We start from the raw sequence: 72,089 nt of genomic DNA, 5'->3' as shown, positions 1-72,089 counted from the left end.
ATTTCGTTAATTTTAACATTTTCAAAATGAAGAGGATCTAATTATAAAATTAAAAGCAATATAAAGACCCAATTAAAAAAATATAAAAATCTAATTACAAATTTGGTAAAACTATAGAAACCAACAGAGTAATTTTAAACATTGAGTAAAGTATCGTTTTTGTCCCTAACGTTTGGGATAGATCTCAAAGTTGTCCATAACGTTTAAATCGTCCTATTTAAGTTCCTAACGTTTCCAAATCATCTAAATCTTGTCCTGCCGTTAGTGATCTGTTAACGGAATTGACGGTGGAACAAAATTGACATAATTTTGAAACGTTAAGAACTTAAATAGGACGAAAATGTTGGAAACAAAATCGATACATTACTCTTAAAAGAATTACAAAAATCAAATAAAATGATAATGAATTTTAACGGAATGAATTGCATTACTAATTTAATATTTTTACTCATACTTGTAGAATGAGTAATATATAAATTTTCGAAAAGAAAAAGAAAGAGTATGTACATGTATAATAAAATATAAATTATATCTTTTTGTCTCTAATATACTGAACTTTTTTAATGCTTAATTTTATTTTTAACTTTTTAATAAATTTTAATCTTTTCTTCAATAATTTCAATTTTTTTCCGACGAATAGTTACTTAATTTTTTTAATTTTCTTTTAATAAAAGATAAATTCACTCAGACAAAAATAATGTGATTAAAAGTAAAATTAAAAAAAATAATTGAATAATTATCTACCGAAAAAAAATTGATATTATTGAACGATAAAATTAAAAATAAAGTTTAACAAAATTAAATATTAAAGAATTTTGATACATTAGAGACAAAACCTACAATTTATACTTTATTGTATATGTATCATACCCGTTTTTTTCTTTTTCACAAGTTTATGTACTAGTCATTCTACAAACATTTCATGATAAGTAAAAATTTTTAAGAATAAAATTATAAAAAATAAATTTATTAAAAATAAAAGTGTTGTGATTAAGTGCAATTTACTTAAATGTGATTGAAAAATAATTAAATAACTATGTACCGTAAAAATTTATATTATTAAAGGATAAAATCAAAATTTATTAAAGGATACTATTAACAGAATTGACGACATGACAAAATTGAGACAATTCTGCTACAATTTTTTTCTCAACACATCTCTTCTTTTATTTTTGTTTTTATTTTTTTTTTTTACCGAAAATAGGAAGACTCAAACCCGCGACCTCTTAGGTAAATATTGAGAGACTGTCATTTGAGTTATAACTCATTGACCACATCTCTTCTTTTGTTATTTATCTAGAAACTTTGTATTTTATTTAGAAATTTCTGTATTTTTTAAAAAAATTTTAGTACAAGAAATTTCTATATTTGTTTTTGTAAAATTTCGATATTTCTGCTATTAAAAAAAAACTTTTTAGAAACTTAATTAAGACTTAGTTATAAAACACTTGTTTATCCAGTATCTTTCTTGACAAAAACAAAAAATTTTAACAAGTGCAAAAATATGAATTGTTAAATAATAATCTTATCAACGTTCAATTTTTACAAATATGAATCTATAAAAAAAAAATCTTTATACAAATGTATGAATAACATAATTTAAGGGTTATCCTATTGTTAGATAACCAATGACTTTCTTAAACAACATGAAGAACGAATCTTAAAATTGGTCCAATTCAAGTAAAACACACTATATCCCCAAATTACTCATCTAAATCTTAATATTAGAATAACCATCTACATACCTATTAAATTGAACATCCGATATATTCATTGTTCACATTGTTTAATATTTTCATTGTGTACCTATACTTTTTTTTTTGTTTAACCAACCACAAACTTAGGTCTTACAATCGCAATTGCCTAATTAACCTGAAACATTATTTATAAAAAGAAAAAACCTCAGACATAAATCCAATAAAGTATATTAACACAAGTACATTAACCTTTTGTCAATAGTAGTGATCCATAGTTCCATTCCATACAACTAAAACTTCTGATGCAGAATATATAAATTTCAGCAACAAACGTAAAAAGAAAGGTCGATGCAAAATAGAAACACAAGGATCAGAAAGTATTCAAGGAATTACGATAATGCGAATATATACCCCTAACTTGAAAAAGCCACTATGCCAGACACCCCCAAATACGTCGCATTACAAATATTCCATGACCATGATTTATGATCGAAGAGCCCCCCCATGTGAAATACAATAACAGACAATAAAAGTAAAGAGATTCTGATCAAAAGACAATAAAATGTTTGCAAATATTGGACTGAAAAAGGCAGAAACCGAATAAATTCTTGCTACAAACTGTGGCATAAGGCACAATTAGCTCAACAGTCTAACCCTAAAAGATAAAAATAGAAAGAACAAAGCTATAGAACATAGTAGTGTGTATAGTGTATGTGAGAACATACAAGTGACCTGGCAAGTGACTGTATTGGTGGAGTGTACTTGTGTAATTGTTTGTTTACACTGATATTAATTTCATGAGAAATAATAGAAGAAATTCAGGGAGAAACTGAAATCAACAACCTGATCATGACATCGACAACCTGATCATGACATGAAGCCTTTCAATTAACACAGCAATGCCAATATTACACTGCCAAGTAATAGCTAAACATTCAGAGGAAATTAACAAAACCAAGCATTATCTTTACATTCAGAGGAAATTAACAAATTTTACTCATCAAAAGATAATTTTGTCCAGCAAGCTCTTAAGGCAATGATCATTGTTGTTGAATTATTACCCTCATCCATCAGAATCTGACTTACTATTGAAATTTATGTTGAGTATCCATTGAATCCTTCCTTAAAGCATTATCTCCTGCACTAAAGAAAATCTTTTAAATTCTCTAACATATAATTTATATAAGGTTCAACCAATTTCTAGACCTGTTTACTTCTGATGTACATGGCTTTTAACCCTTTGACAATGATGTCAACACCTGTGTTACTTCCCTTTATATTCATCAAAACGTTCTCCCGCTGAACTTCTATGGCCACCATAGATATACCGCTATGCAAGAACACTAGGCGATATCCACCTGTGGACTACTAGTTTAGAAACTGTAGGTTGACTCCTTGACTAACTGATCAGCATAGAACCAAAATAAGAGGTTGCAACAATACAAAATATCTCTGGTATTTCCTGACTGTCATCACTTAACTTGCAAGAAGGATGCAGCCACTCGTAAAACTAGCCATATATATTACTCTCATGGTTGTAAGTTTTATTATTGAAATCAAAATGGATTATACATTCCTTCATTTCATCATCAGAATCAATCTGCAAACCACCTAAAAGCAACCTACTTAACATTTCCCTCTACCCTTTGATTAGCATCAGGTTTACTGGTTTTTTTAACAATTTTCCTGCTCAAGTTCAAGATATATTCAAGCTTTTCCATTAATGGTGTTTCAATTCATACTTTTTCTGGCACATGAAATTATATGTCTCAGTTGCTTTTATGTAATCTCTACAAGACATGTACTTAAGATGATGTGCATCACAGAGATGGCAATAGTATCATGTTTTATTCGCAGAATTAGGGCACTTCTCCAGACACTGATACAATTCCAGCTCCCATTTATCATGTAAACTCAACCAAAGTACATATGATGGTGCCAATGTCTTCAAACCACTATTGACAAAATCTGTCATCATGTCTACCAAGTACCAACAAGTTCTATTTCTCAATATTTGCACCAGTATCTCAGTTATTTTAGTATGTGCTTCATCATGTCTTGCTATTAGTTGTCCCTGCATCTCCCTCAATAAATCCAAAGACTTGCATAACATACCAACCTTTGAGAAGACTTCCATCTTATACACGGTGGCCTGTGATTTTTGGGGGGGGGGGGGGGGGGGGGTTGCTTTTGGACTGGAGAAATTTGAGCCAAGCTTTTCCTTCTTCGACCGCATCCCCCTCCCTCATGGAAGCCCTCAATATGGATAAAAGCATGTCCCTGCCTTCCTCAATTCCAGCACATTGCATCTGTTTCTTCAATCGATATCCTTTATTTATCTACGATATCCTGATAACTATGTAGCCAAATTAGGCCTTCATTGCTATCTTTATGTAGTAATGTACACCAAGTCCAGTTGCAACTAAATTACAATAGATAAATTTAGCTTGTTTTAGGTAATGCTTTGAAAAGTTCCCTGGTTTACTTACAAGGACACGAAGAGGGAATTATGCAAGCCAAGGCAAGGTTGGTAACCTCAATCATATGACTGTAAATGATGAATGCTTCATCCAGAATATCTTGAACAGGCGCACTGGATATACAGAAATTAATACACAAAACATTGACTCACTAGGGACACAGCCATGATCAATTATATCATCAAAAATCCCACGCCACTTTGAAAACTTTTTGTTCATTAATCATTACCCATGCAATCTGCTAGAAATGAAACCGAACCAGGGTTTTTGCATCATCCACTTGTATGCCTTAGGAGAAGATACACATATTTGAATAAATAACATAGCAATATAAGAAAACAACACAGCATTAATGCAATGACAAACAACACGCCACAAGGAATTAAAAACATGAAAAAATCCCATCATATCGTCATTGATGCTTCCAAGTACTAAACTTGATCAAATTCTACTTGCTAGGCACATGAGCTAACCAACTAATATTTTACCATAAAATTCCACTAATTTCAGCAATCAATCATGCCAATTTGTTTTCAATAGAAAATATATAAATCTAATTGTTACTCATTCTGAGATGACTAGTTTATGATAAATGTTATTAATGCAATAAGAAAGGCTTACCCTAAACCCGGTATCATAATGGCACATGCAATTCACTACAACATAAGCGATGTCTTCGTTCTTCATCCACTGCTCCCTATACTCCTTCACCTCGTAGTCAGTGCTGGTGAAGGTGCCATGGGAATCTTCGAAGGGGAAAACCTAGTTCGTGGAAGAAGAAGATGATGAAGGTTCCAGAAACAGATCCTCCTCGAACGGCAACATTTCAGGTCATGTGAGGGTGGATAGGGAAAGAAGGAGGGTGGGAGATGCACGCATTAAGATGATAAACAATTTTGAAATTAGGGATTAGGGTTTGAGGAGAAAAACAGAAACTCAGAAAGGTTGACATTTTTGAAAAATGAAGCTTTGAGCTATGCTGTGCATTGCGCCACTTGGCGGGAAACAAGAATATTTGGGTCATGGACTAAATTGGTTAAAGACTTTTTATCTCAAAAATGTGCTAAGGGTGCGTTGACTGTTGAACCAAAAATCTTTTATTGATATAAAAAGTTCTTAATCATCAAGCTAAAATCTTAAATTAGATATTTTATATATTTGTTTATATAAAAGTCAAAGTTTTGATAATATATAAATATCAAATTACAACTCAAAGATATCATCAGATTGTTGAATATTGCATTTTTTTTTTTAACAACCTGTAGGTAGAATTGGTTAAATACTTGCAAGTTGAGGACGAATAGAATTAGAATTGACATCTTATAAACCTAAGGATAGGATAAGTTGAGTTTTAGTAAAAAAAATCATCCCACAAATAAAATTAGGATTGGATCTAAACTTTACCCTACTCTATCCATTACTACTGCTTCTTTTAAGAAAAGGAGGAGAGCAGCTTGCAATTCACAATAAATTATCCATATTAAGAAAAGGTCCAAGTTTCCTTAAAGGTTTAGGATTTTAAAAAATGCCCCAAGACCAAAAAAAGTAAAGAAAATGCCCCATTTTTTTTGTCAATTCTATTCGAGCCACAAACCATGCCAGATTTAATTAAATTGACACATTTAATTAAGCAAAATCATGCTAGACAATCATCAATATACAAAATTTACATAACCTAACCATCGTATCATTCAAGCATTACATCTCTAACCTATTCACATTCACGGAGAATACCAGCTCCATACTTAAAGCCTCTTTACACATCATGAACCTGCAAAATTAAGAAACCATTTCAAATCAATGTAATATTAAAATGGAAATGCAATAATTATACACTTGTACCCACTACCAGGAGAGACAAGAGTGCAGTTTTGCAATAATATTTATCATGGTAACAGTATAATACTGTAACTTTTTATCAATGAAGATTAATCAGCTAAATTATATTGCAATAAGTAACAACTTGCAAATTGCAACTGATGCACATTACCACCCAAATTTGTTACCACGACCATACAACCACTAGAACCAACAGAATTAGGAAATACGTTGACATTCACATAATCAAGGTGTGAGCGAAAAGCCTCCCTCGATGTAACCAGCTTATTATGCATTTTCCTGTCTTGAAAGATTAAAAATAGGCATGCTTGTCTTTTAGGAAAGTATGTGTAGTGTTATAATTGTAGCGAGCACAGAAATTTTCTGTCGCGATTGCCGATATAATGACAGGTGCAAGGTTTAACTAATAAAGAAGAAAGCATGCCTGTATATAACAAATCTAAAGCATTTCACAGAGAGCATCAGTTAACTGCCAAGGTATTTAATTTGACAAGTGAGTTGAACTAATAAAATGCATACTCCCAATTTAAATGTAATAAATCTTATTTCTATCATCTAAAGTTTCTATAAATTTCAGTTGAGCTAGGGATGAAGTTGTTTGAGAGTTTTGTTGACCTGATAAGGAGTGAGAAGTAAGAACTATAACTCAATAAGTCTAAAACTAAAATATACTATTTGTCTATTATTAGGTTTTATGTACCACAGAGCAAAGAAGCATAGACTCTTCCAAATAACATGGACTATTTTCAACAAGAAACAATAAAATCTGGAGTCCATGCATTGCAATGTATCCCCGCTTGTCTATTTCTCCAATTAGATCCCTCTTCCCATGTCTTTTGCGTTGTTGATGAAACTTGTTTAAACAGCATTGGTTTTTCACCCAAGAGAAATACTTGTCCTTTTATGCTCAGTTTTCAAAAAAGTTTAGATTCCACACTTATTTTTGTTGTTTATTTTGTTTAATTCTATGAGGTTAAACAAACTACCATCAAACAATCCTCTCAAGCATCCTACATCCGTTTTGTACCACAGACCTAGATGAACAGAAGTTCTACAACAATGTTTCAGTACAAAGACCCAAAATTTTCAATTATATTCCAACTTACCTCTAAAATATGTCAAATTCTCCTAGGAAATTTTGTGATTTTCTTCAAACTAGTAACAGTTAACATCTTAGTTTTGTATTAGCTTTAGCACAGATTGACCTCCACTTGCTAAATATCATGAGCTACAGTACAAGAGCATCCACTGATCAGGCAGCATAATAGGAATGAATTTATCAGAAAAATGACAAATGTAAACAACGAAGCATCTACACAAGGGAAATTTGAATCTTCAACTGGAAATTATTGATTTACAACAAAAGAAGTACCGGCTCAATGATGCTGAAGAACCTTTATCTATTGAACCACAGATGCACCTCCCTGAATTTCTGTAACCTCATGGTCCTAGATGGTAACATAAAAAAAATGAAAAAGTGGAAAATAGGTAGTAACGAAACTTCTGTGCTAACCAAATCTGACATATACATTTCATAAATAAAAGTAAAGGAAATACTGGGGTCAGGAAAAAAAAAAAAAAGCTAATTGAAAGCTGTAAAATCAACCAAAGATATCACATACTGCATTGTAAATTGGTATCTGGTTACGCCAAAACTCTAGGGGTGGTAGAAGCAACCTTCCTGCAATATAATTCGAGCACAAAATTCAAGAAGATTAACAGTAACATCGAGCGAAATATTAGTAAGTGCATGAAAAGTGCACTAGTGCATTACGTATCTCTAGGCCAAATAAGATTTAGCTTTTATGAATGAGAACTGGGAAATAACTAACAGGGAATACTTACCTGATCTGGACTTTTTGAAACTTGATAGAGCAGACACTGAGGATATCTTCTCTTTCTCACCAATGATCGAGGGGCTTAAACCCCTTTTTCGTGGATATTTGGTTGCAGTGGCAGATTTAGTCCTTTTTCTTTCACACGTGATCTGACTTTTTTCACTTGTAGCTTTGTTTCTCCTAGAACAGTCTTCTTTATTTTCAAATAAAGTGCTAGAAACTCTAGATGTAGAGCTTTCATCGAGATGCTCCGACGGTGTATTTACTTTTTCTGTAGTCACTTTTTCCAGAGATTGCAACTGAACTGGTGTCACTGGACTGTTCAGTTCCTCTGGATGTTTGAGAGTAATTCCAGAAGCTAGCTGCTTCTGCTGACAGACTTTCATGTTATGAAACCTGGTAACACATCTAATGCTGCCACTACCTTGAGAAGCATTAACCCCACATGTAGCGATAGAATCATGCCATTCAACCTCAGCATGTGGCTTCCCATGAGCTCCAAATGCTTCCTTTAAAGGTTTCGAAGAAGACAGGATAGATTTTTCTTGAGCTGTGCCTGTAACACTTAAAACATCAAGCTGGATAACAAAAGATCTTGGAGATACGAAATGATAAAATATCAAAGAAACTATAAGACGTGTGAATGCAAATAATCATAGAACCAAATCATTCAACATCATCCAAATATTTACCGGCAGAGAAGATCTCAGGATCAATTGATGATACATTTTTAGGAACAGCACTACCCAAATTAGTGCCAATAGTTGATTCATCCCTAATCAAATCTGCTGCAAAACTTTCCCAGTTTTGAGGAAAACCAAATAAGAAATGATTGAAAACCTAGCAACATAGAAAACGGGTGAAAAATCAAATTGGGAAGACATACAAATTCTACATTGTTTTGATGCTTGTTCGCAAACCAAAACTTAATAGTTTCCATCCAATCTACTGCTGACCCATCATTTAAAAGTTTGTCAACAAGATTAAGCACTAAACTGCTTAATTATGAAGGAATTCATGGGTAGATGCAAGTATAAATCTCTTCCAAGACAGAATATACATATTGATGCCATATGAAGTTCCCAAACCACCATGTAATGAATCAATTTGCAAACGCAATTAATCAAGTAGAGAAGTAGAGAGAGAATACACCAATGAGTAATGGCTACAAACCTCATGAGGGAAACCATTATCAATGGTGCGCTGCTTGTCAATGAAACCCCTTATGATAATATAAACCCCATCTGTGGTCTCAAGAGAGAACAGATCATGCCGTTTCGCAATGGGAGCACTGGTGAAGACACGCACTAATTCTTCTCTGATTCACGGAATCAAGTTATGCAATTACCAGATTACATATTTCAAGGAAGACATTACTCCAAAGCAATTTCAACAAATCACCAAAATGCATTAAAGGAGGTAAAACAAGGTCACGAAAAACCCTAATACAAAATCAAGCTAAGTTTCTTACGTTTTTGATGCAATGCCTCCAATGGCTAACTGCTTTCCTTCGAATCCATGTTTAGCTTTAACCAGCCACCATTCATACAAGCAAACCTTCGCATACGGAAAACACAGGAAGAATCAGAACTATGAAGAAATGAAAAGAGGAAAAATACTTAGGGGAACAAATAAATTGGAATGAGAATGAGAAGCAGCATAAGTAACCGTCAGTTGGAAACAAGATAAATTGGCGTTGTTAGAAGTGGATGGAGTTGAAGTAAGCTCAGCCATGAGTGGGAAACGTGGGAAACAGTGAAATCCCGTTACTCTTCGCCGGGGCTTCTAGTGGCTGACTGATGGTGGCAAAGAAGAAGACGACCGGGGACAGCAGCCCGGGAAAATAGAGCAGAGAAGCGCCATCGCACTTTGCAGCCACTGGTGGTGTCGTCGTCACTGAGGGTCGTCGTCACCGAGAAGCAGTGCAGCACCGTGGCCGTGAAGGTGAGAGAAGCAGTCGAACAGAGGAGCTTTGGCGCGGACCAAGGTGACTCTGAGACTGGTGAGTGGTGACGGTGGCTGGTGAGAGACAGAGAGAGGGCTGAGAGGGAAAGGTGGCGCCGTACGTTAGGGTGAGGGGACTGAGGGTGCGTGGCTGCCTTGTGCGCTGCGTGCCCTAGGGCTGCGATCGGTTCTCAAAAAGGTATGACACTTGAGAACATAGTTATCAGAACCGAACCGGCAATCAACCCGGTCATATGACTGGGTCACCGGGTCATTTGTTCAACTAGTGGTCACTGATTCACCCGGTTGACCCGGCCATAATTAAAAAAATATATATAAAATTATATAAATAAAATTAAAATTATGTATTAAAATTTAAAATGTAAGTCTTTACAAACATAATAATAATAATAATAATAATAATAATAATAATAATAATCAAATATTAATTTTGTTCATATTTATGCCTGAATCTCTATAGACAAATAAATGAAATATATTCCAACAGAAGTTTTGATCATATTTATGCCTGAATCTCTGTAGAAATATTACATAACCTATATATTCCTTCAGTTGTGGACTTGTGGCCACCTAGACAGATAAAAACAGCTAATAATGTTATATATGAAAAGAAAAAAAAAATTAATACTCCATCTTGAAAATGGCCTAATTAAAAATAAAGAGTACAAAAACACCTCGTTCAAAGATAAGACTTCAGAGACCATTTAAGACATAATGATATATACTACAAAGTGAAATTATGCCAACAGACATGTTCAAAATGATCCAGCATTTATATAAATTTATTACCAATAAATCTATAAGGAACCTAAAGAAAGATAACAAATTTGTACAAGAAGATCCTTACTAAACTGAATGTCCAAGAATTAACAAGTAAATGATCCCAAAACTACACCCAAGATGAACTATCAACACCTAATGCAGCATAAAATCACAATCCAGTTCAAAACAGATCCAATTACAAGAAATACACACTTCAAAGAGGTAACCAACAATTCTACACCAAAAATCCAAACGCATAGTTTGAACTTAATAGGATCGGATCAGATCTAATGATCTCAAATCAAACTACAGACAAAACAAATACAAAGTTTTGACTCAAAACCAGAATTTATAATCGGAAAAATACTATCAAAGAAAATATATGGAAGCAACAAACAGCATTTAATTCGATTTCCATTTTAGCATTCAGCAACAAACATTACAAAACAGCAACAAGTAATCCCTAATCACACTAAACCTGAAATCAATAAAGCTAACAGAGCATAATCCCTAATTACAAAACAGCAACAAGTAATCCCTAATCACACTAAACCTGAAATCAATAAAGCTAACATAGCATAATCCCTAATTACAAAATAGCAACAACTAATCCCTAATCCCTAATCCATTTTTAGCAGCAGCAAGAAAATTTCAACAAAAATTTTAGGAATTAAAAAAAGAGGCACAAAATCAATTATTTGATTTTCATTAATCATTCACAATTTCACATTCAAAAATCAGCAAACAGAGCATAAAAGGAAGAGAAGAACCCAAGAAGTGAAAGCAGTACTACTAACCTTCAACGGAGACACGGACGACGACCAGCGAAACGACGGCGACCGGCGACACGGCGGCAAGCTGCTCCAAGCCTCGAACAGAGAAGCCCGGGAGGACGGGGACAGGGGGAAGGAGGACGCCGAGCTACAAGAGAGGAAGCGTAGGCGCCGACAGCATGGACGGCGACAGCACTACGGCAGAACCATTGCAGGGAGAACCTAGGGTTTGGTTGGGTGATTTTGAACTTTGCTTCAGAGTTCAGAGAGACGAAGCAAGCGTTGATGAAAGTTCTGGGCCGAAGCTGAAACCCTAAACCCAGACTCACGGCGGAGGAAGCGTTGATGGCCGAAGCAGGAAGATGAACTTAGCACGACAGAGCTTGCGACGAGCTTGAGGCGGCGACGCGAGTTTGAGGCAGCAACGAGCTTAAGGGAGCGACGCGAGCTTGAGGGAGCGACGCGAGCTTGAGGAGCCAGCGACGAGCTTGAGGGAGACTGGGAGAGAGTGGCTAGAGAAGAGAGAGGTGAGATGGATGTTGGTTCTAGGTTTGGGCACCACAGCGCAGGGGAGTAAGTGATGAAGAGAACGGCACCGTTTTCCTTTAAAAAAAAAGGGTCCGGGTTATATGAATCGGTCCCGGTCACCAATTTTCATGACGGCCGAGTCGAACCAGTTTTCACCAAGTTCATTACTTAAACGGTTCGACAAATAGCTTGGCCCGGCCAGATGATTGGGTGACCAGATTTTTGGTCGAACCGACCGAGTCGAGCCGAATTTGATAACTATGCTTGAGAACAAATAGCTAGATGAGATACACAGAAATTAAATTTTTGTATTTTATTTAGTGATAAATTAAAATAAATTATAAAAGTTTAATTTATTTTTAACTTTTTATTTAAAAGTTTCGGAAAAAATATAATTATAAAAAATTAATAAAAATAATTAAAAAAATAAAAAATAAATTGTGTCTTCTATTAGTGTTTGTTCCGAGAGTTACTTGAAACCGAGTTGTTTTTGGGCTGAACGTGAGGTCTAAACTCTTTTGGGGTAGTGTTCGATGTTTACTGATGTCAATATGTTGCCGTTCGAGTTCCTCGTGAAGAGATGGAGGATGGTACCTACAAGGGACTCCGATACTTAAGTTAACAAGGGTTTTAGGCAGATTTTTGTAGATCGGATTCGAAGTATACTTGGGGTGTCTGTGTATTTATAGTGGTGGATGTAGAGTCGATAACCACGTTTTAGAGTAGCTCCACCTTTAATGGTGGATAACGGTTCCCTTTTGTTAGGGAAGTTGTTGAGATCTCCTTTCTAAATGAGTAGTAGAGATTGTAGGAGTTAGTTATTGATTCAGGTAAGTAGGGTTTGTATAACATCGTTGCACCCGACCTCTATGAGATTAGATAGGTGTTAATCCAGTTGATGTCTTTTGATTGGGCTTTACTTATTTTGGGCCTGGCTTTGTTTTGTGCCAGGGTATGAACAGTGCCCCTGCTTGAGACCGAACTTCATGAGATTGGATTCAAGCATTTACAGGTTGGGCTTAGTTTATTGTGGTGTCGGTTTAGCACGTCGAGTAAACCACCTTTCAAGGAGTTAGTCGGGTACTCGACATGTTTGCAAATTTGAAGTGTTATGTCTTTTCATGATCATTCGTACGTTCTGTACAATTATTTTGGTAATCGTGCATGTCAGGGGGAGTGAATTTACCATTCTGCCCCTAGAGTCTTATAAATATTCAACCCCTTTTTTCTTTCTTCTTTTTGCTTCTTCTAAAACGTTTTCATTTCATTCTCTCTTAAAGCTTTTCATTTTCTTCGTTGAAACCCTTTTTTGCTTTCGAGATTTCTTCATCTTGAATTTCTACTTTGAATCTTCGCTTGTACTTTCTTGAGAGGTTTGGAACATTCGTGTGTTTACTGCTACGTGCACTCCTTCATTTCGCATTCAATCAAGGTTGGTCTTGCATTTCTTGTTTTATTTTCCGCACCCCTATTCTTTGATGGATAATGTGCTTCTGGATACAATCGTTCTTGATGTTTGTGTGAAAAATGGTTTCCTATTGATGGTTATTGATATTCTTTTGAAATTGTATTTTCGTGGTTGTTCTGGACTTCTGCATTCTTTTCTTTGAAAAGTATTCCTTTACGTATTAAATGTGGGGCCTTTGCTCTATGCCCCCAAATGGTGTCGTTTTTCCCTCTGAAAATGGCGCCATTTCAAGTTCTAGTAATGTGGTTTGATTGCTAGGCTCACAAGAGGTTTTAAGAACTATGAAGTTCTTTTATATTGTTGAAGACGATCCGACCTCTTGCGGACTTGTCTGAATATTTGTGTTTTTGTACTCGGCTTTCCAACTTATTGTGATGATTTTCTTTTGCTGTGTTGTAGGTATAGCTTTATGTCTCGTTCAGTACTACTCAACATGTCTTCTAAAGTTCCATCCGACCAAGACTAGGTAGATATTACTGTACTTTCTGTTGTCCCTATAATTAATAATGAGTATGCCGAAATTTTTCCTAGACAATATAGGTTGTGTAGAGATCGGGGGGATGAGAATAAATACGAGATTGTGGTTGCTGATCTCAAGGATAGAATTTATTTTTCCCGACTTGACAAGTCGGAACGTTATTTTATTTACATGTATGAATACTGTTTTACTAGGCAGGCGGCGAGTCTCCCTTTTTCTGATTTTGAAGCTAAAATTCTCCATCTCTGTAAAGTTGCCCCTTCTCAACTCCATCATAATTCTTAGGGTTTTCTAAAAATTTATTAGCTAATAAGTGGAGAACTCGACGTACCCTTATCCTCAAAAGTTTTCTTTTTTGTGTTTCAACTCACTAAACCATTTAGTTCCGAAAAATAGAGCTGGATTTCTTTCCGGGCTGTTCAAGGAAGGAAGGTCTTTTTCATTTTTGACGATTCATTTCATGATTTCAAAAAATATTTTTTCAAGATCCAATCAGTTGAGAGTATTCCTCCTTTCTTTCTAAATGAGAGAGATGAAGTCCTTTTTAGTTTATATTGGGAGGAGTTCCCCACAATTATAAAATACAACCTTGAGGATTTATATGAGGTAGAAAAGTGTGTAGTTATCCTGTCCCAAGAGTGTTAGGGCCGAGCTCCTAACCTTGATACCAAGAAATTCCTGGTAGGAAAGCCAAGCTACGTCTGAGCTATGTAGTACTTTCTTTGCATTTTGTAGATACCTTTTTGTTGGTATTTATTATGCATATGTAATCCGACTTTGATGTTTGATTTTGCAGCAAAGATGACTAGTGGGTTGAATGCCTTGAAGAGCCTTTGTCAAGCCAAAAAGAATGTTGCCCGAGTCATTCAATTGAAAGAGGTTGAAAGGTTAGGTGACCTCTCTTCCTCCAAGTAGGATTTGGGTCCCTCTCAATTAGTTAAGATTCTTCCTGATCCTACTCCTCCTCCTTTTACTCCTCCTGGTGGATCCGATATTCAGACAATTCCTCTCGTTCCTCTTTTTCCCGGGCCAAAATAAAAAAATGTAAGACTTTTGAGTCTGGAAGTGTGTATGAACAAGGTTTTAATATTGTGATTTTTTGTGAGAAACACGTCCTTCCCCATAGTTTTATTAGTATGGACGATGTTTCTATAAAAAATCACATTTAGGTTTTAGCCTGAAGTGGGATTAGGACGGCCAGATTTTGTTCTGCTTTGCTGAGACAACTTGAAGAGACTCCTCTTGGTGCCACTCAGGAAACTTTGACGGACTTATAGGCTGAGGTGGCATCTCTACAGGAGTCTAAGTAGGAGTTGGAAAAGGAAAAGGAAACTTTCATTTTCGACCTTTCAAAACTTAGAGAGAGGGTAAAGTATGCTGAAGCTTTAAATGTCATGGTGAAAGGTTTAAAGAAGAAGGCTGATAAGAGTTACACTCGAGTTTTTAGGGAGAAACTGGATTTGATGGATGAGGTCGCCAAGCTGAAGGAGGGATATGCTAATTTGGAGAAGTCGATTGCCTAAGGTATGGAGAAATGACCGAGAACTTGAAAGCTTAGTTTCGAGTTGTTGCTCTCGAGGTGGATCTCTCTCTTATTGATCCTGAGTCCCGACATGATTGTGGTTGATGGAAAAATCTTCCTCCCCCTGAAGATTACATCCTTTCTAAAAATCCCAAGACATCGAATGCCTGGGTTGAGGGAGCTTCTCAAAGCTTTCCAACTCGGATGGACGAAGAACCCTCATTCTCTCCGATCCGACTTGAAGAGACTCTCCTTACCTTCTTAGCTTAGCCTGAAGAAACTTCCAACATGACCTCTGTTGAACAGGATCCCTCTTCTTTGTTCTTTGACTTCTTGATATTTGATGGCCTAGTTTGTGGGTCTTGTGAATACTTTACTTTTGTAATAGTTTAGTTTGAACATTTTGTTAAACACTCTTTGTTGATGGATTCTGCCCCTTCGAGGGCTTTTTGAAACATCGTGGCTTCTACTACACTTTTTTATAAGTGTTTTGCTAACATTTATCTTCAAATATGTGAATAGTTTCCTTAACTCCTGCCGAGTGAATTTTTGTAAGGTCAGATAACTTTAGCAATTCATTTTGGGACCACTTCTCTTGTCAACTTGTTTCGTACAAGTGATTTTTCAAGTTTTGGCCACGATCTGCGTGTATAACTTCTTACACTAACTTGGACTTCGGCACTTTATCTTGCCGACCATTTTAGGTCGGGCAATGATTTTTGCATTTTTTCGAGCTTAAATTAGTGAGTGTTAGTAGGGTAATCAATAGAATAAATGATGAATTATCATGAATGAAGGAACAATTTACAAATGCTATTTTGCTACTAAGAGCTTTTTCTATTGTGACTCCTAGCCCTTGCTATGATGCCTCGTTAAAACCCCTTCAAGAAAAATCATTGTTAGGAAAAATCGTGAAGTCAGAAAAAAGAGTACATCAAGGAACAAGGTTTGATTCTTGATAAACCCCAATTTTGTGGTTTATCTTGGGCTTAATTTAGAGAATTTTATCAACTTTTCTCACATTTATTCAACAAAATATCATGGTTTTGTAATTCTCCTTAAATTTGTGCTTAAGTGTGAAAACATGTTTTTTAGGCCTTAAAATAGCTAAATTTAATTCACTTTAATTCCATTCGATACCTTGATATGTTTGTTAAGTAATTTCAGGTTTAGGAGGCAAAGATTGAATTAAAGGAATGAAGAAAAAGCATGCAAAGTTGGAGGACTCATGAAGAAATGAAGGAATTCCTAAGCTGTCAATCAAGCATCTTCGTACTAAAATGATCATAACTTGATCTACAAAGGTCCAAATGAAGCGGTTCCAATTGCGTTGGAAATCTAACATCTGGGGCTTCGAAATGATATGCATTTTGCCATAGTTTCCTTGCAGTTAGGTGACACGCACGTGTCACCCATGTGTGCACGTCACAGGATCAGCATGGGCCATTTTAAGCAACTCGTGGCCAATGATTTCTGAAGCATTTTGGGCCCAATCCAACTCATTTCTAATGCTATTGAACCCAAGGATTGAAGGAAGATGAACCAAGGAGTCATAGTTTAGTTTTTCACCATGTTTTAGGGTAGAGTTCTAGAGAGAGAAGCTCTCCTTTCTCTCTAGAATTTAGGGTAGTTTAGGTTTAATTCTCTTAGATCCAATTTTTAATTCTTGTTTTGATTTAGTTGTCCCTTTTAATTTCTTGTTACATCTGGTCCCTCATAATTGTCAATATTTGGTTTGTAGACAAGGATGGTGATCTCAATTACCTATGTCTAGCCAAGAGTTCTTCCTTTCTTTTATTAATTCCTGTTATTTACATTTCTTGTTATTTACTTTTCTTGTTATCTACAAATCAAACCCGTTGCATCTTCATAGCCAATAATTGATCACTTCATTGCAATTTCTTGTGAGATGACCCGATGTTTAAATACTTCGGTTAATTTTCATTGGGGTTTGTACATGTGACAACCAAAATACCTTTTTAAATTTGAATTGAGTATTATTAGTTGGTTGGGAACTATACTATCAACGGATTTATTTTGAATGAAATTTCTAACCATACGAAAATGCTCTTTTTCAAATTTATGGCGCCGTTGCCTGTAACACCCTAATTAGCCTAAACTTTACCTCGCATCGTAAAGCAAAGGTTAGTCAGAGATTACTACAGTTCTAAGCTCATACATAATATATATAGAAGGAATAGTATAATCTAGAAGCCCGATGAAGGATATAGCTAAAAAATAGGATTTACAAAGCGCAAAACGTACTAACGAATTTTCTAACTTAGAGCACAAGAAATAGAGGAGATATATCAAAATATAATAGTATAATATCATAGGGATCTAGCCACGGCTCGCGGAGTTGAAGCCGGCTAGCCATATACAGACATACATAACCAGACAATAAAAACAGCTTGTACATATTTTGTTCCCTCAATACATGCCTCTAGGCAAAACAAAATACAAAAGTGAGAGATATATATATAAACAAAATAAACCAAAAAAACTCTAAAAGGTATCATGATCCTCCGCTTCTGTCACCATCAGAGCAACTCACCGAGGTGGATTACGACCTGCATTTGAAAAATACAACAGAAATATGGTATGAGAACCGGAGGTTCTCAGTATGATAACAGTGGCCAGTAATGTAGGATATAAGACCCCAGGACGCCAAAGACAATCCTAAGCTCCATATCCATCACAATATTTCATCTTAAAGCATACTAAAACCATAACGCATATATACATAAGTCTTATCATGACTTAAAACCTTAATAGCATATAAAGGGAAATCTAACTTAGGGGATTACTAACTAAACTATTCACCGCTGTCCCACAGCCTTCACCATCCAACCCTCAGTGAGATCCCATCCCCACCGCCTACCTAACCCCCTCAAAGTCCATACAAACACAGATAATACAAGCAAGTAAAACGTAGGTAATATTCAAATATATAACAAGTAATTCAAGAAGCAAGTAAGCATATTATACATTTAGGAAAACTCAAGTAATCAAAGCAAATAAGCACATAAGAGACGCATATGATGAATGTCTATCCTATTGGCTCGTGATATCACTTGTCGGTCCGTAAATGCCAACCCGACACATCCTCCCAGATGTAGCCTTTTCTGCCACGCCAAGGATATAGTGCCCTGCACACTCATGTAGTAGGGAGTCTACTACGCCAGGGATATAGGCCCCGCACACTTCATGCAGCAGAGAAGGAACCAACCACAACAAAAATCATGCAACAGAACAATCTGCTACGCCGGAGATATAGGCCCCGCACACTCTCAACATTCAACAAGTCATGTGATAGAAACATCTGCCATGCTGGAGATATAGGCTCCGCACACTCTCAACAACAATCCAGATCATCATTTCTTTTGAGTCCTCGACTCATCACAACCATTATCAATTCATGATTTCCATTCCGAACTCATAGTTCCTCAGTTCTTATCTCATATACAATTGCTTCTTTACGCTTCACCCAACCCATTCTCAGCACACCAGAAACCTAAGCCTTCGTTTTCTAATTTTTCATAATAATCGTCAACTAAAACCCTTTAGCTATACCTCATATCCCTCATACTCAAAATTAAGCCCAAAATCCTTAAAATGGTGTTATAGAAACTTACAACCTGGTTGGGAAGGTGAAATAGTTGAAAACAAAGTTTAAATTTGTGAAACAGGGCGTGTGCGTACGCACAGGGATGTGCGTGCGCACGCCCAGGAAGATTTTGAAAGTGTGCGCACGCACAGGTACTAAAATTTTTAAAGTCTGTTCACTCGCACAGGGTGTGCTGGCGCCCCAATAGATGACCCTTCCCGATTTGTGGGTGCGCACAGGACTGTGCGTACGCACAGGTCGTAGTTCTTTATTGATGTGCGCACACACAAGCTGTGGTAACGCTGCAAGCAGAGAGCCCTTTCCTGCCTGTGTGTACGCACAGGTCTATGCGTCCGCACAGAATAAGATTTTCGCAGGGTTGTGCATGCGCACAAGGCTTTGCGTGCGCACACATAAGAAATCCTGAAATTCTGCAACTTTGCAGAATTTCAGATTTTCAACACCATCTTTGAATGATCATAACTTCCTCTACAAAATTCCAAATTTCACAAACTTTATGTCGATTACAAGGATTTTCAAAGATCTTTAATTCTAGAAAAGTTTCATCCGATTTTGAAAACCGAGTCAAAAGTTATGATCAGACAAAGTTTACCAAAAACCAACTTTTATCCAACTTCACAATTTCCACAACTTCTCATAAAACACAACCAAAACTATACCAAACCATTCCAAACTCACTTTCTCATCAAAATCAACATTTTATTGAACATTACACCAAGCTTACCACATCTTCCTTTACCATTCATCATCCTCAACCTTAACATCAACATATCACATTATAATCAATCCCCATTAACACTTTTCCAACTACATTACCAAATCATCAACATTAACATCACATATATCAACAAAAATCACTTCTCAACACTACAAATCATTAATCATAATCAAACTCAACAACCATCAATTTATCATCAATCAACATACAACAACATTCAACACTCATCAACCATTTTTAATTCAAACCTATCCTATGGGTCACTAGCCTAAGTGTCCATGAATATTATATACTACATAGAAGAAACCGAAACCATACCTTGGCCGATTCCCTATATGAACCAAAACTCCAAAATGTCACTAGTTGAGTTCCCCACCACAAGCAAGCCACCAATGCAACTCCAACAAACACCAACAAGCTTCAAACTCACAATAATCAAACTATATATGCATAAACCATCACAAATCAACCTAGGGTTCCATTTAAACATAATATCACAAGGGTTTAATGTCTCTTACCTTTTCCAACAGATTTGATAGCCAAAATCCAATGCTATGCAAGGATTAGAGCAAACCTAAACATCCAAAATCACAAAAACTCATTTAACCCAAAACCCTAATAAACCCGAAATGTTGAGGAGAAGAACTGAGAGGATTTCGAGCTTTTCATACCAATTTCTTATATGGGTTTTGTATAGCTCTTCACAAGAAACACGTAGCCGCTGACAGCACGCAAATCGGAGCACCTAGCCCGAGATATCGCGAAAAGAAGAGATATGTGAATAGTATTTTCTTCCTCTTCCTCCTCTCCTCTCAATTTCTGCTCTGTGTGTGTGTTTATGAGATGAGGGTTCATTAATGAACCCTTATATATGTTGGACTTGGGTCCGGTCCAATCTGTTAGCGTTTTTAGCCCGTTTGGTCCAACTTCGGGCCAAACCTTTAAAGTTAACACCCGGTTTTCCATTTCTAATATTTTTCTAAGGTTTTCAACTGTTTTCACTTTTTCTCGTGCAGTACCGAGCATACTTGAACCAGTTCAATTGCCGGTTCTCGGTTTTTCACGATTTTTCGCAAAAAACACATTTTTTGACTCAAAAAATCCTACGGAGTCCAAAAATCATATTTAAATCCCTAAATTCTCATCCTAACTTTCTGGAATCTAATTTGGGCATTTAAATGATTTTATTCGTGAAAACTCCGGTTCTTACATTACCGGAGAATTGCGATGGTGCTATGTTATTGGCTATTATTCATATGTGAATATTGTGAATAGTTTAATTTTTGCTTGCTAGCTGCAGAATTTTGTTTCTCTTGTTTCCTATTAGTTTTTGTTTTATTTTCTTTTGCTATTATGAATTCTCATTCTCACTTTGGCTATGAGTTTGGTTCAAATTATGTTGTAGAAAATGGAAACTACAATGACAACATGCATCAAGAATGGAACAATCAAAGATGGGAGGAGTCTCAAGGAATTGATCACCCTTCCTGGCAACAACCTCCTCCGATCTCTTATAGGTATAATTCCACTCATAATGCATATTTATCTAATGGATGTGGTGATCCTCATTGTGGTTGTCTCCAACCACCACCATATGCCTATGAACCACCTCCTCAACATAGTTTTGAACCACTATACTCACAAGCCCCTTACCAGCAACCACCTCCATATGCCCACAATTCTTATCCACCATACCAACAACCATATGAGCCATATTTAGAGCCACCACCATTTTAATACAATTACCCCCAAGAACCACCTCAATATACATCACTTCCATACCCTTACCAATATGAACCACCTTCAAACTATGATACATTCTCTCCAAACAATGAACTCTTCCTTCCACCATTGCCTTCATTGGACGAATCTCTCAACCCCCTAGTGCAAGAATAAAAAGATCTCTATTCTCACCTTCAAAATCAAGAAGAAGAGCATAAGGGGTTAGAGGCCATGTTGGCCACTATGAAGGAAGCCATTAGTCGCGTAGCCTCCCACCTAAGCTCATACATTCTAAGTACTCCCGTTGACGAATGAGGAGGATCGACCAAGGAGCATAGTGAGGGAGTGAGTTTGGTGCTTCAAGGTGGAGAAGAGGAGTTGAAGCAAGGAGTGCAACAAGAGGAGAGGGTAGAGATGATTGAAAAGGAAGGAGTGGTTGAAGATCTAGGAGATGTTGGAAGTCCATGGGAATGTAGAATCATAGATCCCTCTTCCAAGAAGCTTGACATTGATGTTGAGAAGGGTGTGCAACCTCCAAGGCATATCATGGTGGAAAAATTTGAAGGGGTTGATCAAGAGATGGATTCAATCATTGAGAAAATCTTATTTACAATTGAATTCTCTCTCATTGGACATGAAATTGAGATTAAAGAAGAAGATGCACAACCTCCCATGCCCTTGGTGAGCAATGAAAAAGAGATTGAATTGGAGGGAAGCTACCAAGAGGAAGAGGTTGAAATTGAAGAAGCTTGTAAAGAGGTGGAGATAATCAAATAAGAGCACAAGGGAATGACACTTGCAAGACTATTGGAGATATCCCTTCCTAAGTCACCATCCTACACAACATTCAAGTGGGTAAAATCCTTATCCCTAAGCTTTACTTTCTCACTTGAATATGATTTTGATTGAAAATGATGGTCAACTTAGAGCTCTTTGTGGAGTTAAGAGTAAGAGAAAATTGTGTAGTGGTTGGAAAAATAATGTTAAGCTCATCAAGGTTGGAGGCTCAAGGTTTAGGAGCCATGGTTAGAATAGTGCTAAATTGTATGGGTCTAGGAGGAGAATTTGGTGCCTTAAGGAGAATTTGGCTTACCTACCACCCGGATGGAACAATAATGACCAATTAGAAGACCGGTGTGAAAATAAGATATAGGATCCTGGATCACAACATGAAGACCAATTTTGGGAGCTCATATCTTTGGAAGAACCTCACCCAAGCTTGGTGAAGGCGATTGGAAATTCTAACAACCGTTTGAGGAACAAGCATTCTTGGAAGTTCAAGGATGAATATAAGCATAAACCACCTTGACAAGGAGCCTCCCAAATGTCCAACTTAAGGACTTAAACTAAAAGTGCTAGGTGGGAGACACCCTACCATGGTAAACTCTTTCTATTCTCTTGTATATATAATCAAGGAGTGAATTGAGTTGCCATTGTTAGGTAGTTTTCTTCTTTGCATATTCTTGTTTTAGTGTTTTGGTTGTTAGTTTGTTTGGCTAGATTTGTGCCTTAAGTTGTAGAATAGTTGTTGTTAAATTGTATTTTGCTTGAAGTGTAAGTTTGGTTTGCTTTGTATCAGAAAATTTTTCAAAAACCAAAACAAAGTTGTTGTTAAATTTGAATTTTAGTTGCTTTAGAATGCTTATAGATTAGGAGAGTGCCTTGTTTCTATTTTATGCCCCTTTAAAAAAAAAGGTTACCCTACGCTTAAGCGTGGGCGACGCTTATGCGTCGAATGCCATATGGGGACTCTTGGTACAAAAACCAGAGAGTTGTTCGGGAATTGTACTGGTTTTGTACGAAAAGCACAATCTGGACCCACGCATATGCGTGGGCGACGCTTACGCATCGTTTGTCCCTGCTGCACCCCACGCATAAGCGTAAGCGTCGCCTCGCGCCCTGTTTCTTCTCCTTTCTCCTTTTTTTCTTCTTCCTTTTTCTTTTCTTCTTCTTTATTTCTACCTTTCTTCTTCTCTCTTCTTCCTTTCTTACTTTCTTCTTTTCCCTCTCTTCAAATAATAATAATAATAATAATAATAATAATAATAATAATAATAATAATAATAATAATAAATAAATAAATAAATAAATAAATAAATAAATAAAATTTTTTTCATTTTTTATTTTTCTCATCTTTCATTTTCTTTTGTTTATTGCATTTGCATACTTTTATTCATTGCATTTTAATTTTGTTCTTATAGCTTGTTCTTCTTTTCCTTTCTAAGTTTCTTATTTTAATAATGGTGTTGAATTTTCTTACTCAATTGTTGAGAATTTCTTGGTTAATCTTGGTGTCTCTTGACTTGTTTGATATTGATGGGTGATGAAATTTCTAAGTCAATGCTTAATCTTGTATGACTCTTGTGCTCTTTGTGCATTGAAATGAACTTGCATATCTTTCATGACCCACTTTTTCTTGTGGGAACTTGATGCTCAATATGCTCTTTATGCTTTGATTTTACTCTTGCATCAAGTATTAGTTAATATTCCCTTTGCCTATATTACTCTCTCACTTACATGCGTAGCTAACATGTAGTGAGAACCCTACTCTTATTTGGCATTAGCCCCTGCCTATGTTCTAATTGCTTTGATATCTTTGTGGTAGGCTTATTTTTTTTTCTTTTTCTCTCCTTTTAGGTTGGCCACCAAGAAGGAAAGGAAAGAAAAAGCTTCAAAATGGGGCAACAAACAAGTCTATCTGCACAACCCTTTAAAGAAACTTATCAGTTGTAGCAACCCATCCACCTTGCTTTTCTTTGTATGCACCGAGGACGGTGCAAATTTTTAAGTGTGGGGAGGTCGTCCGACTGATCTCCATGGGTAACAATTTCCTTTTTCAATACCAATTCTTAATTTTCTTTGTTAGTTAGTTATCGCATTGCATGTTAGTTAGAATTTGTACATATTTTTACCACTTCCTTTTTATGTTAGGACTACTTCGTTAGGATGATGATTTCTCTTCCAAGAAAAATTGTTTTAGGGCACCCTACCAATTAAAATTTTTTGTTGAACTTGCTTGAAGAATTTATTTTAGAACATGGTTTTTGAGCTAAGAACACAAGCATGTGAATTTTGAGCCCAATTGCGTGGTTACATCATATAACCACTTATTTATTCTTGTGTGTATTATTCTCTTTCTATGATTGTAATCCTTACTTTGTTTGATTCTATATGTCCATTGTTCTGTGTATGAATGCATTTATATGATTGAGGCCATCATTTCATTTAGCTCACTTACCCAAATAGCCTACCTTTCATCAACCATTGTTAGCCAATTTTGAGCCTATTTAATCTCTTTTGTTCTTAATTTTAGCACATCACTACCCCTAAATGAAAAATAATAAATGTCCCTTAATTTGGATCTTTGATTAGCTTAGGCTAGTGAGGGTGTATATCATTTGGGTATGGAAAAATTGGGAACATTGGTTGAGGTAAAAGTATATTTTGTATTTTTGTTGAAAATTATGGGATTGGGTACATATTCATGCACTAAATGTAAAACCATATGTATTGATATGTTTGTATATATTTTAAAGAAAAAAAATGTAGAAAAGTATATATAAAAAGAAAAAGAAATAGAAAAATACATAGAAAAAGAAAAGCAACAAAAAGGGGACAAAAATGCCCGAAAGTAAAGTAACAATAACAATGCATATGGAATGTGAATTAAAGAGAATGCATGAGTATGTGAAAAAAAGTGGGAATCATGGGTAGCTAGGCATTGTATTAGAAATGTATAGGTTGTTATATGTGTTAGGCGAGAGCTTAGGTTAATCAAAGATTCAAATTTTAAGCTCACTTGACCATATGCATCCTTACCTTTACCCTAGCCCCATTATAACCTATGAATAAGTCCTCATGATGAATGTATGCATGCATTGAATAATTGTTGATTGTTAGAAGAAAAACAAATCTTAGAAAGCATGAGTAGAAGAGAATTGAGTGAATCAACCCTATACACTTGAGCAACTAGAGCGGATACACTTCTGGTGAGGGTTCGATGCTCAATTCCTTGTTCCTGGCTTTCATGAGCTTTCTTCTTGCAAGTCTATTTGAACATCATTTTGATATTTGAATTGGTAGAGTTGTGAGTCGTCATATGACCTTAGCCCCACATGTTCATATATGTTCTTGGAGATCGATTCACTTTTAACCAAGTAGGTAGAATCACTTTGCATTTAGTTGCATTCATATAGATAGGTGCATATAGTTTCTTTGCATTGAATAAATGTTCATACCCCCTTTTTTTGTCCTTCTTTATTCTTAGCATGAGGACATGCTTGGTTTAAGTGTGGGGAGGTTTGATAAACCCCAATTTTGTGGTTTATCTTGTGCTTAATTTAGGGGATTTTATCAACTTTTCTCACATTTATTCAATAAAATAGCATGGTTTTGTAATTCTCCCTAAATTTGTCCTTAAGTGTGAAAACATGTTTTTTAGGCCTTAAAATAGCTAAATTTAATTCACTTTAATTCTGTTCGATGCCTTGATATGTTTGTTAAGTGATTTCAGGTTTAGAAGACAAAGATTGGATTGAAGGAATGAAGAAAAAGCATGCAAAGTGGGAGGACTCATGAAGAAATGAAGGAATTGCTACGCTATCAATCCTGACCTCTTCGTACTAAAACAATCATAACTTGAGCTATAGAGATCCAAATGAGGCGGTTCTAGTTGCGTTGGAAAGATAACATCTAGGGCTTCAAAATGATATGTATTTTTCCATAGTTGCCTTGCAGTTAGGTGATACGCACGTGTCGCTTATGCGTGCACGTCGCAGGATCAGCGTGGGCCATTTTAAGCAACTCGTGGCCAGCGATTTCTGAAGCATTTTGGGCCCAATCCAACTCATTTCTGATGCTATTGAACCCAAGGATTGAAGGGGAATGAACCAAGGAGTCATAGTTTAGTTTTTCACCATGTTTTAAGGTAGAATTCTAGAGAGAGAAGCTCTCCCTTCTCTCTAGAATTTAGGGTAGTTTAGGTTTAATTCTCTTAGATCCAATTTTTAATTCTTGTTTTGATTTAGTTGTCCCTTTTAATTTCTTGTTGTTACATCTTTACTCTTATAGTTTTACTTGTGATTTCTTATTTTGCTCTCTTTTATGTTGATGAACCATTGTTGGATCTTAATTTTCTTTAATGCAATTTTATGTTTCCATGCTCTTCTATGTTTATCTTCATTGTTATTGTTGATTTCTTGCTTATGTTAGTTGCAGCTTTTATTAATTCTTGTATTTTGTGATGTTTACTTTTATTGCACTCTAGGTGTTTGTTAAAATGCTTTCACTAGTTTTTGAGTAGTTTTATTGACTCTTGGCCTAGGCTAAGAGAATTGAGTGACCTTGAGTCATTGAGTCTCATTGAATTGGTGATTTGAAAACCGTATGTGGTTAATTTGATAACCATTGACTCTAGCCTACTACTAAGTCAATTAGTAGCTAGGTTAGGACTTATGGATTGATGTTGATCAAGCCTATTTGACGTACTTAATGCATTGAAGTAGACATTATACTTACTTCAAGCATAGGAGTAGACTAAATGGGTTGGTCCCTCATAATTATCAATATTTGGTTTGTAGACAAGGATGGTAATCTCAATTACCTATGTCTAGCCAAGAGTTCTTCCTTTCTTTTATTAATTCTTGTTATTTACATTTCTTGTTATTTACTTTTCTTGTTAACTACAAATCAAACCCCTTGCATCTTCATAGCCAATAATTGATCACTTCATTGCAATTCCTTGTGAGACGACCCGATGTTTAAATACTTCGGTTAATTTTCATTGGGGTTTGTACATGTGACAACCAAAATACTTTTTTAAATTTGAATTGAGTATTGTTAGTTGGTTGGGAACTATACTATCAACGAAATTATTTTGAATGAAATTCCTAACCATATGAAAATGCTCTTTTTCACTTCTTAGCTGTAGTATCTATTTATGTTGCATGCATGCCACGACCTTCGGAGTTCATTTTCCCTGAGGTCGAACACTTTAAAGTAACCCTTTTTCAAGACTTTAATGATCTTGTAAGGTTCTTTTCCAGTTTGCAGCCAACTTTTCTTCGCCTGACTTCTGTACACCAATGTCATTTTGGATTAATATAAGATTGTTTGTGGCGAGGTTTCTTCTGATGACTTTCTTATTGTACCTTATGATCATTTTTTTCTTTAATGCTTCCTCTCTTAATCGAGCTTTCTCTCAAACTTCCGGAAGGAGATCGAGTTCTTCCATCTGAGCTAAGACGTTTCCTACTTCATTGTAGAATTTAACCCTTGGACTTTCTTCATTGACTTTTATGGGAATCATGGCTTCTATACCATAAGCAAGTTGGAATGGGGATCTCCAGTTGTTGAATAGGGAGTTGTCCGATATGCCCATAAGACTTAGGAAAGCTCTTCGGCCCATGCACCCTTTGCATCTTGTAGTCTTCGCTTGAGCCCGACCAGTATGACTTTGTTCACAGCTTCTGCTTGTCCATTGGCTTGAGGATGCTCTACTGACGTAAACTAATGCTTAATCTTGAGGCTTGCCACCAAACTTCTGAATGTTAAGTCAGTAAACGGGGTACCATTGTCTGTGGTAATGAAGTATGTGACTCCAAACCGGATAACAATGTTCTTATAGAGAAATTTCTGACTTCTTTTGGTCGTAATATTCGCCAGAGGTTCTACCTCAATCCATTTAGTAAAATAATCAATTCCGACTATAAAGTATTTTACCTGTCTGGGTGCTTGAGGAAATGGTTCGAGTAGATCCAGGCCCCATTTTGTGAATGGCCAATGTGAGGTGATGTTGATAAACTCTTTTGGTGGTGCCACATGGAAATTAGCATGTTTTTGGCAAGGCTGGCATCTTTTAACAAAGTCAGCGGTCTCTTTTTGTAAGGTCGGCCAGTAGAAGCATGCTCAGAAGATTTCTTAGCTATCAATCTAGCCCCCAAGTGATTTTCACAAATGCCACTATAGACTTCTTCTAAGACTTCTTCTGTCGATGAGGTAGGGACGCACTTTAGTAAGGGTGTTGAGATTTCTCTTCTATAGAGTACATTGTGAACTAAAGTATAGTTTTGTGCATCCCTTATGAGTCTCCTCGCCTCTTTTTCTTTTTCTGGGAGGACATCAAATTTGAGGTATTTGATGATGGGAGTCATCCAACCCAAATTTAGGTTTGTGATTGTCAGCGCATCCGACTTGTCGATTTCTTTGATCACCGATGGGGTATGGAGAATTTCCTGGATTAGACTCTTATTATTGCCCCCTGGCTTAGTGCTAGCCAATTTAGAGAGGGCTTCAGCTCGACTGTTTAACTCCCGAGTTATGTGCCTGACTTCTACTTCCTGGAATTGAGCTAATTGTTCTAGTGCTTCTTCTAGGTACTTCTTCATGTTGGAGTCTTTTTCTTGGTAGATCCCATTTATTTGAGAAGTTATTACTTGAGAGTCACTAAATACTATTAACTTTACTACTCCGACTTCTTTGGCTAGCCTCAAGCCAGCAAGCATGACCTCATATTCTGTTTGGTTGTTGGAGGTTGAAAATTCAAATTTTAGTGAAAGCTCTATCCGAGTTCCTTCTTTATTCTGAAGAATGATTCCTACTCCATTTTTGGCTTTGTTTAATGATTCATCTACATACAGATGCCAGGCTGTAGGATCTCCTTGGGATCCTGTATACTCGTCCAAGAAGTCAACTAGGTATTGTGATTTGATCATTGTACGAATTCCGTATTTTAGATCGAACTCGGACAATTTTACATCCCATTGTAGCATTTGACTTGCGATGTTCGTCTTTTAGAGGATGTGCTTCATGGGTTGGTTAGTTCAGACTTTTATAATATGAGCTTGAAAATAAGGTCAGAGTTTTCTGGATTCGAGAATGAATGCGTAAGCAAACTTTTCTATTTTTGATAAGTCAGTTCTGCCCTTTGTAAGACCTTGCTGGTAAAGTAAATAGGTAATTGTCCGTGCTTGTCTTCTCGCACGAGAGCGGAGGCTTTGGCCCTGCTTACTACTACCAAGTATAATATGAGCTCCTCTCCTTCTTCAGGTCGGGTAAGGATTAGGGGCTGACTCAAGAAGTTTTTGAAGTCTTAAAAAGCTTGTTCAGATTCCTGAGCCCACTCGAATTGGCATCCTGATAAACCCCAATTTTGTGGTTTATCTTGTGCTTAATTTAGGAGATTTTATCAACTTTGCTCACATTTATTCAATGAAATAGCATGGTTTTGTAATTCTTCCTTAATTTGTACTTAAGTGTAGAAACATGCTTTTTAGGCCTTTAATTTGCTAGTTTTAATTCACGTTTGATTCCACTAGATGCCCTGATGTGTTTATTAGTGAATTCAGGTTGAAAAGGCCAGGAATGAATCAAAGGAATGAAGAGAAAAGCATGCAAAGTGGAGAATTCATGGAAAAACAAGGATTTGGCGTGCATTCATCGACGCGCACGCGTGGAGATAAGGTCACCAGGCGACGCGTACGCGTGACCCATGCATACGCGTCACAGCTCGCACGTGACCTCATTAAAGTGAAAACACTGGGGGCAATTTCTGAGCTTTCCAGGCCCAAATCCAACTGATTCCAGAGACTATTTCATGCAGAATTGAAGATTGAACAAAGGGGGGAGCACTTAGAATAGTTATGATGAGTCTTTAGTTAGTTTTCTAGAGAGAGAAGCTCCTTCTTCTCTCTAGAATTAGATTAAATTCTCTTAGATCTAGGGTTAATTTCTTGTTTTCATCTTGTTTTCCTTGCAATTCCTTATTGTATTGTCTTGATTTTCCTATTTTCTCTTGTTAATTTCTCATTTTGGTTACTTTTTATGTTGTGAACACTCTTATCAATTTCAATTTCCTTTAATACAATTTGAGGTATTTCATGTTCAATGTTGTTTAATTGAGTTGTTGTTATTATTTCCTTGCAATTGGGTAGTAGCAGATTTTACTATTTTCTTGCAATTTATAATATTTCCCTTCTATGCCTTCCAAGTGTTTAACAAAATGCTTGGTAGGATGTTAGTGTAGCTTTTTGAGCATTCTTGGTTCGGAGAGAGAAATTAGGCAATCTTGAGTCATTAATACCCAATTTAGATTGATGATCTAGGGTTGTTAGTTAATATTGTTTCCATTGACTCTAATCTCTTGCTAATTTAATTAGTAGGTTGATTAGGACTCTTGGATTGAGATTAATTAGTCTTATTTGACTTTCTCTCATGTGAAGATAATTTTATACCTTCTTCCATTGTTAGAGATGACTAAATAGATAAGCTCTTGATAAGCATTGTATGATCATTAATGACTAGGATAGAAAGCTTAACTCTCAACCCTTGCCATGAATGTCTCACTTTAGTAATTGTTTCTTTAATTGTTTGATTTACACTTCTTGCACTTTTACCACCCCACCCCCCTTTTGATACCATAACCAATAGTACGTATACCTCACTGCAGTTCCTTGAGAAGACGACCCGAGGTTTGAATATTTCGGTTATTTTTATTGGGTTTGTACTTGTGACAAAACCATATTAAAACTTTGATTGAGCATTGCTTGTCGGTTGGTAACTATACTTGCAATGAACTTATTTCCTCTAACCGAGAAGAAATTCTTAGCCGACGGTTATGCTCTTTCACATCCCCTCTTAAGTATTAAGAATAGATGTAAAGATTTTAGAGCTGACCCCTTGCCAAGAATCTGGATAAGGCTACCAGCCTTCCATTTAGTTACTAAACTTCCTTTAGGCAGGTCGGGCTTTTCATCTTAAGTATTACTTTGCATTTATCCGGGTTGGCTTCAATGCCCCTTTGGGTAAGCATAAACCCTAAGAACTTCCTGAATTTTACTACGAAGGTGCACTTTGAGGGATTTAATCTCATCCTCTGCTACCTTATTGTGTTGAATACTTCTGTTAAGTCAGACAATATACTGGTTTCTTCTTTGGTTTTGATGAGTATGTCGTCCACATAGACCTCCATTAACTTCCCAAGGTATGGTAAAAACATCTTATTCATTAATGGTTGATACGTGGCTCCGGCATTCTTTAATCCGAAAGTCTACATGTAACAATAATTTGCTCTAGGAGTGATGAAAGAAGTCTTTTCTTGATCCAACTTGTACATCGGAATTTGGTTGTATCCGCAATATACATCCATAAAAGATAAGTATTTGTAGCCAGAAGTAGAATCTACTAGAGCGTCTATGCTGGGGAGATGGTAAAGATCCATGGGATAAGCTTTATTGAGGTCGGTATAATAGACACACATTCTCTACTTTCCATTTTGTTTTTTCACAAGCACTGCATTGGCCAGCCACAAGGGATACTTTACTTCCCTTATGAACCCGGCTTCTAACAAGGCTTGGACCTGTTCTTCAATGACTTGTGCTCTTTCTGCACCGAGCTTTTGCCATTTCTATTAGACAGGTTGTGAACCTGGGTAAACAACAAGGTTATGATTCATCAGGTCGGCATGTACCCCGAGCATGTCGGAGGCCTTCCATGAGAAGAGGTCGGAATTTTCTCATAGGAGCTTGATGAGATTTACTTTTAATTGTTTCTCTAGGTTATCCCCTACACTTGTTTTTCCGACATGATTTCCAATTTGGACCTCCTCAGTCTTTCCGTTAGGTTGTGGCCTCAGCTCTTCTCGGACTTGAACACCACCGAGCTCAATGGTGTTGACCTCTTTCCCCTCTGTGTAACCTCACAGATTTAGACTTTCATTGTAGCATCTTCTTGCTAATTTCTGATCTCCTCTCACGATGGCTATTCCCTCCGAGGCCAGGAACTTCATATAGAGATGAGGAGTAGAAACAACTGCAGCAAGTCAGTTTAGAGTTGTCCGACCTATCAAGGCATTGTAGGCTGATGCTACGTCAACCACTATGTAGTATATACTCAAGGTTCTTGACTTTGTACCTTTACCAAAAGTGGTGTGTAAGGGACTGATGCCAAGAGGCTGAATTGGCATATCCCCCAAACTAAAAAGAGTTTTAGGGTATGCCCAAAGTTCCTGATGTGTGGAAAACGATCCAACACAAAACTCACCGGCAAGTGTACCGGGTCGCATCAAGTAATAATAACTCACATGAGTGAGGTCGATCCCACAGGGATTGAAGGATTGAACAATTTTAGTTTAGTGGTTGATTTAGTCAAGCGAATCAGGTATTGGTTGAGTGGTTTATAATTGACAGAAGCTAAATTTCATGAATTGTAAAGGGAGAGGGAAGAATTGCAGTAAATTAAAGAGAACAGAAAATAAAAGTGCTGAATCTTAAAGAACAAGTAAATTAAATTGCAGAAACTTAGATTGCAAGAAATGTAAATAACTGAATCTTAAAGTGCAAGAAATGTAAATTGCTAGAATTATAAAAGGGATTGGGAGTTGGGATTATAGAATTTAAACAAGCAGAAGTAAATTGCAACAAACAGAAGAGCAAAAGATGAATTGAATTGAAGTAGATTTCAAACAGAAGAGTAAAAATGCTTTGAGAATTAAAACAGAAAGTGACCGATGCTTAATTGCAGCAATTAAAAGAATGTTGAAGATCTCAGGAGTGGAAGAGACTAGAGAACAAGTCTAGATCTCAAATCCTTCCTTGATCCAACAAGAACAATTGCAAAGAAAATGGAAAAGTAAATTGCAGAAGAAAAGAAGAGGTGAAGGCAGTAAACAGAATTTGAAATGCAAGAATTATGCAGAAATATTAAACAAGAGATCTCAAGGTGAGATTGAAATAGAATTTCTTCAATTCTCCACCCAAGATCCAAGACAAGAAGTAAAGAGTGCTCAAGCAAGAACCAAGAAGAAGAGAGATCAATTCTCCTTCCAAGTTCTCAGAAATCCAAATTCAAAGTAAAACTCTCAAAATTACAAAAGATGAAAATTCTCAAAGAAGCAAAAGGTAAAAAAGTGTGCCTCTACTAAATCAAACTAACACCTATTTATACACTTCCTAATTTGGATCTAAGAATTTAGGTGGGCTCTCATAATTGGTGAAGAAATGAATTAATTTGGATTTTTAGTTCAATTTTCAGCCCATGGTGCACCTTTCAGGGGAAGGTTCGGCTCTTGGCAAGAGCTTTGGCCAAGAGCTTTGGTTCCCTTCCTTGTTTAAGTGCGCACGGTCCTTCCCTTGTGACAAGAGAACAAAGCTCTTTGCAAGAGCTTTTGAGCTCTTGGCAAGAGCTTTGGCTGTCCTTGAGGTTCCTGGTTCAAGCCTTGGGTGAAGCACTTGTTGCTCATTTTCCTTGGCACAAAGGTAACGCCCAAAGTCTCCCTTCCTTGAGGAGCCCGGTTCAATCCTTGGGGAGTGCAAAAGCTGCCCATTTTTCATGGCACAAGAGTAGCACCGAAAGCTTTGCTTCCTTGAGGAACATGGTTCGAATCCCATGGAGTGAAAACAAGCCAATTTTGGCTTATTTTTCTTGTAAAGTAGCGCTTCACTCTCCCCCTTTGGTCTTGAGTTCAAACCTTGGTGAGTACATTAGTGAGCTTTTCTTCCTTGATTTTCTTCAAAGCATGCCCGAAAAAGCTCTTGGGCAAAGCTCTTGGCAATAGCTTTGCATGTGAGCTTGCCTTGCTTCCTTCTTCCATGTGCTTTTGATAAAGCTCTTAGCAAGAGCTTTTAAGCTCTTGGCTCTTGATTATTTGAATGAAAGCTCTCCACAAGAGCTTTAATGCTCTTGGCAAGAGCTTTATGCCATTGTTTCTTGAATGCATCCACGCTTCTCCTTCTTTGAGCCACGCTTCTCTTCCTTGTGCCACGCTTTCTTTCTTTGCTTAGATCATGCTCCTTAGGCTATGCTTTTCTTATTTTTTTATTTTCTTCACCTACAAGTAATCAAAACAACCAATCAAAGTATCACAAAATTCACAAAGCTTAAAAATTCATTTAAAACTAATTAATTTTAGTTTAAACTTCATGATTTTGTATCAATTAAAGGGTGGTTGATTGATTCAAAGAAATCATGCAATTCCATTCCAAATTACTTACTTACAATGTAAGAAAGTGCATAAAACCTATTAAAACCAAAGAAAAAAGACTATTAAAACTAGGCTAAGATGACTTGTCATCACAACACCAAACTTAAAACTTGGTTGTCCCCAAGCAAGCATCAAACATAAGAGTAAATGAAATGAAATAGAGAAGTGTGCATATCCTTATTAGGCATATAGTTGAACTTGGTTCATGGGGTTTTTATGCAGACAACGATGGCTCATTTATTGCTTGCTGTTACATAAGAGATGTTTCCTCAAGGACTCACTAAGTTTGCTATTATAAGGCTTTACTTTTGCTTGTTCCCTTGCTAACTTTTCCTTCTTTGTTTTGCTCAGAGAGATTATTGTTCTTTGAAGGCTTGGTGTCAAATGTTGCAGCAGCCTTTGGCTTAATTTTGCTCAACATTCCTTCACCACAGACACATGGCTCACCCTTTTCTTCCTAGGATCATTGATGCCCAACATCTCTTTGAATAACTAAGTGTTTTGTAACTAGGTTGCTCTTTATTGTGGACTTTCAGTTGGCAATCCCAAATCAATTGATCTAAGTGGCCAAGTTTTGAAATACGCCTTAGAACTTACTTGTCCAAGCATATCCTAGCACAAAAACACCACAGGCATGTGTCCTAGGGTCCAAGTTATTGGTGCCTAGCCTTATTATTTATTTCTTTGCCACTCTTGGCTTTTTCTCTTTCTTTTTCTTTCTATTTTATTTCATTCTCAAGGGATCTTTTAATGATACAAGCATTTATAACAGCAAACTAGTTCCTTCTTCAAAGAGCATACCATTATGCAGCATTTATTTTATGAGCCATGCATTAAATCAACAAATACCACCACTAACTTTCATTCTAACTTATGTAACATTGGATATTTACTTTTCTAAATCAACCATTTTTTTTTCTTTTATTCAAGCAGCAGGGGAACAAAACAAAATCTAAGATAGTGAGGGATGACACTCATTATGCAGATTACTTTCTTCAGCAAAAATTCTCACTTGCAACTAAATGAACACTTTAGCCAGACATGAAGGAATCTCTAAATTGAAACATTTCACAACAATAAAGATAAAGTGTAAATACAACCTGTTGGGTTGCAGCTTTTCATTCTTCTTTCTGTTGTGTCCCTTTTGAGTCATAATGCAGATTGTCTTCAGATGTTGGCCATATTCCTGCATGAGTCTCAAAAGTTGCTTGCTTCTCAAGCCCTTAAGGTATCTGGTTAATCTGCCAATCTTGTTCATGGGCTTTTGAACTTACTTTGGTGTGTGAACACCAAACTTAGTTCCTTGCCAATATTTCTCATGCCACAATTTAACTATATGTGAAATTCTTTTTCTTTTTCAAAAGCAATAAAACTAATAACTAGAAAACAGCAGAATAGTTAACTAGTTTATCTAAATGCTTGAAGCTAGCATTATGCAGAAGGTGAGACTATGTTTTATTATGAGATTTTGGTGGAACACCAAACTTAGAATCCTTCATTCTCCCTTATATTGTTTTGGTGTGCAACACCAAACTTAGCTTCTTGCAATATAGATAAGTCTAATTAACCTTTTTATTGAAATAGCTATGAAGAGTGAACTACCTCAGGTTGAGTTGCCTCCCAACAAGCGCTTCTTTATTGTCACTAGCTTGGCATCTCATCCTTTGATCATGGGGGGTTGAAAATCATAGTGCCTCAGCTTTTCTCCTCTTACTATGAACTTCCTTCCGGTCTCCTCTTTGATGATCTCTAGGTGTTCAAGTGAAAGAATCTGGTTCACAATATAGCACTAAGATAATTGTGAAAACACCTTCATTGGTTGGGTGTTTAACATCACTTTATCCTCTAGTGAGAAGCCTTCAGTGGGGATATTCTTGTTTCTCCACCCTTTTGGCCTCTTTTTCTTTTCTTTCTCAGAAGATAATTCATGCCTTGGTGGCTCTTTATCTGGGGTGTTGAGTTTCTCATCTGGGAATTTTGGATCTAGTTCCTCCTTGATTTCTTTGGTCTGTTGCACCATTTCTACTTTTTTTAAGCATGGATTTAGAAGTCTTGGAGTTAACTCATTGACTGCTTCCTTCAGGCTTTGATCTCTAGCCTTATCCTTCATAAAATCTTCTTCTTGAATGGGCTCATGCAAAGTTTTAAAAACATGGAATGCTAGGTGCTCATCATGAATTCTCAGCAACAATTCCCCTTGTTCAATATCTATCAATGCTCTGCTCGTAGCTAGGAAAGGCCTCCCCAGGATGATGGGAGTGTTAGGGTCCTCTTCTATATCTGAGATAACAAAATCAGCTGGGAGAAGAAATTTTTCCACTTTTACCAGCACATTCTCTACAACTCCAAGTACTTGCTGAATGGACTTGTCAGCCATTTGAAGAGTTATTCGAGTGGGTTTCAGCTAAAAAATTTGAAGATTCCTCATAAGAGATAGAGGCATCAAGTTTATGCTTGCACCAAGGTCACAGAATGATTTCTCAATAGTTATGTTTCCTATGGTACAAGGTATATAAAACCTTCTAGGATCATCCTTCTTCTCTTGTAGTTGTGTTTCAAGGATGTTCTTATCTCTCTTTAAGCTTTTTGCATTCTTGGTCTCTCTATCCTCTTCACTTCTCTCTTCTGTCTCTTCTTGTGGAACTTCTCTGTTGTGTTCTTCCTGATTGATGACTTCCTTCTCCCCAGTCTTCTCACTTTCCACTATGATTGCTTTGCACTCCTCCCACTTTGTAGCTTTTCCTTTGTCCCTTGGGTGGGTTTGAGTGGCACTAGGGGATGCATTCGGTTGCTTCTCACCCATCTCTGTAATTTGTTTAGCTATTTGTTCCATATGCATCTCAAGATTTCTGATTAAAGCTCATTGGTTTTTACTTGTTATGGCTTGATCCTTTCGTGTTGCTTCCTAATCTTGTCTTGCCATCTCTTGATTTTTCATGAGTTTCTCCATCATTATCTCTAGACTAGAGATTCTTTGGGAGTCTGAATTTGGTTGTGGTTGTGTAAAATAAGATGGTTGTTGCTGGAAGTTGTTTGAACTATTTGTGGGGTTATTTTGTGGGTGGAATGTGGATGTGGAAGGTGGATGATAGTTGTTTTGGTATTTTCTATATGGATTGTGGGTTGTGTTTTGCTGGTTATTGTTCTGGTTGTTTCTTGAGTTGTTTTGGTTTGAATTCCTTTGCCATGGTTGTTGGTTTTGAGTATGGTTATCTCCCCATCTGAGATTTGGATGATTCTTCCAGGATGGATTGTAGGTGTCACCATAAACCTCATTTTGGCCTGAGCCTTGGTTGTGCACATATTGAGGTTGTTCCTGCTGTTGATCTTCTTGGTTTTCTTTATTTTTCCCCCATGGAGTTGATGGTTAGCTTGTGTTTACTGCTGCAACTTGGAGGCTATCAATCTTTTTAGCCATCTGCTCAAATTGTTGTTGAATATGCTGCTGCATTATCTTGTTTTGAGCTAGGATGGTGTCTACTCCTTCCAACTCCATCACTCCCTTCCTTTGTGATGGTTGGCGTTGCCTTTGGTGAGCAAAGAAATATTGGTTGTTAGCCACCATATCAATGAGATTTTGGGCCTCCTCTGCAGTCTTCATCAATTGTAAAGAGCCTCCTGCTGAGTGATCTAGAGCCTCTTGAGATTTCAATGTCAATCCTTCATAGAAGTTTTGGAGTTTATCCCATTCATTAAACATCTCTGGTGGACACTTCCTGAGTAAAGCTTTATATCTCTCCCATGCCTCGTAGATGGGTTCAGTGTCCATTTGTGTGAATGTTTGTACTTCAGTCTTCAACCTAATGATCTTTTGAGGTGGGTAAAATTTGGCAAGGAACTTGCTCACTAGATCATTCCAATTGTTGATGCTGTCTCTTGGAAAGGATTCCAACCATTGAGTAGCTTTGTCCCTCAGGGAAAATGGAAACAGCAACAATTTGTAACTGTCAGGATGCACACCATTGGTCTTCACTGTGTCACATATCCTCAGGAAGGTGGATAGGTGCTGGTTTGGATCTTCCAAGAGACCTCCTCCATAAGAATAGTCGTTCTGCACCAAGGTGATGAGTTGGGGCTTCAATTCAAAGTTATTTGCATCGAAATTTGGGGTAAGGATGCTACTCCCACAATGCCTTGGATTAGCAAATGTATATGAAGCCAATACTCTCCTTTGGGGCTGACCATTGTTGTTGGCCACTCCCACTTGTGAATTTGTTAGATTTTCCTCCATTTCTTGGTTCTCTTCTCAACCTCCAAAGTGTTTCAGGATCAAAAGGTGTGGAATCATCGCTTCTTCCTCCTGACATAAACACAGAACCAGGAACCATAATTAAACACTCTATTGCTAGAGTGAAGTTAGTGTTAGCTTAAGTAAAAATTGAAACAGTTAGTATGCTTAGTAAAAAGAAAAAGAAAAAGTGCTTAATCTAGACCACCACCTTACTTAATCATTGTTAATCTAATCAATCCCCGGCAACGGCGCCAAAAACTTGATGTGTAGAAAATGATCCAACACAAAACTCACCGGCAAGTGTATCGGGTCGCATCAAGTAATAATAACTCACATGAGTGAAGTCAATCCCACAGGGATTGAAGGATTGAGCAATTTTAGTTTAGTGGTTGATTTAGTCAAGCGAATCAGGTATTGGTTGAGTGGTTTATAATTGACAGAAGCTAAATTGCATGAATTGTAAAGGGAGAGGGAAGAATTGCAGTAAATTAAAGAGAACAGAAAATAAAAGTGCTGAATCTTAAAGAACAAGTAAATTAAATTGCAGAAACTTAGATTGCAAGAAATGTAAATAACTGAATCTTAAAGTGCAAGAAATATAAATTGCTGGAATTATAAAAGGGATTGGGAGTTGGGATTACAGAATTTAAACAAGCAGAAGTAAATTGCAACAAATAGAAGAGCAAAAGATGAATTGAATTGAAGTAGATTTCAAACAGAAGAGTAAAAATGCTTTGAAAATTAAAACAGAAAGTGACTGATGCTTAATTGCAGCAATTAAAAGAATGTTGAAGATCTCAAGAGTGAAAGAGACTAGAGAACAAGTCTAGATCTCAAATCCTTCCTTGATCCAACAAGAACAATTGCAAAGAAAATGGAAAAGTAAATTGCAGAAGAAAAGAAGAGGTGAAGGCAGTAAACAGAATTTGAAATGCAAGAATTATGCAGAAATATTAAACAAGAGATCTCAAGGTGAGATTGAAACAGAATTTCTTCAATTCTCCACCCAAGATCCAAGACAAGAAGTAAAGAGTGCTCAAGCAAGAACCAAGAAGAAGAGAGATCAATTCTCCTTCCAAGTTCTCAGAAATCCAAATTCAAAGTAAAACTCTCAAAATTACAAAAGATGAAAATTCTCAAAGAAGAAAAAGGTAAAAAAGTGTGCCTCTACTAAATCAAACTAACACCTATTTATACACTTCCTAATTTGGATCTAAGAATTTGGGTGGGCTCTCATAATTGGTGAAGAAATGAATTAATTTGGATTTTTAGTTCAATTTTCAGCCCATGGTGCACCTTCCAGGGGAAGGTTCGGCTCTTGGCAAGAGCTTTGGCCAAGAGCTTTGGTTCCCTTCCTTGTTTAAGTGCGCACGGTCCTTCCCTTGTGACAAGAGAACAAAGCTCTTTGCAAGAGCTTTTGAGCTCTTGGCAAGAGCTTTGGCTGTCCTTGAGGTTCCTGGTTCAAGCCTTGGGTGAAGCACTTGTTGCTCATTTTCCTTGGCACAAAGGTAACGCCCAAAGTCTCCCTTCCTTGAGGAGTCCGGTTCAATCCTTCGAGAGTGCAAAAGCTGCCCATTTTTCATGGCACAAGAGTAGCACCTAAAGCTTTGCTTCCTTGAAGAACATGGTTCGAATCCCATGGAGTGAAAACAAGCCAATTTTGGCTTATTTTTCTTGTAAAGTAGCGCTTCACTCTCTCCCTTTGATCTTGAGTTCAAACCTTGGTGAGTGCATTAGTGAGCTTTTCTTCCTTGATTTTCTTCAAAGCATGCCCGAAAAAGCTCTTGGGCAAAGCTCTTGGCAAGAGCTTTGCATGTGAGCTTGCCTTGCTTCCTTCTTCCATGTGCTTTTGGATAAAGCTCTTAGCAAGAGCTTTTAAGCTCTTGGCAAGAGCTTGGCTCTTGATTATTTGAATAAAAGTTCTCCACAAGAGCTTTAATGCTCTTGACAAGAGCTTTATGCCCTTGTTTCTTGAATGCATCCACGCTTCTCCTTCTTTGAGCCACGCTTCTCTTCCTTGTGCCACACTTTCTTTCTTTGCTTAGATCATGCTCCTTAGGCTACGCTTTTCTTATTTTTTTCTTTTCTTCACCTACAAGTAATCAAAACAACCAATCAAAGTATCACAAAATTCACAAAGCTTAAAATTCATTTAAAACCAATTAATTTTAGTTTCAACTTCATGATTTTGTATCAATTAAAGGATGGTTGATTGATTCAAAGAAATCATGCAATTCCATTCCAAATTACTTACTTACAATGCAAGAAAGTGCATAAAACCTATTAAAAACAAAGGAAAAAGACAAGTAAAACTAGGCTAAGATGACTTGTCATCAGTTCCCTTTCTTCCAACCCCAATTTATCAAAAGTGGGTTTGAACAAGATATCAGTCGAGCTTCCTTGACCCACCAGGATTCTGTGGAGGTTTGCATTAGCAAGTATCATTGTAATCACGATGGAATCGTCGTATCCTGGTGTTATCCCTTGCACATATTCTTTTGTGAAGATAATGGTAGGCAGGTTGGGAACTGGAGCCTCTTCCCTGACTTGGTAAACTTTATTTAAATGTCTCTTGTGGGAGGATTTGGTTATGCCACCTCTTGCAAATCCTCCAGCTATCATGTGAACGTGTCTATCTGGAGTTCGGGATAGCTGATCTCGTCGACTCCTGTCTTCTTTCTCACTTTTCCTTTTTCCTTGATTATCTGATCTTTTTGCCAAGTACCTCTCCAATTGACCTTCCCTGGCCAGTTTTTTCATAACATTTTTCAAGTCGTAACAATCATTGGTGGAATGTCTATATATCTTGTGGTATTCACAATATTCTATCCAACTTCCACCTTTCTTATTTTTGATGGACCGAGGAGGTAGAAGCTTATCGATATGGTAGATCTCCCTGTAGATATCAACAAGGGAGACTCACAAGAGAGTGTAATAATGATATCTTCGTGGCTTATTCTGTAACACCCTAAGTTTTAGTACCTCATGATCGTACTAAAAGCTCAAGCGTTACTTACCTTTGAACCATTTTATTCTATACTATTTTTATTTAATATTGAGCCTTCACGAATACGAACCGAAACTTTCACCAAGAAAACGAAGAGTCGGTACTTTAAATTATTTAATCACAAAATTATATATATCCACGTAGCATTATATACATAGACTTACTCAAAGATCCTCAAATACAATTCTTACCCCTCTAAAAACTAAAACAATAAATGACGAGGGGTAAATAAAATCTAACAACTCAACTTGTAAATAGAATCTTCTATGCTCTTGTAGTTCCGCACTAAGCCTTCACACCTGTAGCTGAAAGGGGGTGGAGATAGGGGGTAAGAACTGGGAAGTTCTTAGTAAGGTCGGGGTGTATAGTTATATCCATTTAATATATACTTGGTCAGCAACAACAGTCAACAAAGTATGAGCCAATTCAACAATTATAGAACACAAAACCCAATCACAAGCACACACAATCATAGAAAACACACTCACAAACAAATATGCGCAAACAAATATGATGCATGTCTATCCCTAGTGCAGGTAATGAACTCATCTATCGGTTTCAACCCGCTCCAAACGTAACTCAGCAACCTTTGTTTGAGTTTGGTTTACAGTGTCATAACCTCTGTAAGCAACCTCTATCTTACAGGTGCGACTCTCTTGAGCCGATGTATGCAAACATAACCTCTGTAAGTAACCTCAATCTTATAGGTGAGGCTCTCTCTGGCCAATGTATGTATCGATAACCTCTGTAAGCAACCACTGTCTTATAGGTGCGACCATCCCCTGGATCGGCCGATGTATCTCTGGAAAGTAAATCTCAGTGCCAAACAATACTTCTACTTATCCCCTTTTCGTTTCGTTCTTTCTTTCGTTTCTTTTATTCCCACTCTCTACTCTCCTGTGGCAGAGGTTCTTTAGATTCTTTTAATCATTGCTCTCTACTCTTCTGTGACAGAGGTTTCTTTAATATTTTTCTTTCCTTTTCTTTTCCTTCTTCTTATTCTTTTCTTTCCTATTATTCTATAATATAAATTATTTTCGCATTATTCTCTCGCCTCTCACTAAGTGTCTTATGGATAAGAATTATAAAGTTCTTTAATTAAATTTGTGTTCTCTAAAGCTTTTAGGATTACTTTACTTGTTTGCTTACTCATTAATATTACACATTATAATATTCTTACAAATAATATCTTTGATAAATACTAATTATAATAATGATTTATTTTAATATAAATGAGTAATTTTAAAGAAGTATTCAAAATAATATTTATAATCTTCTTTTAAAACTTAGTTTATAAAACCTTATTTTTAACCTTTTATTAATTACTTTCTAAATCACGAACTTTTTAATATTCTATTTTCAACCTCAATATTTTATAAAATTATATTTGAACCATCACTTATTTTCATATTTATAAAAATAACCTGAATTTTTATAAAATATCCATTTTATCCCTAAACTTTACTTATTACCCGTAATACCCAAAAACTTATATAATTATAAATTTTACCTTGATTTTATATACAAATACAATGTTACCCTTTAAAAATAAAATTTAATTACTAATCTCCCTCTCATACTAAAATCGAAACTCTTAACCTTTTTCTTTCAAAATATTGCTTGTATTTTAGTCTGTTTTTTAGTCTTTCAGTTACCGATTTTTCTCAACATTTAATTTAATCTTTCAACTACTAAATCTCATCAATTTTCTCAAAATACCACATCACAACAGTCCCCAAAACCATTAAAATAACCACATTTGAGCTGTTTCTTATAGCCAAACCAACAAATCACAAGTAACAACAATAATTCAACATAAACTCATTCAAACTCAATCAATAATCAACCAAATCAATATTCAATTATCAAATTCACATTTAATTATTATAAAATTACCAAACCCTACCTCAGTGTGAAATCAAGATACTCGAGGCTCCGGAGAAGCTTTCTGACCGAGCTACTGAAGAAGAAAACATCAGAAATCGCTTGTACCTCCTAAAATCCTAATTGGCCGAACTCAAGAAAAAGAGGAGCTATGTCACCGTTAACTTCTACAGGACAAAAGTAACACCAATGTGTAGAGGAGGAGGATATGAACACTTTTACCGAATTAAATTTTTTTATTGAAGTTATGGATCACAAAAAATCGAGCGTCGAAGGTTAAAAGTTTCACGAAAATCTCTCTCTCACCCACAGGATCATTTCTCTTCCTCAAATCCCATTCGGTGGATAATGAATGGAGGAAGCATGTGTGTGTGTGTGTGTGTGTGTGTGTGTGGCTATTCATAAGCCACGTTAGGCTTTCTTTGTTTCAAATAATAATAATAATAATAATAATAATAATAATAATAATAATAATAATAATAATAATAATAACAACTTTAATTTTTATTTAATTAAAATATTTTTTGATAAATAATTTAAATTTAATAAAATAAGTAATAATTAAATTAAATTTCAATAATCATAAAATTTTATTTAATTATTTTTGTTAAAAATATTTTTTTTAAAAAATTACATCTCAATATAATATAATAACTTATAAATAGTTAATTATTTAATTTTCAAAAATTCGGAGTCTTACATGTTCGAACTATACTCATCTTTTTTCTCTACTTCTTTATCTCAAGCATGGTAAGGAAGATTTTGTTTTGGAGTAGGTTCTCTTAGTTAGGTATTCTCTTTCACGTTGATGTACTTTTCTGTTCGCTCTTATACCTCGTACAGAGAGGTCGGGTGTTGCTTTCATATGGATTGGGAGAATGGTCCTTCTTTGAGTCCATTAACTAATCCCATTATGAATGATTCTATAGGCAGAGCTTGGATCTCTAAGAAGGCTTTGCTGAATCTTTCCATGTAAGCTCGGAGAGTTTCTTCAACCTCCTGCTTAACTCCTAGGAGGCTTGGAGCATGTTTGACTTTGTCTTTATAGATGGAGAATCGAGTGAGAAACTTTCTTTCAAGATCGTCGAAGCAGGTTACAGACCTGGGTGGTAGACTATTGAACCACTTCATCGCCGCCTTGGTTAATGTTGTCGGAAAATCTATGCAACGAGTTGTATCTGACACATCAGCCAAGTACATTCGGCTTTTAAAGTTTCTTAGATGGTGTCTTGGGTTGGTCGTTCTATCATAGAAGTCCATGTCAGGGATATTATAGTTTCTGGGGACCTTGTCCTACATGATCACTTTAATGAATGGAGAAATCCCTCCAAAAGGGATTTCTTCCCGTTCTGCATGATTGCTCTGTCCTTGAAGGTCCGTGAACAAGTCCCATGAGTTCTGTTGGATTTCGGTTCACCACGTCCTATGGTGAGTGTATCTCTGAGTTGATTCTTTTGGGTTGAAGGTTTCGCGAAGTCCCCTCCCCATTAGAACTGTCCGCTCTATCTTGTCACGGGGGTATTACTATTGCATTATTGTCGTTATGATGTTCTGGCTCAGATTCGGATGTCGTATGTTTGTCTTTGGGTTGATCGTCCGCCATAGTTAGGTGTAGACTTTTAGGTCTCCGGCAACGTCGCCAATATTCAGAGGGTTACCTAAAACTGGGTTGCTTTTGGGCCTGAACGTGAGGTCCAGACTCTTTTGAGATAGTGTCCAACGTCTATTGGCATCAAGGTGCCACCGTTCGAGTTCTTCGTGAGGAGGTAGGGGTGGTACTTGCAAGGGACTCCGATGCTTATGTTAGCAAGGTGATGAACCCCTATTTCATGATAATTTTTGGATAGAAAATGCTGAGTTTATCAACTTATCTTACATTTATTCACCAAGAATGCATGCTATTATGATTTCTTCCTAAATTGTGCTTAATGGTTAAAAGCATGCTTTTTAGGCCTTTAAAATTGTGAATTCTAATTCACTCTTATTCCATTCGATGCCGTGATGTGTTCTTGAGTGATCTCAGGTTAATAGGGCAAGAATGACTTAGAAGATGGAGCAAAAGCATGCAAAAGTGAAGAAATCATGAAGAATTGAAGATTTAGAGTTTTGGCTATCATGCGTACGCATGGGGTCTTACTTACGCATACCCTCAATTCGTGCGTATGCACGGTGTAACACCCTAATTACCCTAAGCCTTATCTCATGCCGTAAAGCAAAGGTTAATCAGAGGTTACGATAATTCTAAAGCTTGTACATATTTATATAGAAGGAAATAATATATTCTAGAAGCCCGATGAAGGATTAAACTCAAAAACAGAGTTTGAAAAGCGCAAAATGTTCACACAAAGCTACACTAATCGAGGCACAAGATATAGATATAAGATAACAAAATATAGGTATAATAGTCAAAGGATACTAGCCGCAGCTTGCGGAGTTTAAGCCGACTAGTATATACAGATATACAGAGTTTTGAAAGTAAAACAGCTTATACAAAATATATCTCTCAAAGTAAGCCTCTAAGGCAAAGATAAATACAAAAGCGAGAGAAACTAAACAAAATAAACCAAAAGACTTCCAAACATAATAAGGTTCCTCCACTTTGGCACCATCAAAGCAACCTACCTAGGTGGGTTGCTACCTGCATCTGAAAAACAACAACAGAGTATGGAATGAGAACTAGAGGTTCTCAATATTGTAACAGTGCCCAGTGATGTAAGATATAAGACTCCTGTACGCTTGAGGCAAACCTAGAGCTTCATATCCATCATGAGATTCATGCTTAAACATAAGTAAACTTTTAAAAACATTAACTTTAAAAGCCACAATGAAAAAGGGTAATCTAACTTAGTGGATTTCTACTCTAACAATTCTCCGCTGTCCCACAGCCTTCGCTAGCCTATCCACCATGCGATCCCATCGCCACCGCCTTCCGAACCTCCTCAATCCCAGTAGAAAACACAAGTAATAACAATGCAAGTAAAGTACAAGTATAGCATGTATGTCAAGAAATTTAAGTGGCAATTAATCATGTTATACAATTAGGCAAGCAATTTCAAGTCGGCAAAGCAAACAAACAGATAGAAGATGCACATGATGAATGCCTGTCCTATTGGCTGTGATATCACATTGTCGGTTCAACTGCCAACCCGACACATCTCCATGGAGACGTCGCCTTTCGGTCACAAATACAATGGGTACCCCGTAGGGATATCGTGCCCTGGTCCACGGTCCAGGGATATAGTGCCCGCAAACACTCTTGTGATTCTGAAAAGATGTGAGTGGGATACTCTGCCACAGACCTCACATCTCAATGTAAGCGGGACGAACCCCCGCCCTTACGCTGTCGCGACCTCGACAGGCGGGATCCAACCAAACTGTCCCTGTCAGGCGCATATCGTCTCAACATTTCTCAGTATATAACAGTAATCCATTGGTTTTCAGAAAAAATCATTTTTTTAGTGTATCAATAATTCATCATTGCATTTCGAGTCCCAGACTCATCTCAACCATTGTCAATTCATAAGTTCCATTCTGAGTCCCAGACTCATCTCAACTACTGTCAATTCATAATTTTCACAATTCTTTATATTAATTGTTATTACAGTACTTCGTCATCTCTCTCAGCTAATCAGTCCTCAATACACCAGAAACCTAAGTCTCCATCTTCTAAATTCTTACAGAATTTCTCTAAAATAATTCACTAAGTTATCTTTAGTATTATTAGATCCTAAGGATTGGATTATACTCTTAAAACAGCGTGGAAGGAAGTTTAGAAAGTTAGAGAACCCTTGAAAATGAAGAGAAAGCATTTTTCCGAAAAACAGGGTCTATGCGTACGCATGCATTATGTATGTGTATGCATGCATGCAACTTTTTCCCATTTCGCGTACACATAGGTTTCAAACAGAATGGCACGTATGCTTATGGGTGGTATGCATATGCATGCACCCCTAGACTCAGAGAATTTTACAAAGTTGCAGAAATCAGTTTTAAGTCCCAAACTTTAAACGTTCATAACTTCCTCTACAAAAATCCAATTTCTACAAACTTTATATCTATTTAAAGATTTTTCAATGAAATTTAATTTAAAACAATTTTCAACAATTTTTGAAAACTGAGGCTCAAGTTATGATCCGTCAAAGTTCACTAAAAACTAGTTTTCACCAAATTCACAAGGTTCTCAATTTTCCAAATTTCACAACCAAAATCAAACCAAAACCTCACTAAACTCCAAAACACATTAGATCTTACCCTTTTTATATCTCAATTCACCACTCTTACTAAATTTTTACTCACATTACATAGTCCTAAACATTAGTAATCAATCTATCATACTAAAACCATTTTTCAATCAAACACACCCATCAATCATCAATCATCATTCCATTACTACCAATCATACAAATTCAACATCATTCAACCTCAATTCCAACCTTCAACCTCATTTATCAATATCAATACCATAATGCATCAAAATAACCAAAATCATCACGTCGTCATACATTATCAGACAACAAATTCAATGACCAATTCAATCCAAACCTATCCTATGGATCACTAGCCTAAGTGTCCAGAAATATTATATATTAGATAGAGGAAACCAGAACCATACCTTGGCCGATTTTCAATATGTACAAAATCCCAAAATTGAGTCCAGCCAAGCTTTTAATCACCAACAATTCACCAAAAGCCACCACTCAACTCCAACAAGCATCAACAATCATCATTTCAAGCTAGACATACATAATTTACCATAGATTAACACCTAGGGTTCATAAACATTTAATTTCACAAGGGGTAAGAGTGAGCTTACCTTACCCACAGTTGATTAAGACAAAACTCACTAAGTACCCGGTGCTAGATTGTATCAAAATCACAAGAACCACTCATTCACCATAGCTAAAACCGAATATGTTATAGAAGGAAGAACTGGGCAAGAAATTGGAAGTTTCTTACCACTTTGTCCAGATAAAATCGAAGAGCTCGACGAGAGCTTTGCGTGGCCGCAAACGGCTCGTCAATCGGAACACCGTAGCTCGAGTTATGATCAAATGAATGATGAGGTGAATAGTGTTTATTGAAACCCTCTCCTCTCTTCCTCTCATTCATGTTGCTTCAGCCTTCTTGTACTGAAAATGAGTGAATTTGTCACTTAAGTGACCTTTTATATGTTGGGCTTGGGCCCAACTTGGGCCCGATCTAACCCGTTAGCGTTTTTGATCCGTTTGGTCCAATTTCGGGCAAAACCTTTAAAATTAGTGCCCAGTTTTACATTCTAAATATTTTTCTAAGGTTTTCTACTATTTTTAATTATTCTCGCACACTACCGGACAGACGTAAATCGGTTCAACCAGTTTATCTGCCGGTTCGCAATTTTACGCGATTTTTTGTAAAAAATTACATTTTTCCAACTCAGAAAAATCTATTAAGTCCGAATATCATATTTATATTTTCTAATTAATATTATAAACTTTTGAACCTAATTCGGGAAATTAAATTATTATTTTTAATATTAATTAATCGATTAATTAATTCGCGGTTCTTACACATGGTGCGTGCATACGCATGACAAGCAATGCGTGCCTCACTTAAAGAGGCATATGATAGCAGTTTTGGTGCCAATTCTGGGCCCAATTCATCCCCATTCTGAAGCATTGGAGGCCTAGATCCAAGGGGATGAACACACACTTAACCATTCCATTATTCTGCATAGTTTTTCATAGTTGGTTCATATTTTTCTAGTGGGAGAAACTCTAGGTTCTCTCTAAGTTTTTTTTCTAGGATTCTTGTCAATTTTGCACTCAATTATGAATTTCAACCTTGTTTAATTATAGCATTCTTTAATTTTCTTGTTCTCTCACTTTAATTTTTCTTAGAATTACTTGAATTACTTTGTTATTTTTTTAGTTTATGAACATTGTTAATTTTGAATTTCTATTAATGTCTTGATGTTTTTATGGTTTATATGTGTTAACTGAGTTGCTATTGTTGATATTTGGTAGTAATTGAATTTAATTTTGATTAATTTTCACAATTTCATTATGTTTTCTCTTATTACTCACCGAGTGTTTGATGAAATGCTTACCTTAGATATGGAGTATATTTTTGAATTCTTGGCTTGGGGTTGAGTGATTGGGGATCCTTGAGTTATTAATATCCAATATTGATTAGTAATTGAAGGTTGTTAGTTGAATTGGTTTCCACTAACGCTAATCTCTTACCAAATTTGATTGGTAAATTGATTAGGAGTTGTGGATTGAGATCAATTATGCCTACTTGACTTTCTTCCGATGTTAGGGGATAACAAAGTGGAAATAATTCTCAATAATTATCATGTTTGTGGTTGATACGAGCATAGGAAGCCTAAACTCTCAACCTTAGCTAAGGCCTTTCAAGTATTTGATTACCATCTCTTTTAATAATTCTATTCTCTTAGTTCTTTTAGTTTAATTCCATTGTTTCCTAGTGTAGTTACTTCTTAGTTGTTGCCCTCTTTAATTTTCCTTAGAATTACTTGAGTTACTTTGTTATTTTCTTAGTTCATGAAAAATGTTAATTTTGAATTTCTATCAATGGATTGATGTTTTTATGGTTTATAAGTGTTAATTGAGTTGATATTGATATTTGGTAGTAATTAATTTAATTTTGATTAGTTCTCCCAATTTCATGATGTTTTCTCTTATTGTTCACCAAGTGTTTGATAGAATGCTTACCTTAGATATGGAGTCGATTTTTGAATTCTTGGCTTCGGGTTGAGTGATTGGGAATCCTTGAGTTATTAATATCCAATATTGATTAGTAATTGAGGGTTTTTAGTTGAATTGGTTTCCACTAATGCTAATCTTTTACCAAATTTGATTGGTAAGTTGATTAGAATTTGTGGATTGAGATCCATTATGCCTACTTGACTTTCCTCTGATGTTAGGGGATAAAAAAGTGGGAATAATTCTTAATAATTACCATGTTTGTGTTTGATAACAAGGATAGGAAGCCTAAACTCTCAATCCTAGCCAAGGCATTTTAAGTATTTGATTACCATCTCTTTTATTGATTCTATTCTACTACAAGAAAATCAGCTTTTTACCATGCTTTTAAAGTGTGCTGAAAAGTGCGAAAAAGCGTACCGATAGCTTTTCGCCACGCTTTTTGAGCTATCGGCACGCTTTTGAAAGGGTCACATCCATGAGCGTGCCGGTTGCTTTATCGCCACGCTTTTATGGATCTATCGGTACGCTTTCTTTTTTGCCATGCTTTTTGCTATTGCCACGCTTTAAAAGCGTGACTGTATATATGATGCTATAGCCACGCTTTATAAGCGTGCTTTCTTAGTGATAATACAGCTACGGTTTCTTAAACGTACTCTATGGCCACGCTTTTGAAGCGTGTCGATAGATAAAGCTACGGCCACACTTTTGAAGTGTACCGATAGCTGAAACAATGGCCATGCTTTTGAAGCGTGCCGATAGCTGAAGCAATGGTCACGCTTTTGAAGCGTGCCAAGTTTGTGGGATATGGCCACATTTTAGTAGGAGTAACAAATCTACTATTCTACTACATAATTTTATATGATCTGCCAAATTAAAGAGAAGAATAAAATGAATAGAAGACAGTAGAATGAGAAGCAGCGAATTCCATTCATGTGAAAAATTTAGCAATGTAACAACACTCCAACTTTACATATGCCTAAACCCAAACCAATGAAATCAAAATTATTATTAGAAATGCAATATATATTCCAGATGGCCCGAAGTGGATCTAGGATGGAAAGGGGAAGAAGGAGTAAATTAAAGGCAGATAGAAATTAATATGCTGAATGCAAAAGATGGAAAATAAATATGAAATTAGGTGCAGTTAGATGCGGCGGTAGTCCGCACGCATATGCTTGTTAGTATGAAGTTAGATGTGGCGGTAGTCCGCACACATATGCAACTGCAGAAATATAAGCATGAAACACGAAAATGAAGAACAGATTGAAAGTTTTATTGAATGATTGAAAATAAAAGAAGGGGGAAGAAGAAGAGCTGGAGAGCTTACAAGGGAACTCTCAGAGCCTCTCTCTCTAACTTCTCTCTATGATATCTAAAACTGAAGAGTTTAGATTATTAATCTTTCTTTTTAACCGGCAGTATTTGCTAATATGTCCAGTTTTTTACATGTATAGCAAATAATGGGGTTCTTTTGTGGGTAATTTTGGAAATTCTTTTGGAAATTCTTTTCATTTTTAGGGTTTTGAAAACCTTTTCTAGACCTTCTGAAATTCTTTTCAGGATTAGGTTTAATAAAAACTTTTCGATTGGATGGTCTTTTGGATTTTCTTGGATGACAAGCAGGAAGACCGAATTGTTCACAGAAAGTTCCCAGATCAATACGATTTTGGGTTTTTTCTCGAGCAAGTTGCCTTTGGATTTTGTCATCTTGACAAATCTTTAGAGCAACCTTCTGGATAAAAGAAATTAGTTGACCATAACTTAACTCGTCATAGGGTATTATCCCATCCGGGGTTAAGCTACGTATTTTGTCCCTTACTTTATCTCCAAGAGATTTTGGGAGTCCAGCAAGGAACTTTTCTTTCCAAAAAGGTTGTTGACTATCTTCTCTGGTGTAAACCCTGGTAAGAAAGGTGTCTTTATACCACCGGAAATCAGACAAAGTTTTGCATCTGAGATTGGAAAGTAGTTCAGCCGAACGATCTTTCCAGAGAGATGGATCACCAATGAAATGGCTTGCTATGGTAAAGATTAGGGTATTAACAGCATCGGGGATGGGTTCTCCGTCATCACCAATGATCGGTTCGTTCTGATCATTGACTTTTATGGCAGAGAAGATTGAGTATTTTTGGTTATCCGAAAGGTAGTTATCCCACCATCCTTTGAGTTGGCCACTGAAACCAGAAACAATAACATTGGCTATTGCTTCTTCAGAAGTTTCATGGGCAGCTTGATAGGCTGTGCCTACCATAGTCATATGCTGAAGCATACTCATGATGTTATATTCAGTTTTACCATCTATGTTCCATTCATAGACATTATTGGCATTGAAGCTGACAAAACCTAGTTCTCTTTCTTCGAGAGCTAGGTCGGGAGCGGAAACACGATTGTAACCATATGCAGAGGGTTTGGTTAAACCCTTCCACTTGGTTAGGGAGTTTGTCAAAATAGGGCTGATTTTGAGGGATGATTTGTGGGAACCATCACTTTCTTCGGAGGAGGAGTCGTTAGACTCATGACAAAGGGCATTAATGGCTTTGGATGAGCGTGTTTGAACACGAGAAGTAGACTCACCAGGGTTTGGAATTTCAGGGACGGTAGAGAAACGGTTTAGAAGTTGGTCAATTTTTTGAATAACTTCTGAATCACCGGATTGTTGTTTTAAAATGGAAGTTTTAAGACTTTGCTTCGCTTTACTACTCATTTTAAAAGGTTTAAAAAGGGGTTTTTCAATACTTTTAGAAGTAGTGGCGTCAGGAGCATTTTTGAAAGAAAAAGTAGATCCCGAAGATGAAAGGTTGTCACCCAGACATTGTAAAAACCTATTGGTGTAATTAGATTGTTCAATAAGGTTTTTAATATCTTTTGGGGCGACAGCTTCATCAATATTTTTTGTTTTAAAAGGAGAAGCCATAACAGGGTTATGTCCTTCTGTGTTTGAAATAACAAAAGGTCCTTTTGGAGGAAACTCAGATCTAACTAAATTCCCATCTTTAACTTTCCAAGTTGAAATAACATTTGCTGAAAGCAAGTTTTCTTTGTTTTTGAAAGGATAAACCAGATTGTTTTTGATGGAATAAGCATGAAACCATTCAAAGAAAGGAATATGCATCTCAACCTCTTTTAGAAAACTGTAATATTTTTCTTTGAATGATGCAATTTGAGCAGCTGTGTGCGTACGTAAATACCATTCTCTATGGAGGTCATATTCCTTAGATTCAAGGTTTTTACGTAATGCTTCCCTATCTATAATAAATTCTGTGCTACTCATTGGGCATTATTCACAGAAGAATATTGAGCACCATGCATAGATGAGTATGTTGGAGATTGAATGGAAGATTCTATCTCAATATCATCATCTGAATGCTTATCATCGATTTGATAAACTGGTTGAGAAATGTTTGAATTATTTTGCAATCCCGAAATATTGATTTCAGAATGTACAGGTTTTGAAAATTTTGAAAACTGTGATTGAGAAGTTACAGAAAAAGACCTTCTTGCTGAAGCAAAATTATTAGATGTCCCTGCTTCAGATCTGGAGGAAAAAGAGTTTCTTCTATCGAAGAAAATTTCTACTTTCCCAGATTCATCCTGTTTTATTTCTCTTAGGAGAGGTGCTTGTCTAGGTTGTGTAGGGATAGCTCTATCAATAGACCATGACTGGGGGAGATCAATTTCATCCCACCTTATGAGCCTTGGAATCATGACTTTGGCCTTTGTCATGTCGGTGACAAACAAAGTAGTTTCACGATCTTGGGATTTAAGAAGGACCCTAGAATTACAAGTGTTCATGACCTTGTATTGAATCCTATAGATTAAAGCGGCTGGAATGGATCCTTCCTTCATGTTAAGACCATGAATTCGGATGTTTAGGAAGAGAGAATCAAGGATGTTGGTATCTAACAGGCTGACCGTTTTGTTTGGAAAACAGTTGAAATAAACTGGACCATGTCTAAGACTTGTTTCAACTGTTCCGATAAGGGAGTCTTGGAAATCATTGTGTCTAATATCTCTAAGACACATAAGGATGGAAGCATTCAAGCCTTCTCTGATGAGAGGTTTGACTGCAACCTGGACACATCCTATGTGAAGATATCTGTAGTGACGTACGTAAATACCATCAGATGGCCCGAAGTGGATCTAGGATGGAAAGGGGAAGAAGGAGTAAATTAAAGGCAGATAGAAATTAATATGCTGAATGCAAAAGATGGAAAATAAATATGAAATTAGGTGCAGTTAGATGCGGCGGTAGTCCGCACGCATATGCTTGTTAGTATGAAGTTAGATGTGGCGGTAGTCCGCACACATATGCAACTGCAGAAATATAAGCATGAAACACGAAAATGAAGAACAGATTGAAAGTTTTATTGAATGATTGAAAATAAAAGAAGAGGGAAGAAGAAGAGCTGGAGAGCTTACAAGGGAACTCTCAGAGCCTCTCTCTCTAACTTCTCTCTATGATATCTAAAACTGAAGAGTGCCTCTCAATGAATGCAAGGCTTCCTTTTATAATTGGATATTCTACTGTTTCTACAGTACAGGTGCACATTACCGGTACTATTTCTACAGTACAGGTTAACAATGGATTTTTTGATTACATGGATTTTGAAGATTAAAGACTAATCCTCTCCTAGATCGATTCCAAAGCAGTCGTCTTCATTCTGGTTATAACTGCTTGAGGATTCTGCTGAGGAAGTGGGATCATCCTTGTGTTTTTTGTCTTCTTCAATCATCTGCATGATTTGCTGAAGATGTTTTGCTAGAGTTTCTTTCGATTGAGCTCCTGCAAGGGCTGCAGTAATTTGGGCTTTTTGATTGAGGAACAGGGCAGTTTCTGGATCTGAAATCTTTTGACTTTCAGGATTGGATTTGAACCATTCTCTGACCTTCTCTGGGTAGGCCATTGAAGCATCAAATTGAGACCACCATTTGACATAACCATGCCTTTGAAGGATTGGAAATGATTTGGGGTGGTTTGGTTTTGCATACTTGTATTGCCATGAGAATACCCATGCCAATGAAAATGTTGAGAAAAATTTTAACATTACAGGAACACATGTTTCCTGATTGTTAAAGTTTGATTGAAAAAGTTTATACCCTTCATCTGTTGGTGAGGGTAAAATTTCTTGGATTGGTCCAAAGAAGTCCCACCATTAGTAGAACCAATTTGGAAAAATATAATTGATTTTTCTTTTAAAATAAATTAACCATGAATGTCTGAACTGAGTATTTTGAAACCAAAATACTTTAGTCCAGGCTTCCATGTAGTCCCAATAATTAAAACCTATTGGGTCATAATTTTGAGAAAATTTTTGAATTTTGTTTAGGTTGTTCCCAAATTGCTTTGGGGATAAAATTTTGAGAATTTGAATGGTTGAATGGGTTATAAATTCGGGATTGGTTTTATCCTTGTAATGTTTAATAGATACTGAGTCAGTATCTATTAAGATCAATTCGTAGAAATGGCGAGTTTTATTAGGTGCTAAGGGTCTGAAGTGGAATCCAGTAGGGAAAATCTTTGGGATGACTTTGTTTGGAGAACTATCCCAGAATTCAGGCTCTATGTGGATAATATTTGCGGTTTTGTTTGTAGATATGTAATTGGTTTGGGTTTTTTGAGTTTTGGTAGTAGTTGAGGATGTTTGGGGTGTCGAGACGACAGACTTTTGTTTCCTATTTGGATGACTGTTCTACGATTGGCTACCTGAGATATTAATTGAGATAGGTCAATTTCTTCATCGGACTCACTGCAAAGGTTGGCCCAAGATTTTTTGTTGAGTTTAGTGAGACCCTGGTCCTGTAAGGCTAGGAGGGTTTCGATTGGGATGGCATAGTCTGCTTTGGATTGTTTGGCTTGATTGTTTTGTGGTTCAAAAGATTTTTGGGTGGGTTGTTGGGTAGATGGCCCAGCTTGTTGGGTTTGGGTGAGTTGTTGGGTAAATGACCCAGATTGTTGAGTAGGTTGTTGGGTAGATGACTCTGTTGGGGTACTAGACCCAGATCTTCTGATTGGCCCTGGTAGGGCTAGGCGAATGCCTCTGCCTCTTGCTGAGGCCAAGGTTGCCTTTTTAGGCATCTTCTTTCTGTTTATCTCCCTGCAAATATTCACGTGTGAGAAAGTCAGGGAGAGAGTTTGAGTTGCCCTTGATATGCTCAATATCAAAATCAAAGATGCTTAAAATAGCTTGCCACCTGGCAAAAACTTGTTTTGATGCAAGATTTTTAACATCATTTTGTAAAACATCTTTAGCTGATTTACAATCAACTCGGACTAAAAATTTTTGATTGAGTAAGTCAGATTGAAATTTTGTGATGCATAAAACAATGGCTAAAATTTCTTTTTTGATAGTGGAATATTTTTGTTGAGTACTATTCCAATGTTTGGATGTAAATGCAATGATACATTCTTTATCATGCAGTTTTTGTTTTAGGATACCGCCATATCCTAAATCTGATGCATCTGTTTCCACTATTTTGAATGCATGAGGAACCGGTAAGTAAAGACAAGGAAGATTGCGGACTTTGGTTTTAAGGAACCTGATAATATCAGAATGTTTTTCTGTCCAAGGTGGAGGATTTTTCTTAAGCCTATCATGGAGAGGCTTAATGAGGTTGTTAAGATTTGGGATGAAATCCGAAACATAATTGAGACAACCTAGGAACCTCTGGAGCTGAGGTTTATCAAGGATATAATCTGGAAACTTTTCTGCAAACAAAATTGATCTTTCAATTGGAGTTATAGTGCCTTGGAAGATTATATGACCAAGAAAACGGATTTTTGTTTGAAAGAGAACAATTTTTGACTTAGAGACAGCAAGACCATTTTTTTGGATGATGTACATGAAAGTTTTAACATGCTTGAAATGTTCATGTAAAGTTTGGGAAAAAATTAGAACATCATCAATGTAAACGATTGCAAAATCTGAATATGGATTGAAAATATCATTCATAATTTTTTGAAATTCAGATGGGGCATTTTTCAGACCAAAAGGCATTACATTCCATTCATACTGTCCAAATGGAACTGTAAATGCTGTTTTGTATCGGTCTGATTCGGTGATTTGAATCTGCCAAAAACCGGATTTCATATCAAATTTTGAGAAAATGTTTGCAGAATTTAACCTACTAAGCAAATCTTTTTTGTTTGGGATAGGATAACGAATCCATTGTAAGGCTTCATTCAGTGGTTTGTAATTGATGACAAGCCTAGGAGTTCCTCATTCTATTTCAGCTTGCTTATTAACATAAAAAGCAGAGCAAGACCAAGGACTCTTGCTAGGACGAATTAATCCTTTATCCAAAAGATCTTTTATTTCCTTTTGACAATGCTGCAAAAGCTGCTCATTCATTTGAATTGGGCGGGCTTTTGTAGGATTTTTGATTCTTTGAAATTCTTTTCATAAGGAAGATCAACGACGTGTTCTTTCCTATTCCAGAAAGCATGAGGCAAATCTGAACAAATAGACTTCTCAATTTGGTTAAAAAGGTTTTTGATTTTGTCTTGAATCTTTGGTTGAGAGAGTTGAGATTCAAGGGTTTTAAAAGAGATTTCTTCTTTCAAAAAACAAATCTGTTTTGTCTTGGATTCAATTAGGTTTAAAGATTTTTGTTTTGGTGAATCTAGGAACTCAAAAAAGGTTACCTGTCCTCCCACAAAAGAGGTAAGACCTGGAAAATCTGCTAGGTAAGGAAACAAAAGGATTATGAAAGGTGTCCCCAAGACTACATCATTTTTTATATCTTTTGCAATAATAAATTCGGTGGGAATTCTGAGATTTCCTTTTTCAACAAAAACACCTGTTAGTTTGAAATTGATACTTAGCCTTTCGCCCGTTATTGAGCTAAGGCGTTCAGTAGACTTTTCAAAATATTTTGTGGGGATCAGACCTTCCTTAATACAGTTTGAATCTGCACCTGAGTCAAAGAGTACAATGGTGTCAAAAACAAAATCTTTAACGACAATTCGGATATGAACACGATGTTTCATAAAAGAGAATACATTGATTATTCTCAGAATTTCTTTTCCCTCGTTGTCGTCAGAGATTTTATTTTCTTGTTCCTTAGAACACTCTGTTTGATCAAGTTCATCACCGGATTCTCCCACTTGCATTAATTGGGAGAGAATAAGTTGATGATTGTCTTGATGTCTCCTGATTTCCTGGATTTCTCTTTTGAGATTGTTGACCTCAGACTGGAGGTCCTGAATAGTTATGGGACGAATAACTTGTTTTTCTAATTTTTTGAAAATAGGTTTAACATCATATTTATTGCTAAGGACCAGATTTTTGGGTTTTTTCTCCTTTTGTAAAGATTTTTTTAGTTTCAAAAGAAAGTCTTTCTTTTGTTCAGGATTGTCAATAGCCTCAATAGCATCAAATAGGAGATCTTGATCTTTGGATAAAACACCAATTTGCTTGACATCTGAATCTGAGGATGATTCAATGTCATCGATTTCGATGTTATTGATATCATCCGAAGATTCTCGGTCAGAATCATTTTCTGAACTTTCTAACATCAGATTATTAATCTGTTCCTCAATCAGAGGATCAAGGTTTAGATTATTAATCTTTTTTTTTAACCGGCAGTATTTGCTAATATGTCCAGGTTTTTTACATGTATAGCAAATAATGGGGTTCTTTTGTGGGTAATTTTGGAAATTCTTTTGGAAATTCTTTTCATTTTTAGGGTTTTGAAAACTTTTTCTAGACCTTCTGAAATTCTTTTCAGGATTAGGTTTAATAAAAACTTTTCGATTGGATGGTCTTTTGGATTTTCTTGGATGACAAGCAGGAAGACCGAATTGTTCACAGAAAGTTCCCAGATCAATACGATTTTGGGTTTTTTCTCGAGCAAGTTGCCTTTGGATTTTGTCATCTTGACAAATCTTTAGAGCAACCTTCTGGATAAAAGAAATTAGTTGACCATAACTTAACTCGTCATAGGGTATTATCCCATCCGGGGTTAAGCTACGTATTTTGTCCCTTACTTTATCTCCAAGAGATTTTGGGAGTCCAGCAAGGAACTTTTCTTTCCAAAAAGGTTGTTGACTATCTTCTCTGGTGTAAACCCTGGTAAGAAAGGTGTCTTTATACCACCGGAAATCAGACAAAGTTTTGCATCTGAGATTGGAAAGTAGTTCAGCCGAACGATCTTTCCAGAGAGATGGATCACCAATGAAATGGCTTGCTATGGTAAAGATTAGGGTATTAACAGCATTGGGGATGGGTTCCCCGTCATCACCAATGATCGGTTCGTTCTGATCATTGACTTTTATGGCAGAGAAGATTGAGTGTTTTTGGTTATCCGAAAGGTAGTTATCCCACCATCCTTTGAGTTGGCCACTGAAACCAGAAACAATAACATTGGCTATTGCTTCTTCAGAAGTTTCATGGGCAGCTTGATAGGCTGTGCCTACCATAGTCATATGCTGAAGCATACTCATGATGTTATATTCAGTTTTACCATCTATGTTCCATTCATAGACATTATTGGCATTGAAGCTGACAAAACCTAGTTCTCTTTCTTCGAGAGCTAGGTCGGGAGCGGAAACACGATTGTAACCATACGCAGAGGGTTTGGTTAAACCCTTCCACTTGGTTAGGGAGTTTGTCAAAATAGGGCTGATTTTGAGGGATGATTTGTGGGAACCATCACTTTCTTCGGAGGAGGAGTCGTTAGACTCATGACAAAGGGAATTAACGGCTTTGGATGAGCGTGTTTGAACACGAGAAGTAGACTCACCAGAGTTTGGAGTTTCAGGGACGGTAGAGAAACGGTTTAGAAGTTGGTCAATTTTTTGAATAACTTCTGAATCACCGGATTGTTATTTTAAAATGGAAGTTTTAAGACTTTGCTTCACTTTACTACTCATTTTAAAAGGTTTAAAAAGGGATTTTTCAATACTTTTAGAAGTAGTGGCGTCAGGAGCATTTTTGAAAGAAAAAGTAGATTCCGAAGATGAAAGGTTGTCACCCAGACATTGTAAAAACCTATTGGTGTAATTAGATTGTTCAATAAGGTTTTTAATATCTTTTGGGGCGACAGCTTCATCAATATTTTTTGTTTTAAAAGGAGAAGCCATAACAGGGTTATGTCCTTCTGTGTTTGAAATAACAAAAGGTCCTTTTGGAGGAAACTCAGATCTAACTAAATTCCCATCTTTAACTTTCCAAGTTGAAATAACATTTGCTGAAAGCAAGTTTTCTTTGTTTTTGAAAGGATAAACCAGATTGTTTTTGATGGAATAAGCATGAAACCATTCAAAGAAAGGAATATGCATCTCAACCTCTTTTAGAAAACTGTAATATTTTTCTTTGAATGATGCAATTTGAGCAGCTGTGTGCGTACGTAAATACCATTCTCTATGGAGGTCATATTCCTTAGATTCAAGGTTTTTACGTAATGCTTCCCTATCTATAATAAATTCTGTGCTACTCATTGGGCATTATTCACAGAAGAATATTAAGCACCATGCATAGATGAGTATGTTGGAGATTGAATGGAAGATTCTATCTCAATATCATCATCTGAATGCTTATCATCGGTTTGATAAACTGGTTGAGAAATGTTTGAATTATTTTGCAATCCCAAAATATTGATTTCAGAATGTACAGGTTTTGAAAATTTTGAAAACTGTGATTGAGAAGTTACAGAAAAAGACCTTCTTGCTGAAGCAAAATCATTAGATGTCCCTGCTTCAGATCTGGAGGAAAAAGAGTTTCTTCTATCGAAGAAAATTTCTACTTTCCCAGATTCATCCTGTTTTATTTCTCTTAGGAGAGGTGCTTGTCTAGGTTGTGTAGGGATAGCTCTATCAATAGACCATGACTGGGGGAGATCAATTTCATCCCACCTTATGAGCCTTGGAATCATGACGTTGGCCTTTGTCATGTCGGTGACAAACAAAGTAGTTTCACGATCTTGGGATTTAAGAAGGACCCTAGAATTACAAGTGTTCATGACCTTGTATTGAATCCTATAGATTAAAGCGGCTGGAATGGATCCTTCCTTCATGTTAAGACCATGAATTCGGATGTTTAGGAAGAGAGAATCAAGGATGTTGGTATCTAACAGGCTGACCGTTTTGTTTGGAAAACAGTTGAAATAAACTGGACCATGTCCAAGACTTGTTTCAACTGTTCCGATAAGGGAGTCTTGGAAATCATTGTGACTAATATCTCTAAGACACATAAGGATGGAAGCATTCAAGCCTTCTCTGATGAGAGGTTTGACTGCAACCTGGACACATCCTATGTGAAGATATCTGTAGTGACGTGCATGTTCTCTGACAGATTGTTTGGTTAGGAGATGGAATTCCTCACCGGAATCTGGTCCTAAAGGAATATTATTTTCAGCGGTTTTGATGATATAGTCTAATTTTCTTTTGTTGTCATCAGGGACATAAAGCTCATCTTGGGGGATTTTGGGTATCTCCCAATTGTCGATGGCTTGATTGATATCTTCGAAGCAAACTTCCTCTTCGAAGATATTGTGTTTGGGAGAAAGTTCATCAGGTCTAGCCACTTTCTCGGTAAGGGGATTGGAGGAAGAATGGATTGGAGAGGTGGTGGAGGAAGATGGAGAAAAAGAAAGGCGTCTAGAAAGAGAGCGGAAGAGTTTAGACATATTTTCATAAAATCTGATATCATTGCCCTCCTTTGGTTCAGGAGGAATATAAATATTATCACTAAACTATCACTCAAATTTTTGAATATGGGGTTTTAACTCTTTTTTTTTTTTTTTTGCAATCCCTAAATCCATAGTCACCAGGAGTTCTTACGTTTAGATCTTATCATTTTCAAGAACATCGTCAAATTAGCCTTACTGCCCATCAATAAGGGTCTTACTGCTACAGTTCTTTTAAGTGATAAAAGTAAACAGCCTGTACTTCCAGATTTAAAGAGTGGTTGTTTTTGATATATATACAAGGAAATAAGAACATGAACAGTAAACATAATTTCCAGATCCATGAACCTCAGAGATAGCTTAATGATAATATTAACATTCCTATATATATATTGTTACTGATCCGGCCCACGGATCCCGGACCCAGGATCGAACCCAATCCCGGTTTTTCGGGTCCAACCCGCCTCACTCTTCTAGAAGGCCCGAAACCAGCTCTCTAGAAAATCCCAACCGACTTTCGAATTCAAATGTCTCCCTTATCTTAGCCAAACAAGATAAGATAAGATAACTACCATCACCTATAAATAGAGGACCCAGGTCCCTTCAGGTATTCATTCATTCCACACCTTTTACACCTCTCAAATCCATTCTGACTTGAGCGTCGGAGTGTCTTTGCAGGTACCTCTCCCCATCGTTCCAGCCACGCGACCTGGTCTTCGCCTCGACCCGCAGGTTCCCGACCTATCCTTCAACCCGTACCAGAGACATCTTGTACATTGGCGCCGTCTGTGGGGAACTGCGCCGTCCAAAGCCGGAATGGAGGACGTACTGGAAGAAACCTCCTCAGGCCAGGATAACTCTCGACCGCTCCATCCGACCTCAGAACACCAGGAGGTCATAAACCAAGGCAGGATAGCAAGCACTATCCACCATATGAACGACCATATCACGGAACCGCGACACCCCGAGAAAACAGGGGACAAAGCAGCACAAATCATTCAAGACCTCTGCCTCCGGGTCCAGGAACTCGAAGGCAAATTGGCCACCAGGGAAAGACACAACAACGAATACGGAAGCCATGCAACTTCCCGATCAAAATCTCGCCACGGCAGGTCGCCAACTCGGCGACACGACAGAAGAAACGGTCACAGCACCTCACGCAACCACGGACGAGAGAAATCGCCAGAACGGCGACACAGTAAAAGGCATGACCGCAGCGCTTCCCGTGATCTGAGTCGTCAGCACGACTCGGACGAAGATCAGCGACACCGAGATACCAAGCGCACAAGAAATGACCACACAATAATGGGAGCCACACCTTTCACAGAGAGGATTTTAAGAGCAAAACTCCCTAAAGGTTTCGACAAACCCACCGACATGAAGTACGACGGAACCAAAGATCCCCAGGAACATCTAACGGCCTTTGAGGCCAGGATGAACTTAGAAGGAGCAGCCGACGCGGTCCGATGCAGGGCCTTCCCGGTAACCCTAGCTGGACCGGCAATCAAATGGTTCAACGCCCTCCCAAACGGATCCATAGCCAGTTTTCACGATATAACGCGAAAGTTCATGGCCCAGTTCACGACCAGAATCACTAAAGCCAAACACCCCATCAGCCTACTAGGGGTCACACAAAAACAAGAAGAATCCACAAGGAAATACCTCAACCGCTTCAACGACGAATGCTTAACGGTCGATGGACTCACGGATTTCGTCGCAAGCCTCTGCCTAACCAACGGGCTCATGAACGAAGACTTTCGCAAACACCTCACCACCAAACCAGTATGGACCATGCACGAGATCCAGAACGTCGCCAAAAATTACATCAATGACGAGGAAGTCAGCCAAGTCGTCGCCGCCAATAAACGGCAACACGGCAACGCCCAACACGGCAACTCGACACCCCGACATAACCCACCACCTAAGGAAAATCAAAGGGACCACCCCAAACTGACAAACACAAACCGACCACCAAGAATCGGCAAATTCTCTAATTACACGCCCCTGACAGCACCAATTACTGAGATATACCACCAGATCGCGGACCGAGGCATCATCCCAAAAGCCCGATAACTCAAAGAAAGAACAGGCGGCAACAAAACCCTTTACTGCGACTACCACCGAGGTTACGGGCACAGAACACAAGATTGTTTCGACCTGAAAGACGCCCTCGAACAAGCCATAAGAGGCGGCAAGCTCCCAGAGTTCGCCAAAATAATCAGAGAACCAAAACGTGCAGAAAGAGACAGAACGCTGGAAAGAGAAGGGCGTAACCCGAGAACTCAAAAGCAACCCCCCAGGGAAAGCCTAGAGGAAGATCCGACCATCATAGTAAACGTCATCACAGGCAAGGACGTATCGAGCAAGTCAAAACTAACAATGAAAAAAGATCTCAAAGTAATGGCTATCAGAAACCAAACTCCAACCACTGCAGCCGACAATACGATAACCTTCTTACCAGAGGATTGCCAGCACGGCACCTCGGCCGAAGATGCCCCTTTCATCATCCTGACTAGAATCAGAACAGGACTAGTACGAAGGATACTGGTGGACACCGGGGCAGACTCGAACATCCTCTTCTGAGGAGCCTTCGATAAACTCAGGCTCCACAACGACAACCTCCAAACACACCGCAACGGTGTCACGGGACTCGGAGACAACTTTCTCAAACCAGATGGCTCAATCACCCTTCCCATCACCATAGGAACGAGCAATCAGAAGAAGACAATCCTATCTGAATTCGTAGTCCTAAAAGACTCCACAGCCCATAACATGATTCTCGGAAGAAAAACAATCAATGACTTCTCCGCAGTCATCTTTACCAAATACCTCCTCATGAAGTTTAGAACCGACGACGGCTCCGTCGGTACCATCCACGGGGACTGAGAGGTCGCAGCCGAATGCGACAACACCAGCCTAGCTCTAAGGAAGAAATCCCGAGACGCGGCCGGGGTATTCCTAGCCAATCTGGACGCCCGACAAGATGGCCAACCCAGGCCAGAGCCAGAAGGAGACATGGAAAAGCTACAAATAGGGCCAACCAAAGAGGAATACACCTTCATTAATAGGAACCTCCCATATGATCTTAAAGAAGAACTCTCCCAACTCCTGAAACAAAATAGAGACTTGTTCGCATTTACACCAGCCGACATGCCGGGAATAAACCCCGACCTAATGTCCCACCGGCTAGCCGTGGACCCCAAAGCTAAACCAGTGGCACAAAGGAGACGAAAAATGTCACCAGACCGAGCCGCCGAGGTCAAAAAGCAAGTCAAAGCCCTACTCGAAGCCAACTTCATCAGGGAACTCCCCTACACGACCTGGCTAGCCAACGTCGTGCTAGTGAAAAAATCTAACGGAAATGGCGAATGTGCGTCGACTACACGGACCTCAACAAAGCCTGCCCGAAGGACGCCTTTCCCCTACCAAACATCGACGGATTAGTAGATGCCGCATCCGGCCACCGATACCTCAGCTTCATGGACGCATATTCCGACTACAACTAGATTCCGATGCACTGACCAGACGAAGAAAAAACAGCGTTCATCACCCCAGACGGGACATACTGCTACACAGTGATGCCCTTTGGCCTGAAAAACGCTGGAGCCACCTATCAAAGACTTGTCAACAAGATATTTCAAAACCTATCCAGAAGCAAACTAGAAGTCTACATAGACGACATGCTCGCTAAGACTGAATCAGACGAACAACTCACCCACGACCTCAAGGTCATAATGAACACCCTACGAAAGCACCAAATGCGACTCAACCCGGCAAAATGTGCCTTCGGGATGGAGGCAGGGAAGTTCCTCTGCTTTATGATCACGCAACGCGGAGTTGAAGCAAACCCGGAGAAATGTCGCGTCGTCCTCGAGATGACGAGCCCAAAAAACCTCAAAGACATCCAAAAGCTCACCGGCCGATTGACGGCGTTATCACGCTTTCTCGGGGCATCGGCTCAAAAAGCGATCCCTTTCTTCAAATTGATGAAAAAAGGAGCCCCTTTCAAATGGGAGACGGAATGTGAAGAAGCATTCTAACATTTCAAGAGAGTCCTAGCGGAACCACCAATCCTCACCAAACCCCAGACAGGGGAAACACTCTACCTGTACCTCTCCATAACGGAAGAGGCACTCGCAGCAGCACTCATCCGTGAAAACAAGAGAAAGGAACAAGAACCTATCTACTTCATAAGCAAAGTCTTGCAAGAAGCGGAAACTCGCTACTCGCGTCTAGAAAAATTAGCTTTCGCACTCCTCACGACTTCCCGGCGCCTGCGACAATACTTCCAGGCCCACCCCGTGACGGTCCGAACCGACCAGGCGGTCAAACAAGTACTACAAAAACCCGACCTAGCGGGAAGAATGCTAGCGTGGTCCATCGAGCTATCTCAATTCCAAATCAAGTTCGAACCTCGGTACGTGATCAAAGCACAGGCCATGGCCGAGTTTATCGCCGAGATGACCCCAGGAAACTCCACCCCCGAATAATGGAAACTGCATGTTGACGGCTCATCGAACGTCACCTCCGGAGGTGCCGGAGTCATTCTCGAGAGTCAGAATGGAGTCGTAATTGAACAATCAGTACGATACGAATTTCCAGTATCGAACAACCAAGCAGAATATGAAGCCCTCTTGGCAGGCCTAGCCCTAGCCCGGGAAGTCGGAGCAAAGGTCCTAGAGGTAAATACCGATTCACAGGTAGTCAGTTCCCAAATCAACGGAGACTACCAGACACGAGATCCCCTACTCCAACAATACCTCGCCAAGGTAAACAAACTGAAAGAAGGATTCGAGCATGTTACCATACAACACGTTCCTAGGAAACGAAACGCCAGGGCAGACCTACTCTCCAAACTAGCCAGTACTAAACCAGGACACGGTAACAAATCGCTAATTCAGGAAGTCGTTAAGTTGCCCTCCGTGTTAACGACAACCAACACTCATCTGACATTCTCGAACCAGGGATCTTGGACCTACCCTATCCTACAGTACCTCCTCGACGGAACACTGCCGCCGGACCCCAAAGAGGGAAAACGAATAAAAAGGGAAGCCGCCAAGTATACCGTTGTCGCAGGACAATTATACAAACGTGGATTCTCGCAACCCCTGCTCAAATGCGTCGAACCCGGGGACACGGAGTACATACTCTGCGAAATCCACGAAGATTGCTGCGGCCACCACGTTGGAGGTAAAACATTAGCCCAAAAAGTCATCAGGGCAGGCTACTTCTGGCCCACGGTTATCCGGGATTCCATACAAATAGTTAAAAACTGCGACAAATGCCAAAGGCACGCCAATATCCACCAAGCCGCCCTTCACCAGCTCAGCATCATATCGGCAGAACGGCCATTCGGAACTAGGGGGATCGATCTCGTCGGGCCTTTCCCTACGGCACCCGGTCAACTCAGGTATCTCATCGTCGCCATAGACTACTACACCAAATGGATCGAAGCCGAACCCCTGGCCTCCATAACGGCAACCCAATGCCGAAAATTCCTCTGGCGACAGATCATCACCCGATTCGGGATCCCCGAGATCGTTATCTCGGACAACGGAACCCAATTTGCAGACAAAAAGTTTAGAGAGTTTTTAGAAGGGCTACTTGTATCTCACTGTTTCAGCTCGGTAGAACACCCCCAAACAAATAGACAGGTGGAATCCGCGAACAAAATAATCGTTAAAGGACTCAAGAAGTGGCTCGATGAAGCCAAAGGACTATGGGCTGACGAACTCGGATCGGTCCTATGGTCATATCGAACCACACCTCAAACGACCATGGGAGAAACACCTTTCCGATTAACATACGGTGTGGAGGCGGTCATCCCGGTAGAGATCGGAGACCCAAGCCCCAGAAAAACGGTCGGAGGTAACGATGAGGAAGCAGAACGAGACCTCATCGACAAAGAAAGAAGCATAGCTCATATCAAAGAGCTAGCCCTAAAACAAAGAATCAGCTTAAGATACAACCATAGCGTCGTCCGACGAGAATTTGCAACCGACGACCTCGTCCTACGACGAAACGATATCGGTCCCCCAACCCCAGGAGAAGGGAAACTCACTCCCAACTGGGAAGGACCATACAGAATCAAGGCTGTAATCGAAAAGGGAGCATATAAACTCAAACGGCTTAACGGCAATGAAGTCCCAAGGACATGGAACGCTGCCAACCTACGGCGATACTACACTTAAGCCGACCTGACTAGGTCACCCCTTTTTCTTTATTGTTTATGTCTCTTCTTTACCTATCTTCTCATTTTTATGACTTTTAAACTTTAATTTTCGCTTAAGTATCAATCCCGGGTACTCTTTCCCCCCAAAGACGGAGGGTTTTAACGAGGCCCAACCATCAATAAAATTCCATTAAAAGCTATTTCTATCTTTCTAAATGTCCCAAATATGGAACAAAGACACGGCCAAGACTGGGGGACCGATCACCCCCAGGCCCAACACACGGATATCCACGATAAACCCGACCAAACGGCGGTCCGAGGGAACAAATAAAACACACAAACGGAATAGCTTAAAAATATACCAAAAAAGGCCCGAACGGCCAAAAAATACCATAAAACGGAATATACAAAGGAGGCCCGAACGGCCGAAAATATCATTAAACGATGTTCGATATTACGAAGTAGCAATTACACGGCCCATGGCCATCTAAAACATTCAAAAAACAGTTCCAAATGAAATTAAAAAAACAAAGATAGAAAGCTACTCGAGGTCGACAATATGGCCATCCCGAACAGTCTTGAAAGCCCCCATCATGGACACATCCACACCCGGAGCCAGCACTAAAGCCTGAGCCCTCATTGTCTCCTCAGTAGCCGCAATCGCACCTTTAGCATCAGCCAACAACTCTATTTTCTCCCTCTTCAAGGCAACAACCTCGGCCTTCAGAGCTTCCGACTCACCGAGGAGCACGGCAGCTTGAGAACCCGCATCAGAAGCCCGCTGCCGCTCCTCACCCAGTCGAAGAATCTCCGCCCCGGCTTCCTCAGAAGACTTCACTGCCTTCTCCCTCGCAGCCTCGGCAGCCTCAAGCTTCTCCTTCAACTTAACCACCTCAGCCTGAGAATGGCGGAGTTTCTTATCCAACAAACCGACCTGAGCCATCACGGGCTCAGCTTTCCGAATAACAACGGCAGACAGAAGGAGGGCACGGTACACCGACTTGGCCTGGAACGAAACATCGCAGCCATCAAAAAATGGCTCTGTACCAGGCATCAAGTGTTGATCAATGAACCCTGAGGCATCGAAACGTCGGTCCATTACACTAGGCACAACACCCTCTTCCTCGAAAGTCTCGCTGCTCGGCTCCTCAGGCCTCTTTCTCTTCCGAGAAGCCTCAGCAACCGTCACCACAATGACTTTGGGCGAGTTCGCAGGGCCAGGCGAAACCTGAGCATCGGCCCGCACACCCAAAGAAACCACCTCCTGAGAAACCGACTGAGAATCCACGACAGGATTGGAAACAGGGGTAGAAAGAGACGAAGACCCCTCCTCCCGACCCATCGCTGCCTTCAACCTTGCCAAGGAAGTCAGCCCACCATCCATCTCAACTGAAATAAACTAAAGAAAAATCAAGTTACAAAGTCAGAAAAACAAAACATAAAAAACCAAGAAAGGGACAAGACACACACCGATATACGTCCGACAAGCCTCGGGGTCACCCATGACATCTCGAGGATTCAACGGACGCTTGCCAAACAAATGCCACAAAATGCTGGAAACGTCCTTATCCTCCCGAGATAAACCGTCATAGGTGACCTTAGTCAAAACCGACGGGCCGGCACGGAAGTTCCAATACGTCGAAAACCGGCGTACGCCCTCTGGCGACAGCCAAAACGGATGATGCCCCTGGACGGGGCGCACCTTAAAGTACTCCCTTTTGAAACCATGAAAGGAATCCTCAAACAACCCAAAAATTCGGCGATGAGGCTGAGCACGAAAAGACATATATCCTTTCTTATGCTTCCCTTCCTTAGTTGGAAGAGTGCATAAGAAAAGAAAAAGAAAAACAGGAACAGAAGCCGGAAGATCGAGATACCGGCACACCAACTCGAAAGACCGCACGGCAGCCCAACTGTTTGGGTGAAGCTAAGACGGCGCTACGGAACACCGACTCAGCAAATCCTGAACAAATGGCGAGAAAGGAAACCGCACGCCGAGCCGAGTGAACATCGACTCGTAAACCCACATCCAGTCCGGAACAGTGGGCGAATGAAGGTTTAGATAACAGACGCGCTCGTCGGCATCTGGGAGGACGAGCTCGTACCGCCCCTCCTCATCACCGCCACCACAAATCGCCCCCTGATCACGGAGCCGTTGAAGATCGTCCTCCGTCATCCGTGACGGAACGCCCCACACATCGCTAGTCACCCAAGTATAGCGAGCGGGGACGCCCCTGGAAGGGGCTATCGGGGCACCCACACCCTCATTTCTCCGCCGGTGCATACCTAAAACAGGGAGGAGCACCACCATCAGCCTACTAACCCTATACAGAAGCAAGACAAAACCTACTGCCACTATCAACCCACACGGCGGTGCTCAACCCCTTCGAAGACTCGAAAACCACCCCCCAAAACACAAAACACGGTCCAAAAATGAAAGAAAAAAGGAAACAGGCAGAACAATACATGACAGAAATAGAACAAACAGATACACCATAAAATAAGAAAAAGCGAAAAAGACCAACCTGATAAATGCAAAAAGTGAGCCTGGAAAGAGCTTGAGAAGAAGAGACAGCAGCAGCACCAAAAGAAATCCACAGAAGGAAGAAGAATTTTTTCAAACGAGAAAACAAAAGAAAATGAAGTAATAGAGGGAAGTGAAGTAATAGAGGGAAGAGAAGCGGAAAGCCAAAAAATGGTTTCGAAAAGGGGCAAAAAAGACGCAAATATCCCTGAACAATAAAATAGCACACAGGGGCAATAGAGGAAAAATGCCCAAAAAACGTCCCCTCGTAATAAATGCCCCCTTGGAAAAAGAAACCAATAAAGTACGCCTCGAAAAACACAACAGGCACGTTGGGTACAGAAGAGTCGCGTAAAACGGCCAAGCAAAAACCTCGCCACGACCCCAAGAAAGATCAGGCCGACACGACAAACTGACCTAAACTCGCGGTCGAAGCTACATCCTCTAGCGACAAACCGACCTAACCCACGGTCGAAACCACACCTCCCAGCGACAGGCCGATCTCACTCGCCCTCCTGCTGCGGGGGCAATTGTTACGGATCCGGCCCACGGATCCCGGACCCAGGATCGAACCCAATCCCGGTTTTCCGGGTCCAACCCGCCTCACTCTTCTAGAAGGCCCGAAACCGGCCCTCTAGAAACTCCCAACCGACTTTCGAATTCAAATGTCTCCCTTATCTTAGCCAAACAAGATAAGATAAGATAACTACCATCACCTATAAATAGAGGACCCAGGTCCCTTCAGGTATTCATTCATTCCACACCTTTTACACCTCTCAGATCCATTCTGACTTGAGCGTCGGAGTGTCTTTGTAGGTACCTCCCCCCATCGTTCCAACCACGCGACCCGGTCTTCGCCTCGATCTGCAGGTTCCCGACCCATCCTTCAACCCGTACCAGAGACATCTTGTACACACACACACACACACACACACACACACACACACACACACACACACACACACACACACACACACACATATATATATAATCCCAGCCACCCCCACTTTAACACAGCATGCATTCTCCATTTTCAAAACACTGGTCCAGCTGCTAAAATCTCTTCAGTGAGTTTATTGTCCTTGCCAATCTTGTAATTGGTGAATGTCTCAAGATTCCTCTGAAACAACTCAGTAAGCTTCAAGAGTGTCTCATTATAGGCCTTTTTGTCTGGTGGCCACTGGAGAATACATAAATAAAAACAAAATGTTAAATTTAAAGACATTGGCAAATGATAGAAAAAGAAAAGTGTTAATAGAGTTGAAGAAAAACTACTAACAGTGTTAATAGGATCAAGAGTTTGTATTGAATCAACAACCATAGCATGGGGGGAAAGAAGCTGAGCTTTCCTCAATATGTCTTGAAAACATGAAATAAATTAAGATAAAAAAGCATATAAGTATCTAGACTTCACCATACAGTTCTCGCAAGTTAAGGCTATTACATGAAATAATCGCTTAATAGGACCCAGACAATAACTTCAATAAAATTCCATGTATAAAACAGAAAATAATATAGTAAGAAGAATGCTAGCAACAAAACTAA

General features: G+C 38.2%; 3 protein-coding genes across 10 annotated transcripts; 1 reads left to right on the top strand and 2 right to left on the bottom strand.

The window, feature by feature from the left end:
• Positions 1-2,567: 2,567 nt before the first annotated feature.
• LOC107622621 (uncharacterized) lies at positions 2,568-11,939 on the bottom strand. Of its 8 annotated transcripts, none has more exons than XR_015907215.1 (10): positions 9,523-11,939; positions 9,326-9,411; positions 9,028-9,172; positions 8,547-8,694; positions 7,862-8,410; positions 7,639-7,697; positions 7,389-7,464; positions 7,123-7,244; positions 5,889-5,948; positions 2,568-4,939 (listed from the first exon to the last, which is right to left on the bottom strand). XR_015907215.1 is itself a non-coding variant. In XM_016324589.3 (8 exons), exons 1-7 carry the CDS (start codon positions 9,586-9,588, stop codon positions 7,417-7,419), a joined length of 1,101 nt encoding a protein of 366 aa, XP_016180075.1. In that variant the 5' UTR covers positions 9,589-11,939; the 3' UTR covers positions 5,781-5,948; positions 7,389-7,416. The 8 variants fall into 8 exon arrangements, 1 of the variants encoding a protein (XP_016180075.1); XR_015907219.1 differs by lacking the exon at positions 2,568-4,939 and having other exon boundaries at positions 5,781-5,948; positions 9,523-9,976; positions 11,372-11,939; XR_015907216.1 differs by lacking the exon at positions 2,568-4,939 and having other exon boundaries at positions 5,781-5,948; positions 9,523-10,389; positions 11,379-11,939.
• Positions 11,940-51,631: 39,692 nt separating this feature from the next.
• Positions 51,632-53,494, bottom strand: LOC148579909 (uncharacterized). Its single transcript, XM_088491368.1, has one exon. It carries the CDS (start codon positions 53,492-53,494, stop codon positions 51,632-51,634), a length of 1,863 nt encoding a protein of 620 aa, XP_088347494.1.
• An 11,932-nt stretch (positions 53,495-65,426) lies between these two features.
• On the top strand, positions 65,427-68,039 carry LOC107620749 (uncharacterized). The gene is made up of 3 exons (XM_088491367.1): positions 65,427-65,871; positions 66,451-67,038; positions 67,420-68,039. Exons 1-3 carry the CDS (start codon positions 65,427-65,429, stop codon positions 68,037-68,039), a joined length of 1,653 nt encoding a protein of 550 aa, XP_088347493.1.
• The last annotated feature ends 4,050 nt before the right edge of the window (positions 68,040-72,089 follow it).

The sequence above is a fragment of the Arachis ipaensis genome, chromosome B10, assembly GCF_059453495.1.
Source record: "Arachis ipaensis isolate K30076 ecotype BB chromosome B10, ASM5945349v1, whole genome shotgun sequence".
In the NCBI taxonomy this organism is placed as follows: domain Eukaryota; kingdom Viridiplantae; phylum Streptophyta; class Magnoliopsida; order Fabales; family Fabaceae; genus Arachis; species Arachis ipaensis.
This window is presented reverse-complemented; position numbering and strand designations above follow the sequence as displayed.

Bases quoted from the DNA above. Each gene is read 5' to 3' on its own strand.
- LOC107622621 (XM_016324589.3), bottom strand. From the start codon at position 9,588: ATGGCTGAGCTTACTTCAACTCCATCCACTTCTAACAACGCCAATTTA. The intron at 9,412-9,522 runs GTTACTTATGCT...CCGTATGCGAAG, and splicing joins TATCTTGTTTCCAACTGACG to GTTTGCTTGTATGAATGGTG. The intron at 8,695-9,027 runs GTTTGTAGCCAT...CTATGTTGCTAG, and splicing joins ATAATGGTTTCCCTCATGAG to GTTTTCAATCATTTCTTATT.
- LOC148579909 (XM_088491368.1), bottom strand. From the start codon at position 53,494: ATGAGTAGCACAGAATTTATTATAGATAGGGAAGCATTACGTAAAAAC.
- LOC107620749 (XM_088491367.1), top strand. From the start codon at position 65,427: ATGCCCTTTGGCCTGAAAAACGCTGGAGCCACCTATCAAAGACTTGTC. The intron at 65,872-66,450 runs GTGAAGAAGCAT...ACGAATTTCCAG, and splicing joins TTTCAAATGGGAGACGGAAT to TATCGAACAACCAAGCAGAA. The intron at 67,039-67,419 runs GTAAAACATTAG...CCCAATTTGCAG, and splicing joins CTGCGGCCACCACGTTGGAG to ACAAAAAGTTTAGAGAGTTT.